This window comes from Pocillopora verrucosa, chromosome 5, assembly GCF_036669915.1.
Source record: "Pocillopora verrucosa isolate sample1 chromosome 5, ASM3666991v2, whole genome shotgun sequence".
Taxonomy (NCBI): Eukaryota; Metazoa; Cnidaria; class Anthozoa; order Scleractinia; family Pocilloporidae; genus Pocillopora; species Pocillopora verrucosa.
In genome coordinates this window covers 19,567,616-19,625,002 of record NC_089316.1, presented here as the reverse complement: position 1 = coordinate 19,625,002, position 57,387 = coordinate 19,567,616, and the positions used below count along the sequence as shown (strand labels likewise).

Sequence of the window (57,387 nt, the reverse complement as noted above, 5' to 3'; positions counted from 1 at the left end):
ACTCGCGTTGCTAAAGACTGCATACTTTTCCGCTTGCGAAGAAACGCTCATGCGCATGCAAGAGCGGATAATGAGGGCCTGCTTAAATGGTGGGTTTAAGAGGGGATCGAGGGCTACTAAAAACGAACGATATATCTAACTTAGATGAGAAATGTTTTTGACATCGTTTTAGAAAAAACGCTTAAGCTGCAACGTATGGATGAAGCGAAAACGTCACACCTTTAATCTGCTGCGATGTATTGCTTAGGGCAACGGAAAATTCGCAAAGTGTTAAGCGATGTATTGGGACCATGAGAGTAATAGCTTCGTTATATGAGATATCGTTGGTACATCGTCGTCATTTCCTAATTTTTTGTTGGCAACCTCAAATTTCTTCAGGCATCATCTCTTCATAGTTTTCGCTACCTCTAACATGTTTGCTTACCGTATGAGCTTGTAGTATTCCTGTTTGATTTTCCCTCACAACTTCCAACTTTTACAATGTTTACTTTCTTAATTGAACCAATCTCTTTCGATTGGCCTCTAAACTCCGCTTTGTAAATGAAGCTGAAATTAATTTCGTTTCGGGAAGGGTGAGGAAAGTAAAAAACAGACATCCCTTTTTCACTAAACGTCATCTAACAGTAGAATGAGTCCTCAGGCAGAAAATAAAACGAAAATGACCTCATTTTGCGTCAAATGCAATTGCATAACTATTTTTAAGTCAAAATTTAGGCAATATTGACGCGAAATATATGCTGAAATAATCGTGACTCAACCTCAATTCCTTTCCCGTTATGAATCATTGATGATTTTCATGAAAAGCGTATGCAATTCGAACTAGGTTTATTGCTACTAAAAACGCTGTGGTAAGCAATTATGACACGTTGATAAACATTCATTGTGGCAAATCGGAAAACTCTCCATATCAAATTGCTAGAAACTTCCCGCTAAGTTGTGCTTATGCTAGAATTGAAAATAGAACAATGAGAAACACAACAAAATGTCCTTCATTATTTATACTGTCCTCCGTTCATCGCAGTTTAGCAATTACGCGAAAATATAGAAATAACTAATGAGAACTTTATTAAAGGACTTGAACTCATTTTGAAAAGGTCTGTGCTTGACTAACGTTGAGCAAAGAGCTTGCTAAATTCACCATGTTCCTACAATTAATTTTTCTGGGGTTCGAAACTATTCATTTTTATAATAAGCTATTGAGAAATAACGCTCTAAAACAGGTTTTTGAGTCAGAGCTCAAAACCTCAAAACCTCTAGAAATAGAATGATAGCATTGTTTTTTTGTTTTTCTGTTTTTTTGTTTTTTGTTTTTTAATTTACATAATGAAATTTAGTTACGGCGTTAACCAGCATAATACTTCACACAAAACTAGCAGCTTTCCGCCAAGCTGTAATATTTTCATTTTGAATTGCTTTCTCTTGAATAAAAGATAAAAGACACAAATGAAAACATTAAAGTATGAAACGGATACTGGCTCAAGCCATTTTCAGGTAATTTTCAACTGCATAAAATTATGAATTCACTCAATCATGACAAATGGATAATATTTGTCTTCCTCGCTGTACCAACTTTAAAATGAAAATTCTTTAGGAAATTCCTCAGAAAAGAATGAAAGCATTAACAAGTTTCTTTAGGAAAGTTTTTCCCAAAATGTGAAGAAGCTGGTGTTCTTCAATAAAAATATACGCCCTGTTTTAGTTTCCATGGAACGATCTGCGTGGCGAAATCCCAGGATGCACAGACTTACCTCACAATCACCTCGCCATTTAAAAATTAAGACCGCGTGGAATTCAGAGTTTAAGGAGGCCTGACATTGTCACCTCCATAGAGTAGGAATGAATTTTTTTCCGTTTCTTTTGGGGCGAAAAATGTCATTTGTCAGTTTTTTTTGTCTTTGCTTTGAGAAGTTATGGTTGAGAATGAATGAATACGACGAAGAATATTGCCCTCAGTTATTCAAGTTTCGTGCGAACTCAAGTCGTAATGATAAAAGAACTTACCTTGACTTACTTCAAACGTTTGCTATAATTGCCTTTTAAGTGATTCAAACAGTCCAAGATATTTGCAGTCTCGAGAAATTTTTGGCCCTATAACATGTTCTACTCAATGTGTTATATTTCGAGAGCAATTTTGTTAAATGTAAATGCGGTGATGCGACAAACGTAATAAAAGCAGGTGTTTCAAAGATTTTTGAAGAAAATTTTTGAACAAAGAGAGGTGCAAGAACTAATTTTTTTTTAAACAAAGTAAAAGTATAATTGATTTCTGTAATGTAATTTACAGTCTTTTCTTTCGATTTAATCTATAATTTGATTGGCAAACTGTACCTTAATGGTAATTTTCTTTCAGGAAGAACATGAAATAATAAATGCCAACTGTATGTGCCAAAAGCAATGAATAAATGAACAAAAGGGGTTGGTTTCAAAAGAAACTGGGGAGCTGTTAAACCTTCTCAATCATGCAATTATTATACCCTCTCCTCCTTAGGGACCATTCTCAATCCACTTCCCCCTCCCCTCCCCCTGAGGAAGGTGGGTGAAAAGTTCTGTGGAGGGATCATAGGATTTTCTATGGAAACAACAGGGGGAGAGTAGTTGTGGCCCACAGCGTATAAAGGGGGGAAACTATTTGGTAAATTGTATCGTGACACAACCGTAATCCTCTGACCCGAGAGTTTATTAAGCTGGTGTTACGAGCGGAAGTTCTTTGTCAGAGCGTAAGATGAAAAAGAACTAACCATACGGTGACCAATTTACACTGTAAACTCATGAATGAAAGTGATCCTCGCTGTAATGTACACTACTTGAGCAGTAGTGAAGGTAAGGACTGAAAAAAATTCAGGCCTGTACGGATCTGAACCCATGACCTGTAAACTTAGTTAATTAAACCAAATTATCTTGTACTTGCATAATAACTTTTATTGCCAGTTTAAGCCCTTCCAAAAATCGTTATAAACTATGTTGATATTTTCAGACAATTGTCAACTCGACAACCTGCTACCTGCTCGGAGGTAGGAAGAATAAATAATGAAGCTTGAAATTCTTCCTGTTATTCCAATTTCAATTCTCGAAAAGGCTTGGTTTTTCTCAAAGCTGCTAGCAATTTGAAAAGGGCCAAGCATTTTTGATCTGACGATGAATTTAAAATTTTTCTTTTTTCCTAAGCCACAAAATATATTAACTCTGGTTATGTTCACTTAGCAGGATATAAAAGCCAATGAAGGGCATTTCAAATTTATAATGTACACACCCTTGGGTTTATGTTAGGGAAATAAGTTATAAAAGTGTCCCATAAACGCGGACTTCGAAATGTTATGGAACATCTTTATGCAGAAAACTGGAAAATGCATTTGTTCCTACGCTAGTGAACTCAAGGGACATCACATGACATTCTTTCCGTGAAAACGTTTCGGAAGCAGTGGATTTGCCATATACTGTTTGCCAAAATATTTGCAAGAAGGCGAGGTGTGCTGTGGTTGCAGGCGTGCTATTTTTACTCTGATAAGGTTCTCTTATTAAAGCAGGAAAAACTCATAGCGAATATTTTCTTCCGGCCTTTATTGAGCTTTTTATCTTCATTTGGAGCGATTTTTTAGGGTCGCAAATACTCTTTGATGTTACTAAATCTAACCTGGTTCTGGTAGGGATTTTAAAGTTCAGATGTGCGATGTCCCACAGTCAAAAGGTCCTTTGATTACCGCTTCTTAGCCATGGTAATAACACAGCAATTTACGGAGCTTTTCCATGGACACAGTAATCAATACAGCACGGAAAAAAAATTTCACACAATCAAACAAACATAAAAAAGCTTAATGCCTCAATATTCTTGAAGCTACGTACAGTGAAAAATAACAATGCTAGCAATTATCGCGAGTTTTCGACTAATTTACACAATACTTGGAAAGTATATTGTAGCAGCTCAGCGAGAATTCGTTTTCACTCAGCTTCACCATATATCGTTGATGAATCATCAATTCCCATCGGAGTATCTGGATCATAAGTCAAGTCCAAGCAAGACACATTCGCTTCTTGTCACCTTTTCTCAGTAACCTTGTAGGAGGATCGAAGTGATGAGAGCGAAGTAAATGTAGATGCATAAAAAATATTTTTTCTTCTGCACGCTAAAGGATCGTGTTGTCATTGTCATAGTAACTCCATGAATTAGGAAAACAGTTGTTTCAATTTCCTTAGTTTCTTAGTTTATAAGGGGGCAGTCATTAGCTATCGCTCGGGTGGAATTGAGGAGGGGGGTGTCGGAGGAATTAGGGGGTCAAGTTTTTATTTAAATTTGTAAGAGACGACTGATGTCCTCTCCATTCCCCCTGAAAACCATGCGATTCTTTCCCCCCAGATTCCTCGATCCCCAGTCGATAAACAATTACGGGTCCTTTGGTTATTAGTGACTACTAAAATAAAGAGCAGTGATCTACTGTTTCCATTTCTAATTAAAGTATCAAGGTTCTTTATAATGTTCTGACGTGAAATGACTTTTATCGTCTTCCCATAGCGGAGCTCGAAGCGCGCGGTCACTGCCTGGTAACTTGTTAAGCCGAGAAAATTTGGTCGTAATGTCAACGCACGTTGGTGAGTGCAAGTGCCACTGTGCATGCGCAACAAGCTGCTGTGAGCGCGCGTGAATTCTAAAAATAGCACGGGAGGAGATAAAGGAAAAGTTTATACTCAACTCAAGAACTTTTTCGAGGGGTGGACCCATTTGATAGATACTTTTTAAGGTTCCATTTTGATGGGGATGATTATTCCAGAAGCCCAGATGAAAGGGCGGGGACTGAGCTAAAAAAAAAAATGGAATCTCTGAAGAGTGCCCAGGTTTATTTTTATTGCTGATATATCTTTGTCCTGACTAAATCTACACGCACAAACATGTGATGACAAGGGCTGGCAAAAGATTTCGATTTTCTGAGATAAAAACGTAACTCGAGTACTTGCAACGTTTACCTCCCGAGTTAAGTTACAAGAACAGCTTTACTTTTCGCAATTAAGCAGTTGCAATTTCATAAACATTTGATGGTAAATGTCGACGTGGGTAGTCCCTCTTGAAAGATTTCTTGGAGTTGTAGATGAATAAATAATGAAGCTTTTATTAGCTATAATATACGAGCTGAATGACAGAACTAAGGAAGAGAAACCTGACGATTTTGTCAAAGATAAAACTAGGTTTTACGTGAGAAAGTGGAAAAACAGAGGTAGGCACATATCAGCACTTGAACCAATTCACTTTACGCAAATATTTTAAATACCTAAGAAGGTACCGTAGCGTCACGCAAAGGGCCATGCGAACGACTATGAGCGTGTTGCGCCGTATGTTTGAGGCAATACATTATGGAATAGCTCTAGATCCTAAAAGGTGAGAGTGATCGATCTACAATAGCTATAAGTCCTAAAAGGTGAGGGTGACCAATGTGCAATAGCTGTAGGTCTTAAAAGGTGAGGGTGATTGATGTGCAATAGCTATAGGTCCTAAAAGGTGAGGTTGATCGACGTACAATAGCTATAGATCCTAAAAGGTGAGGGGGGTCGATGTACAGTAGTTATAGGTCCCAAATATCTACAGGTTACGTCACAAAATAGGTATGTCTTAATTGCTGAAAGGGATGTATCACAAAAAAGCGGCAAATCTGTACAGCTGAAAGGGGTTTGTCACCAAAGAGCTATTAATTTCTTCTTTTAAATATGTTGTCAGTGATTTTTACCCAGTTGACATATAGCGTCAAAACTTTGAGATGATATTCCGTAATTGATATCGTTTTCTTTCTTCTCGTCGTCGTGACTTGAAATTATATCGTGAAGATAAATTAATTCTTCATGACTCCTGGGCAGAAAGTCGCGAACTTTTATAGGCGAGATTTACAGACTTCAGTTACTTTTCCATCTGGGATTTGATGCGTCCAAACTTCGTATTTTTTATATCTCTCAGCAGTTTGTGCCCCTGTAGGGGTAGAAGATCCACACATAATACCTAACGCCGAAATTACCGCAAGTTCTTATTATCTAAGTTATTATCCGCACATGAGACGGCTCAATGATGTAAAGGTTGGCTCAGAAAACTACTGCAATCACCAATGACTACATAAAAGTTGATATGGGAGCGCTTCACAGTCTGCGCAATCGTAACGCAAGGGAAGAAGAATGGTCCATGCGTCAAAAGCTACAAGCTGTCCTTCTCTATTGATGAAAGCAGCTGGAGTTTCTATCAGGAACAAAACATTGGCAAGGTTTGAAATAATTCTACTTTAATATTCTCTAGCCTGTTTTATTTAATTGTTTTTTTTAAATAAGTGTGCTGATCACTCTTATGCGATGAATTTATGACAGTCACATGTCAGTTTCTGGTTTATAAATTGCGCGAGAAAAGGCTCGTTGATGTTATTGAAGATGATTATAAAATACTTAATATCCTACAGTATTGAACGAAACACATATCAGTCATTTAATGGTAATAATACTCAGTGTTATATATCTCACTTAGTATGGTGCGCTATGATCAGTCAGTTAAGGGGGCCGTCTTCAATAGTACGGCCCTCTGAATTTAAAAGTTGTTTGAATTAAAATCTTCCTCCTCTCTTTGAACCTGAGATATAATAAATGTCTTTTCATCATGGCTTTGTGCTTGGTGGGCCAAAGGACTGTGCGAAAAAAACAGGGTTCCGTTAATTACGATACAGACCAATAAAAGGAGGTAAGTAAGTTTTTTTTCACATCTCTGGATTCAAGTTGAGGGTGGAAGATATCAATTCCAACAAACTTTTGAATTTAGGGGGAAATTAAGTGCAATTCGGTGCGCTTTTTTGGCCAATGATAGCACACGTACCAACTAACCGACATAATGGGGGGTATTCATTCTAGCATTTCTTTGGCTAATATTCTGAAAAAAACGGGAATTAAAACTGATCTAGAGCCGTGTATCTTTTCCACCAACAGGAAGCCATTTTTTGCGATATCTCAAACTCTCAAATTGGAAACGTTACTCAGCAACTCAATAAAAAGTTATATCAATGAAATTGCTCACAAATATAAACGTTCCGATAAAAGGCTCAGCTAAGCTGAGGATTGATTATGATGCGGTTCTGTTAAAGAATGCCTAGACTTTGTTTAAATAACCGGCCCATACAGTTGTATTTTGATCTTAAGTGGGAAGAATGAAATATCGAACATTCAGTACGAACGCATTAATTCAAGAATGAAATATCGAACATTCAGTACGAACGCATTAATTCAAAGCCCCTCCAAACTTCTCGTTGCTCCTTTCCCAAAATCTATGAATAACTTCGGCTGCTACCTTTCTTATTTGACCTATCAGACGAGATTTAACTAATTTTCGTAAGGCTAGGTGAGAAATTGAACGAAAGCTTTAACCAGAAAAAGCGAGAAGAGCGAGGGTTTAAGTCTTTTATGCTGCTAAATATATCATTTTATACCAGAACAATTGGCAAATCGATGGTCCGTATTCAGTTGAATTCGCTGCTGTTCTAAACGATACTTACGGTCACTTGTGTAAAGATATGAACCCACTGTATTGCTGCAGTAGCTATTGGCTTCACAATAGTACAAGTCGTACTCATACTCATCAACATCTAGAAAGAGGTTAATTGTTTTCATGAGGAGCTTTGGCCCCGAAAAAAATTCGCAGCATGCATTCTACGGAGGCGCTATATTTCTGTCATCAGTGTAGAGAATTACATCAACGTTTGCGGTCGGTAGGTGTCTGTGCGGTTACTTAAACCTGTTGATTATAAGTTAAAGGTTCACCTAATTATTAATACTGCATCTATGCTCGAATTTCAATTACGAAAACACAAGAGATCTGGCATTAAAATCACTTGGCGCGATCTTATCATGGAGGCTGAAGTCTTCGATCGATCGCCTGAGCTTTCTATAGTTACAGGATCCAATCTCGACCCCAAAAAGTCCTGGTATGTGCTAATGAAAAGTTAATGTGAAATCAGACCGAAAGCTTTTGCAAAGAACGAATTTTTTCGTCGATTCCGCGATGACTACAATACGTTCTATCCCGCCAGCAGGTCTCAAGCGCGCCAATAAAGGCTGTTCGTTCAGCGCCAGGTAACCAAATAAAATGCATGTTATATCTTCAATTGGTCTCTGTGCCAGATTAATCAGACAGGAAGAAATCCAGCGGATGGATTCGCAAGGTCTCAAAATATAATCTTGTTGTTTATGCAGTAAATCAAATCGCCCTCGACCGTACACTTTAGGCGGGAAATGCCTCCAGTCGAAATATCATGGGAAATTTCAATGATGTCAGTCAAGAATAGCCGAGCTTGACAAAGACATTCGGGAACAAGTAAAGGATAATAATTATATAAGTTAATAGTGGATGCCTCAACTTTCAATCAAAAGAAAGAGTCCGGACAAAGAGCGGTCTCCTGATATAAATTAGTGTGAATTCATTTTTTCGTGCTCTTGCATACCCTCTTGGGTAGTGTATACCTGAGGGTTATTCTTAATCTCTCCTATACCCTCTTGGGTAGTGTATACCTGAGGGTTATTCTTAATCTCTCCTATACCCTCTTGGGTAGTGTATACCTGAGGGATATTTTTAATCTCTTGCATACGCTCTTGGGTAGTGTATACCTGAGGGTTATTCTTAATCTTTCCTATACCCTCCTGGGTAGTGTATACCTGAGGGATATTTTTAATCTCTTGCATACCCTCTTGGGTAGTGAATACCTGAGGGTTATTCTTAATCTCTCCTATACCCTCTTGGGTAGTGTATACCTGAGGGATATTTTTAATCTCTTGCATACCCTCTTGGGTAGTGTATACCTGAGGGTTATTCTTAATCTCTCCTATACCCTCTTGGGTTGTGTATACCTGAGGGTTATTTTTAATCTCTTGCATACCCTCTTGGGTAGTGTATACCTGAGGGTTATTCTTAATCTCTCCTATACCCTCTTGGGTAGTGTATACCTGAGGGTTTTTTTAATCTCCTCTATAGCCTTTTGGGTAGCGTATACCTGAGGGTTATTTTTAACCTTTTCTTATCCCTCCTAACTCGGCAGTCGCGTAAGACGATATTCATATGTATGAATTTGTTCCCAATGACCTAAAATGCAATAACGATGTTTTAGACCAGCTCCTCCCCGTTCCAAACTGAAACTTTTGCACATAGAAGGTCATTATAAGAATAATTGCATTGCGCCGAAGCTTGTAGACCGAACGAGGAGACCATCAGTTGGAAGCGATGTGTATTCTCTGGATTATCTAATCAACACAGTTTCTGGAGTTAAAAAGTTAAAAACCATGACCTGTATAAAGAAGGGTTTGACGGAGTTAACCTTACGTAGGGCCAGGTCTTCGATCAAGGAGGTGAAATCAGCTTTACCGGTGCCGCTTTTTAGGCTATTTTTGAGTTTCTTCGTTTTACGTGTTTTAAATTGTTCCTGTTATATGTTTCTGTAACATTTGGTCAGGAATATTCGTGGACCTTGCGTTAACGATTTACTGTTGTCTTCTTTAAGACACGTATTGCCTCTATAGAGAAAATAAGCTTAGCGTACCGCCCTTTAAGTTTTTTCGAATTAGACCCGTTAAGTTTGTATGAGACATTTCTCTGGACTCTTGTTTCTGGAAAATGAGTGTTCAAAGAAAATGATTAGAATTGTAATCATCGGTAGTTGCGGTTTTTTCCATTTCATTCGAGGGGAGCATAATTACGTTTTTTGAAGCGATTATCGGATGTCCTGAAAGTTTAGCGAACACCTTATGCCACAAACCTTGGCTTGAATTACTTATGCAAATTAGCTGCCTGCACATTTAATGTGCCGCTAGCTAATTTCCATAAAATTTTTTTCCGACGCAAAGCTCGTCATGAAAAACGTGGAAAATAACTGAAAAGTAGGTATTTTTTTTGTACTTGTTCTTCAACCATGTTGTTCCCGTATATCGTTTCGCTCTTAGTCACTTTTAATTGTTTAGCCGAGATAAAACCAACTATATAAAAGGGAAAAAGTGTAACGTCCCGTTACAGTCAAATTTTACTTTTTTTGGTTTATAAATTGTTAATGAATTTATTAATTCTTTCCTGCAAGATAAATTTCGATTAAGAATTAAATACCCAGATTATTGTATAGTGCTAAGAATGAAGGTAATATTTTGGATCTTGGCTAAAAACTGTTTGTGGAATGAGAGAAAAACCCACGAAACAACAAAACCAACATAGACAGAGATGGAAAATGAAAGTTGAGATTTAGCTTGGTTTGATTTAAAACCTGCTAAGTTTTATTTATGCCCCCTAAACACGTCTTTTACATACCTTGATTGCTGTCCAAGATATATGATTACGCCTCTTAAAAACTGTTTAGGGGAGTAAGCTAACTGAAAGGAATTGCTTATATTACATTCCACCGGTTTGCTATTACCTTGGAGTAGATTACAATTATAACCCCAGTGTCTTTGGTGTTTATAACAAGTGGTTGAACAGGTGTCAAGGTTCTGTACACATAGGCAAAGGCCGGCATTACAAAAGACAAGTATTTTAAGAGAAAGTTTTTTTTCACAAGCAGATCCAAAACAGATTGATTATTTAGATCTCTTCAGACAATATAATCTCAAACTATCTTGTTTGTATGGGAAAGAAATCGTAAGGGCCGTTTCTCCGCATACTTGATATTTAGCATCCTGGTAAAATCTAAGGATAAAAAATATATCGTGCAGTAGAGCAATAATCACGAGGAGTTTTGATAGTGACATTTATGATTCAGTATTTTTCAGTCTTAATTCTAGCATGTTTGAGGAGAAAATAAGAAAAATGGTCCTGAGATTTTATAACGATTTTCACATTCTTTATTTTTCATAAGAAAAGGAATAACAAATATCAACATTTACGCAACACACTAAATGCTTACGTTCTCATAATTGATTTGCTTTCTATTTTATCGTTTTTCTTTCATTTTTAACTCTTTCTAAAACTTCCTGTTAGCACGACCCCTTTTACTAACGTTTCTCCTTTGCAACATAGTTGCAAATACGAGCCCTTTCATCCTAGAGGTCCTTGTTCATTTTAGTTTTAACCACGAGCTATTGTAACTACTAACCAGTTATTTGCCACAATATAGGTCAACAGTTTGATTTAATTTCCAACCGCTCTCATGGAGGGCTAACGCTCATAGCGTCAGCCTTTAAACTCATTAGGGTGGCGAATTTACGTTATCGATTTAGTTGATAACACTAAATTACCCTTTTGTACTGACTTGCTCGTCTCATATTCACTAAATTAGTAAATAAAAAAAAGAAAAAACATCGAATTCGTTCGCTGTATTTCGTTTAATGAACTAGCGTTTCATTAATTTGGATTAGCTCCAGGCTCACGCGTACGTTCCAAATTTCTAAATCTCAGAGTCAATCGTTTAGTATTAAGAAATAAAAATTTAAGATATTAGGCGGCGAAAATTGCAACTGATCAGCCTGATGTTATTATCCCTCCTGCCAAATAGTACCATGTTTGACCATTTCCCGGACTTCTCTCAAGCTTTTTTGTTTCTGAAATTTCGGAACAAGTTTTCACGCTCAGTTAGTTTGCAAGTTTACATATGGTAATGAAAATGAAACACAAATTAATCATAGCGGTGTCAGAAGGACCGCCAATATGCTGAGTTCCATCGCAGCTAGATCATCATGGCAATCCTCGGTCATCGCAGTGAAGAAAGCCTAGGAAATTGCATCTGCCGCTCTTCTAGTAACAACTAAAAGTTTGCTCTGATATCCTTTCCGATGCGTCGAATGGAAGACCACTTCAGTCACAACAAACGAGTTTTACGGTGCTTTAATTTCGAGTAATCGCTATGTTCTTCTGCATTCGGTCGTCACTCATTCATAAAACACACGCTTTGAGCAGTTTCTTCACTAATTTTCATGTGAAAAATTTCGCGTGAGCTAAAAAACTTCTGGCAAACGTATTAAGTTTGACCTGTCTTACTATTTCAGTTTGTAAACTACTGCAGATTGTGAATTTTAATGGTTTGGCATTTTTGACAGCTTTAGTTTTGTTCAATCAATCTGATTATTTGAAACATTCTAAAAGGATTCTGATTGGCTTATTGTAGCTTGTTTATGAGAATATAGAGCTGTCAAAACTGTTTTTTTGTTTTAAAATTGAAAATAATGTGAGGGGAGTCTGACTTATTCTTTGTTATAAAAAACAAATAGAGAATGACTGTGCCCTACTCTGTATGTTGTAAAGCACATAGGAAGCGGCTAGTGCACTCAAGTGGTGGAGAGAAACGGTCGACTACATCTCGTATTTCTCCTTACGCTTCTTTCTTCCTGCGTGCTTTGCAGCAGAACAGAGCACAGGCAAGGCTTCTCTATTTGTTAAACGTAGCGCGCGCAAGGCTTACCTTTTTTCCAGAGGAGCTAGCATGGTAAAATTCCTCGTGATTACCACATGGCCGTGCAACCATAGCATTACGTATGCAATTTCACGCCGGCAGAAAGTTCCCGTCGAGTAAAGCCGCGAGATCTTTTCTCCGTTCTATTCCAATTGAGATAGACTTCAAAAAGAAAAGAGAAATTTTACCAAATGATATTCCTTTCGAAACAAAATGAGCTTGCAGTTCTTTTAAACGACGAAACTATCTTTGTGAGTTGAAAAACCTTCAAATGTCCCATACGCGACGGGAGTTTTGGTTGTTTTCTGCCTTCAAATGAGGTTTTGCGATGTTGGGGACTCTCCTTTAACATGGTAGATATTATTTTGAAGTGTTGATGTGTCCCAGAAGTGTTTCTTAATAGAAGATTTAGTTTTGAAATCGTACAAGGCATAATTTACGTCAGATTATGAAAATGTAATGCACCACCGCGATGATGAGATGACTATTTTCCTTAAACGATTTAACTCTATATTCAACCGATGATTTGATGTCAAGACCTTAAACTCAAAGGGCCCCTTCATGGTTTTACCGATTCTTAAAAAGAATTCCTTTTGCATCACGGAGGTAAAGGTATCACGCAAGACGCAATGTGGATGGCTGGGTAAATCGAAATCAAAAGTAAACTTTCATTTCTTCCGCGAATTTTTCGACAAAGTTGATGTGCTCACTTTTGTTAAAGTCAGAGGATTTCCATTTAACTATTATATGTCAATGCAACGTTGAATGGTGCGAATGATTTGCGAGATTCTCCTTCTTAGAGAAAACAAATTTTAGCAATCTCACGCTGTGGTTAGCTAAGGACGGCAAAAGGTTGTCTGAAACCCAAGAGCAGACCCATTACTTTGCTCATTGAATATTTTTTCGTCTCTGCGCCTTTGTCACTGCTAGATCACTTGTGGATTCTTTACAGACCTTAGGGATCTTAAGCAAGCAGGGCGGCAACGCTGAGGAAAATCAATTTCATACTATTTCATGTGATAACCGTCCCCAACGGTGCCAGTTGTCATTTTTCAAATGTAAGTTTCAAAAACTAACCAGCGATTTTCCTTTCTTGGTAAAGTTTATGTTTTTCTCGTGAAATGTTATGTAAATCAGACGCTCAAATTGAAATTCTTACCACTCTATTTACATGTGTTTCTCCAAGATTTTGGACATCCAGCCATCATTAGTTTAGGTTCAGTAGTTTGCCTAACAATGTAATAATATTAGTCGAGATAGATTGACTGTTGATCCCTTTTACAGAAGTACTAGTGTTATGATTCGATCAATTAAAGGCCTTTGCTTTTGAACCGTGCAATAAAATGCTTCATAGGGTGACCTTTCCTTTGATTTCATGGAACCAAGAGAAACTAATAAGCTGATGGAATAACAAACTGTACTTTCAGGAGTTAAAATAGTAAATGGATCAGGTTGTAATGAAGTTTTTACATCTCATGTGATCCTACATTCACTGCATTGATCACTGACCGGGAACATCCATGTGGCTCATGGCTCTTTTAGGCAAATTCATTACAGCTGCTGACGTGGAACACGGTTGGAATCATCTTGTCAATTGGACTAAAGTTTTCGATTGTAGACAAAATAGGTGTAGTTTTTCTTGATTTCTTAATTATGCATATCCAACAGCCTAGTTCCAACAATCCCATTGTTCTGGTTTCACGTGAGTGGCAAGACACTCCCTTGCACTCGCCTTCGCTCGCCTGGAAAGAGCCGTAAGGGGACAACATTTTTTCGATAAATTTTAGCCAGTCAATTCAAAAGTATATCATAAGTAAAGCTTGATCTGAAATTCAGGGCCGTCTACGTACCTTCTCACTTGAAGACCATTGTAATCTTGTAACGCATCAATAACGAGACTTAAAAACTTTTATTGTTGGTTTTTTGTTTGTTTGTTTGTTTTTCTTTTATATATCAGACTCAAGATAAGGTCTAAAAGGTGTTTTATTGAAAGCTCTGATTTACAGTAAACATGATCCTCTTATTGTTAACCCCTTAACTTGGAAAAAGTTCTTACTCCGTGCCATTTCACTCTTTACTGTAAAAACCTTGTTTGATGATCACATTTAAACCAGGCTATGAAATAATTTGAATATCACGTACTACAATGAACTAGAATTCTCAAAATGAGTTAAACAATTCTAAAAATTAACTACAATTTAGGCTTAAACAAACTACCAAATATCTAATTTAGTGATATTCTTAGACCTTTTTTATTTTTATTATTTTTTTTTTGGAGTGAAATATCGATGGTATAAGTGTAATATCTCCGAACGTCTTTTTAAGTCTTAATGATTATAATGCTCGCAAACGAGTTATGAAAATTCTAATAAATGGGCTATTTAGATCATCGATGCACCACAAAACGTCTAATAAGCGATGTCTTACCCTGTTTATTTTTTTCCCACTACATATCTTAAAGCTTGTTTGCGTACCCAAACTTTTTTCTAAGTTATCTGATAAATCTATACTCATGACAAACGTTCTAACATAGCGAGAATAGACGTCACTTTACCTCATATTAGTTACTATAATGCTCGAAAACGAGTTATGAAAATTCTAGAAATGAGCTACTTAGATAACTTAATAAACTGCTAACTGAAACATTGATTAGTGACGTCTTATTCAGTAAATTGTTCTTCTTTTTGTCCCTTTTGTATTAATTTCTCTTGCAACTAGAGATACTGTTGAAAAAAAAAGAAAAATTCGAAATTTACCCTGATAACTCGCCAAAGGTGCTGTGGAATTAAGCTATTTTGATTGTTGTTATTATACTGCCGAATCCCCCGTAGCTAAAGTCCAGACCGTGATTTTTTAAAGTTCCTTGATATAATCTCCAGCCCTAAATAACATTAACCGTAACTCCTATCAACTAATTGCTCGGAAAAAGTTACAAAAAAAAAAAAACTATAAGAAATGAGATTGTCAGGATGCTAATAATTATCTGCCATTGGAAATCTTGAACCACACAACTGACTAAGTTTTATCGTCGAATACTAAGTGCTTTGGTTTTTTTTAGACTCAAAATGAAACATTCTCCCAGAATTAGTCAAGAACCTAGAAATGACTTATTTAAATTTATGTTTTACTGCCAAATCTCTGCTAATTATTATTTAAGCCCGTTAGTCTTTTTTAAAATCAGTACACCTCCAAACTTCTTTGTTCTTTTCTAAATTAAGGATATTTCATAAATGAAGCAAGCTGAAAGCGATTTCACTCAGAAATACTCGTAAATAAGACTATCAGAATTCTAAAAACGAACCATAAGATCGTCAATATACTACTAAATATCCAATAATTGACGTCTGTGCCTCTAAATGATTCTAAATTTTATTTTTTTATTGTTTGCTTGTTTCCTAAAATAGAGATACTAAGAAACGTAACTTCCAAACATAATCTAAATGCTAAACATTTGCTATGGTTATGATATATGTCATTTTTTAAATTACAGTTTTAGGAAAAAGAAACTGAGGTAGTAGGTACTCTAAATGGAAGCTATTCATGGACTTTAAAACTTTAAATTCCCTCTAAACTACGAGTAAGCCTAATGAAGCCGAAAACATTACAATGAAAATCAGCTAAAATTCATATCTGAAACCACTGAGGAATTGCTACTCCCTCAAAGTTAATCATGTATACTACTAATGATAGCAAATAACTTCAATAAAAACGATCAGTAGATGGACATAATTTTTCTAATTACCACATGATCATTACTAGAATTGCTTTTTCTATCACTTAAATCCTTCTGTTCTTTTCCCCAACCATGAAGGTCTCTTTTACTAATGGAAAGAGAAAAAAACACATTTATCAATGCATGCAGAACAACCAACCAGAAAGTTAGTCGCTCATTTGGCTTTGGCAGGCTGATCCCCACAGGCAGCTTGAAAATAAATTACTCCATGCCCGCTGGTTAAGCAGATAGTCAGGCAGATAGTCTTACTGGCAGTCTGAGAGACAGTATAAAAGAGAGTCAGGCAAACAGTCAGGCAGACAGTCCGTCAGAAGGTTAGGCAGAAAGCCAGATAGACATTCAGGCAGACAGTTGTGTACAGGTTCAGGCAGACAGTCAGAAAAACAGTCCAGCAGACATTCTGGCAGACATTAAAGCAGACAGACAATCATCCAGTTTGGCAGACAGTCAGGCAGATTATGAGACCGTCTTTCAGCCAGCTCAAACAGTTGATGTAATCTGACGGCTTACTAGTCAATTGACCAGTTGGCCCATCAACCAGATTGTTAATTAGAAACTCTAACGGAGAACAATTTACATTATTAACTAAGGTGATTACACTAACTCATCTTATTAATCAGTAACTTGGTAAGGTTAGGTCAGCAGGCAGGTATGCTCATATTTTTACTTATCGTACATCACCAAAATCAGGATAAAATCGTTTCCGTTTGCAAAACCACAAGCAGCAGATTATAACAATTACGAATCACACTGCTTTCTTCCACAAGTCTAACAAACTGAGAAAGGGCAGTGGTCTTCTTAACATGTAATGGATGCGGAGGTGAATATTACAAGTAACTATATAAGTCGGTAGGTTTGTTGTACACACTAGTACATTAACCTTCGCATTTAATTAAAACTTTCATTTCTAAACAGGCAAAGAAATGTCGGAAATTTCCTAGGTATATTTTAGACAAGGAATTGACCACGGTTATAAATTGCGGTAGCACTGATATACACTTCAATGTAGCGACGTAGAGTTTAGGTTTGAGGCCGTTGTATTAACCGAAAAATTGGCGTTCGATAAGACCTACGAAAATATTGGCTTTAGCTGGTTTCATTGTTACCTGTTCTTTTTTTTGTAATAGTTGTCCCCGAATGAAAAGCAAGTGTGCATAAGCACTGTTTCGGCTAAGCTGATTAGTGTTTAAGAACTAGGTCCCATAACGGTACGAAGAGGTTACGTTGCGCTTCCAGTTCCGCCAATGTCATAAATAGCATAACTTGCACTTATTGCAAAAAGATATACATTGATGACGCAGAACGGTGACTAGGTGGCCAATTTCTAAAACACCTTTGCAACGTATAAAGACGCATCCAAACGAGTTGCTAGACACTTTAATTTTCCTGAACGTTCTAGGAGTCACATGGCAGTCTACGGCCTTTCCCTATATCTAGGCAGTTCGGAGGGGGGCAGAACTCTAGAGCAAAAAAATTATCTTTCAAATTGACACTCTTGATCCCCACAGTATTAACAAACGCTTTTTATTCACTCTAATATTCCTTGTCACCATGTTCTCACCTATAGCGTATCTCCATTTTCCACATATAAACACTCACACAACCTAAATTCCTCCATTCGCTCTGACGTAGGGCTGACGCTCGAGGCATCAGCTTTGAAACTCTTCACGGGGGTCAGTTTACATTATCAACTCGGTCGATAAACCCAAGTTATCTGATTATAAGGAATATTACCTTCCTCTTCCGTGTCCATGTCAGGCTCAAGCACTTTCTTGTCTTCTTCTTCGACGTTTTCAGCTTTTTAAGAAGATAAAGCATTTGATAAAATGTACATTAGTTTCAGTCGTTCAATCTTGCTTTGACTTGAGCATTTTAAGAAGTCATTATCTTTTTTCCCAGGGACTACCAAGGTAAAAGATATGCTTCAATAATTCATCTAGCGCGTTAACACCTTGGGTAACCAATCAAAATCTCTATATCCTTTACCTTCGTCACTTGGCAATGGAATCTCTTCACTCTCCACCTGCTCCTTAGATTCTGTGTGATAGCAAGGTTGTTAATTATAATGAGATATGAGTACTTTAAGGGAAACGTATAGAATGCATTATAGTAACTGTCAGTGTTGCTGTGTAGGCTAACGCATATATAATACCTATCAAATATAATAAGTGGTCTTCATAATAAACCCGGCCCATGTTCGAAGCCACCAAATTGGCTCATTTAGCTGTAAAGGTTAAAAAAAATTAAAGCAAAAAGAAACTGAACCGTATGAAATTTACCTTCTTCAATTGGCTGTTCAGGCTCACGCTTTTTCTCTCCTTTCTGACCTGGAGAAACACATTTTGGAAAAAATTAGTAATCGAATACTTGTAAACTTGAAACTAAGCACATTATGGCATTATGAGTAACTAATAAGATGATTAAAACAAATGACATTTGTTGAAAATTTTTCAACTCTTGTATCAATAGCTATTAAAGATATTCACAAGGTATTGCGCAAGAGTCTTCCACCCTAAACGGGCATGAGGCAGGTGGTGTTTGGTGCACTTGCGTGTAGGGCATGAATACGTCTAATTTTGTCCAATTTCCCCCACTCTGTCTTTTAAGTTTGCAAGAGTCATTATTTTCAGTTAGTGAGGAAATATTTTTTTGACCTTAAAGGAGATGGTGACCACCTAGCTTCTTCTATGAATTCATTCAAGAGACCGAAATAGAATCTTTTTTGTATAACATACAAGGATATATAAATAAATATACCACAAGCCAGTTTTGTGGAACCAGCCAGCACTTTGGGTTGTACGAGGCTCCTCTTAATTCATTGTTTGGTAGACTTACATAGTTTGTTTAAAAGTTCTTTGCCTTCGACAGTCTTTTCAGTGGCTGGTCGGATGTCAAAATCATCCTCATAATCTGTTTCAAAGGAACAAGTAGAGTAAACCATGCCATGATGCTTATGTTATACAGCTCACATTATTTCACATGTGTAAGTTTATGCGCATGATAACGTGTATTTGAAATCACACTTTTTCAAAAAAACAGTTCATGTGACTCAATGCTTTCTTTCATTAACTCCCACCACATCATTTCTTGCTCAGCATCTGGCGATTCTCAGGAACAATTTTAAACAGCAGTAGAAGTTACAATTTACAGTTGTAATGATTACAGTTCTACTCTTGTGAATAAAACAGTTCTGCATGAATTGTTTTAATATTTTTGAAATAAAAAAAAATTATAAAAACATAATAACAGGCGGGGAATTTTATTTCAATTAATAAGACATTTTACCGGAAGAAGATGGGGTCTCATCTCCTCCACAGGCTTGTTCCATAGCTGTCGATGGACCAAAAAATTATTTTCAAATTTAAGTTATTTACCTCATAGTAGAACCGCAAACTTAAATCATGGAATGATAATTGTGAATACTTATTAGTCATTAACTAGAGCTCTGTCGTATGGGAACCAAGTGAGGTTCAGAAAGTGCGTAAGGAGAACTGTCTCCAGAATTGTTGAAGGTAACTTAAGAAAGACCAAGGGAGTTAGTTTTATTATAGGTTTTTTCTTTCAGTAATCAGCCTATCGTGATTACATTAAAATTTATGGCGTTTATGTCATAACGGGAAGCCCTTCCTCTATTTTTCTTTTCTCAAAATGCACAAAAAGAATTATCGGAAGAGGAGCAGAGTGGTATGTTTCCATTTATTTATTTTAATCAGGAAGAGTGCTAACATGTGGTAGATGATTTAATTTAAATATATACACGTGCCATGCGAGTTGAAAACTATGAAATCAATCACATATTACCAAAATCATTTAAAAAAAAGTACATTCATACCCACGATATAATACCCACGAGTACTGAGACGAATAATTTGCTTCAGAGGTTTCCCATTTGATTACCCACTTAGCTAATTGCGGAATGATGTTTCAGTGAAAATAAGTATACGGATGGAATACTGACCTGGTTGCAGAAAAGGCGATTCAGGAGCTTCCACTTCCGGGATTTCGTTGTGCTCTATTTCTTGCATTTCAATCTGCTCTCCTATGGGAAGAAAATGTGGGAAAAAAGGGAATAAAAAGGAAAAGAAGAAACAAAGGAAAATCATTATACATTGAACACTACCAAGTTGGAGAGAAGTCATTTAATTTGTAATTACACAAGGAATCATCATATATTACCCTCTTCGTTGTTGGCGTGTTCTTCATTCATAATCTGTCCCTGCTGATCATTTCCTGCTTCCGCTATGTAACAGAACAAAAAAAAACAAAAAAACAAAAAGCAAAAAAATTGTCTTAAACTTTTACAAACAAAGATTAAGGCTTATCCAAACATCAGTTTAAAAAGTCATTCTTCAAGTCAGATCTGCATCTTTAGAAGCTTATCCATCTATATTTTGAAAATGGTTCACAGTTTTACGCTCACATTCTATTTAAAAAAGGTTTAATTTGCAAGTGGTATCCATTTGCCCCAATATTGCTTGGTTCAGAGATCTGGTGCCTAAATTACGGCGCGAGAAAGAGGCGAAGTCTATCTCATCGGTATGAAGAATAATTAGCGAAAGTTTCTTGAATTCATTGTTGGAGAGTGAAAAAGTATTTGTGGGAGAGAGGAACTGATAACATAGCTAACAAATACAAGTTCCCAAATTCAACAGCGTAAGCGTGCTTTATAATCCTTTGTACACGCTAATAACATCAGCAGACATATGCCTCCAGATTGAAAATTTTCCTCAGCGATTGAATGCGAACTTGCGGACGAGTTTGGCTGAGAGGTTTTCAAGAAATTTATCCTTTCCATCCCGATTGAGATAGACCTTTAAAAGCTCTTATTGAAAAGTAAATCTGTGGAAGGATACTCGTTTGGGAAGCGATGATCTTTTAAGTCTTAAAAGCGATGGCAAGAGCTCTCGGGTGAGCAATACTACGATTCCCAAACACGATCCGAATTATGGATGGAAAACGAAACTGAATTTGCTGAAAACAGTCGACTTCGCTATTTTGGGGCATTCTTTTGCTCGTTAGATATATTTTTATAAGTGTTAACATATCTGAAGTATTCTGCAAAAGAAGATTTTGTTTTAGATGTGATAACTTTTGAACACAACGCTTCGCAATATTCTGGCCATGAAGTCAAGTAAACAGCGATCCCAGAAATGTGAATCTTTAACGCGGGTCGAACATACGCAAAGAAATATGATTCTTTTCGGCAATACATAGCGTACTTGGTATTTATTGGAATGAAGCGTTTCTCTCTGATATTTTTACGTCTTTTTTGACTTACCTTTCAGTTCACGTTCATTGGGTAAACCCGACGTATATAAGAAGTGACTTTGAAATCTGATTGCCAAGTATGCACTGCGAATTTTATTTTAAAAATTTTGGTTTCTGAGTACATTATAACAAAAAAATGTCAAATTTTTTTCTAGCTCGGGGATAGGTTATTGAACTTATCTAGTTTCATTAGAGCTTGTGATTGTTCAAAGACGACTTATTTGAGACTAACTGCGCGCTGTATTTCTCGAAATTTTCCCAAATTGTGAGAAAACAACATGCAACATAATGCGTTGACAATGTTATAAAACAATTGGTTGATACTTCAGCTGTGCATTCGTGGGATATGAAGCATTTAGGAAGTTTTGATAAAACCCAAAAAACTAAAGTTACGGCCGTTTCTACCGCTTGTTGCGCACTATCTTTACATTGCACAACAGGTTGCATATGCAATCCAAACTTGTGATGAACCGCCGACAGATTTATTCTTCCGGCTGGTGACCTTGAAGTTCTCCACACTTCTAGTCTTGCCAATTACAGATTTCCAGTTCGCAAATGAAAGATTTTGAGTTCTTTTCACAAATGACAGAATTTGCATTTCGTTTAATATCATTTTGTTTTATTTTGCCTAATACAGTAACCCCCCGCTACGAATCAGCAGGAAAAAAACAGAATAAAAAATGCTACAACATAGGGTAAATCACGGCATTAAAAAAAAAACTGAGGCAAGGCTGCATGCTGACGCCGGAATGTTCGAGAAGTTCTGCGTCCATTCAAAATTTTAAGGTGTGGCAATTTGCCCTCACTTTGTTATCATCTGCCCTTCAATGCATCCCTCGCGCATAAATCTAACAGCTCTATATTTTTTTACTTTGCCGCCATATCTCTCCCACACAAAAAAATAATAAAAATGAAATAAAATGAAATAAAATTGACTGTCCCACTTTGAAGTTCGAAAAATTTTCGCTGATTTTTACTACCTCGGTTTTTCCTCTTTATACCGATGACAGTTCATTCCCGCGCTGAAGTTGCGGCACTTTATCTCTGAACCGCTATAACTCGGAATAGCTCATGAACATTAAATTATGATTTCTAATCGGGTCGTTTCTCCTATTGACATTATAAATTTAGTGCTTAGTCCCCATTTCTTCCCACAGTTTTAATCACTCTCTTACATTAATTTCTTTTCTTGCCGGCCTCGTCTACAATACCTTCTGTTCTTTACGAAAACCTGTTATAACATTTTGTTTATTATGCCTTTGAGATTTAAAAAATTTTCTTTTTGTCTGTTTGTTTTCGTTTTCTGTTTTTTTTTATTGGAAGCAATGTTTGTTTTTACCATTTCATACCACTTTCACCCTCATCTCCTCCAAGGCCTTATTATGGTATGTATAAATGCACCGTACCTTCTTGATTTTGTCCACTTCGGAAAATAGATCGAACATTGAACCACAGTTTCCACAGTTTTGGTTTCAACACAGCTTGCACCTATACATTATCAATTTATGCGGCAGTTAATGAAAGAGATATTTACTAAATTGCATTTAAATTTAGGTTTGTCGCCATGGTTATAACCAACAGTGAAGAAGCAAACAGAAAAACTGTGCTTTTCCACTTCTGGGGTACTTCGCGAAAAATATACAAAAACAAACTGTTATCGACTGTAGCTTGAGGGTCTCAAAATATCATTTGTCAGTCGTAATAAGAATAAATTCAAGAAAGAGAGAGGTTGCCTTTGAGTGAAAGTATCAAAATTTCTGGAAAACAGTGGGAATTATCGATCTGTGTTGGTTTCAAAAATCATTTCGCAGGGGTGTCTGTTAAAACTGAAAATGACAGTGTATCGTATTTCAAAGCAAGAGAAAACTGTTACCTGTGGAGTAGAAAGCGTGTACAGCAGTGGGTTGATAGCTGAATTGATAGGCAGGGCGAACACTGCAATCCACACTGCCAGATCACCAGGTGGATCAAACGTTTTCTCGACGTGCGACTTGATGCCGATAGCAATGATTGGTACCCAACACAGGAAATCGGTCAGAATAATGAAGAAGACTCAGAGAGAAGAGAAGGCGGTACATACTCAGTTTTATGCATATCTTACTGAGAATAATTTAATTTCACCCAACCAGTTTGGATTTAGATTGAAGTCATCTACTATTACTGCCACCATTCAGCTTTCTGATCAGATCCTTCACTCCATGGATAATGGTTGCCTGACCGGTGCGGTTTTTTTAGACCTCGCCAAAGCGTTTGACACTGTCAATCACTCAATACTGCTCCAGAAGCTCTCAACTTATGGTGTTGATGATGCTGGCAAAGCCTGGTTTACTTCATTCTTAACAAACAGAACACAAATGACTAGCTGTGATTATGCTTGCTCCAAAGCTGCCGCTGTATCGACTGGCGTTGCTCAAGGCTCTATATTGGGCCCACTTTTATTTATAATTTACATGAATGATCTACCTGATGTTTTGCAATCCTGTCAGGTTACTTTATATGCAGATGACACTGTTTTATACCTCGCTTCCAAATCTACTGTAGACTTACAAAGTAAGATTAACGATGACTTAAAACGTATATGTAGGTGGCTTCGGGCAAACCAACTGACTCTGAATGTTCAAAAATCCAAATTTTTGCTTATCGGTAGTAGTTCCCGCTTGAACAAAGTTGAGTCCATACTTATTTCGGCTGATGATACCCCTCTCGATAACGTAGATTCTTTTACTTACCTAGGCATTGTGATTAATAACCACTTCTCCTGGACTGACCACATTGATTATATTCGTAGTAAGGTCAGTAGAAAGTTAGGTCTTTTAAGGCGTATTAAATCTTGCCTCCCCCTCAACGCTAGAATTATGTTTTTCAATAGTTTCATTTTACCTATTTTTGACTATGGGGATATCATCTGGGGAGATCGCGGAAATGCGTCCTTAATGTCTGAGCTGCAAGTGTTGCAGAATAAGGCCGCTCGCCTCATTTTAGACTTACCTGTTTATTTTTCCGCAACTGAGGCCCTAAAGAGACTTGGCTGGAAACCATTACTGCGTCGTAGAAAAGAACACCATGCCATCTTTATGTACAAATTAATTAACAACCATTCATGTAATACTATTCCTGTCACATTTAATCGGGACTTTCATGGTTACAATACAAGATCGAGAAATAACGTTCGAAAATCCAGTGCCACAAGATGATGGGGTCATTGGTCGTCAGTTAACTTTAGCGCAGATGTATGGAATGGTTTAGACATCTCACTAAGAAATGCAAACTCACTGCCTGCCTTCAAACGTGGCCTGTCTAAATTTAATTTTGAATTTTAATTTACCTTACTAGTATTACTCTTAGTTAATACTTTGTGATTAGTATTTTTAATTAGTTCTTAGATTTAGTTTTAGTTATTTGTTTTTTATTTGTAATTTATCTTTGTATTAGTATTTAATTTAAGAGGACCCTCCTGTAAACCACTTTTGTGACGCTGGCATCCTCATTAAAGATTATAGTATAAGCAATCATAATAAAGAAGAAAAGAGAAAAATTGAAAACGATAAAGATGGAAGTGGAGAATTCCCAGCCTTCTTGTAACTGCGGGGAAAGTTGCAGTGGCAGGCACACCACGTTCTTGCCATAATACCAGTCACCAAAGTATCGCATTCCAGACAAGGGAAGGAATGCCATAATGCCTCCCACCAGCCAGATAACTGCGCACATAATACGGGTCTGCCTTGGTGTAATTTTTGCAAACGTGTAAGGAAACACAATGTTCTTGAGCCTGTCCCATGCAATCAGAGAAATCATCATAACAGACACCTCGCTTGAAAGGACAGACATGGCGCCATTGAAATGGCAAAACCAGCCGGTGCGCCACTCATAGTCGTGCAGGTAGTATTCCCCTGACCATTGCAGGTCTTTTATACCTATAATGATGAGGTAAATACCCATGATGCCGTCTGAAATACCAAGATTTACCAACATAATAGACTGGACCATATTGTTATCAGGGAAGAAATATTGCCACCCAACTACAAACACAGACCCAAGAAAGGAGAGAAGGCCGACAACCCAAAGACTTCTCCTTGGAGCAAGGTTGCGGAACATGGAGTGACAGCTTGCGAAGTTATCATTGAAGGCAAATTCGCAATCGGCATCCTGCCTGAAAAGATCAAGGTGGCAGCACATCAGGTTGGTGTCCAGAGTTCTGGAATTAGAAAAAAAAGAGGGAATTAGAAAGGGTACATCGTTAGAACAATGAGAGCAAAATAATAAAGATTATCGAAAACAATCGGCAAGAAAATGATGATCTATGTTGAGGCAAAGATAATTGATGAGTATTTTTTCATAAATTAATAGCAATTAGAGAGTCTTGCGAAGCACACCCTAGGCAATTGTAATTAATATCTAAATGTGGCTTCATATCATTTCAGTATTGGAATTGATAGAAGATATTGGCATGAATGAAAATTTATCGATCAACTGAACCATAACAGTCTGAAGGAAAAAAAATTATTAAAATGGTTGCATCACCCACATTACAATTTGAAAATAATTTTTATTTGAAAGGTAATTCAGACAACATCCGCCCCAAATCTCCTATTGAGCCGTCGAGTTAAATTATTATAATGGAGTATTACACTCTGATAATGTGCGGCAGAAGCCCAAAAAAGCCTATGGGGAGCTCAGCCATCAGGTTGTAGTGCATGAACCTGCAAGTTTAAAATAGAAGGTGAAAATGAAGTTAGATTATAATAAATTGTATATCTCTTTTTCTCAAGCCTTTCCTTTGACTTTAACAAAATTAAACATTATACCCAATTAACTATAATACTCTAAATTAACTTCACACCTGCATCTTATCCGATTGCAATACATGCGGCTTTATTGTAGGTACCGTGATAAAGAACTGCCATTTGCAGTGAACTTACAAAAATCGCAGTTCCCGGGCATGACTGAAAGTCGTGCTGGTGACATTTTGTATTTTATTGCCAAAGATACTTCTGTAAAAAGTAATAACATAATTATTAACTAGCAGATGGTAATCAGGGTCTTGCATTGTCTGATTCTTAAAAATTACACCTGAAGTTGCCGTCGGAACTATCATAGTTCTCCACTATGTTTGTTTGCTTTTTTGATAATATCCACCTTTGCTCAATAAAACCATGTTTATAGCAAGCCACCCTTTTTTTCGTCAAGAAAGCAGATAGTAATAAAATTTCGCTGTTGAGCATTACAATTTACACCACGCCTGTTGGAGATCATGTTAACATTTTCAAAAAATAATTCCATATTGTGCATCTTTCTGTTATGTACATTTTCATCTTTTAAAACAATTTAAGAAATTATTTCGTATGTTTTCAGCTGTACTCACAGGCCCTTGAGGTCCTTAACGCCCTCGAAAATCTTGTCAGGCAAAGCCTCGATTCTGTTCTCCGAGAGATGTCTGAAACAGGTGAGGGGGAATTTTAAATTAATATACAAGTAACATAGAATAACTAGGCATGGCATATCTAATTTAAACAGCAAAACTGTTATCAAAACTATATCACAATTATATAGATCTGGTGACAAAGATTGTGATCCATTTATCATACAGGCTAGTACAAATAGAGGGTACTAACTATATTTACTAAGGTGTTCCCTATTATGGCTCCTGATTTTCTATTCCAACTAACATCTGTACAAGTTAATTCCCTCAGAAAATTAATCGCATGGCCGTTTTAATCGAAACCTTTGCCCTCAAAATCAAAATTTATAGACTCGGCTAAATTGGAGCCATTTTTTCTTCGTTCAAAAAAGCTCTTTTCCTTTCAAGTTAACTTTATCATTGCGGCTCTATAATCTGAAGACAAATATAAACAGAAATCTCAGTGCACTTGAGCCGTTTATCGCTTAAACGTTAAAAAGAAAAACCTTGCTAATATGTGATAATCATGCACCTCTTTGGGTATTACCTCTCTCCATATAAATATGGTTAATTTGTAGACATTTCCATGTCAACTATTATTCACTGAATGAGTTTTTTTCAAAATTCATATGAATGGGCTGGTTCTAAAATATGCTTTAGATTGCAACAGATCATAATGAAAAATTACCATTTAAAATCTAAATGTACTTACAACTCGAACAACTCCACTAAGCCCTGGAATTGATCTTCATGAAGCCTCTCAATTTTGTTGTAGTCCATTTTCCTGAAAAAGCGCGGTGCAGATGTTAGACTGAAATACACACATAAAGGGATATCTTTAAATCTACTTTTGTCTTAATTATCTTCTTAATTTACTGCAGTACAATTAACTCCCAGGTTTGATATTTGAATATCATAGAAAAAAAGAAAACATTAGACCTACATGTAACTTTAATGCTCTCATGTCAGAGAAACTTTAGAGTTTATTACCAGAAACCTCTGCTTGAGGTCTGGCCCGGGTTGTTCAAAGCTGGGTTAAGGTAACTCAGGGTTAGTGTGAGATTTGATTTCAGGTCTGAAAGCTTTAAGAGAAAATTCAGTTCAAATCTTTTTGCTTCCAATTTGATCATTGGATGTTCTAAAAAGAATAGTGAAAATTTTCCCTAAAAGACTCTTGGACAAAGAAATAAAGAAACCTGAATTAAAATTCAATCCTGGGTTAGGGCTAATCGACCTTTGAACAATTGGGCCCTGTGGTGTTTAAAGCTGAATTTGAAAAATCGTAAGTAGTCTATTGCCCATTTTTACAAAATTATATTATTTGGGTTGCTTTAGGATCTAAGTCCACAAATTCTTAGCTTCTGTCACAAAAAATAATTCCAAGACAAATTTTTAGCTGCTTAAAATATATAGGAAATGTAAATTGTCATAAACTAGGAAGCTGATTTCTTCACTTCTTGTTGTAATCGCAAGGTAACTCTCGAAGATAATTTTTGATTTATCTTAACTCAAGGAGAATATCACTTACAGAAATTTTACAGCTGTAATATTTTTAAAGATGTATGGCGGTAGATATCCAATTTCATTACTTGACAAATCCCTAAAATATATTAACAACCATAGCTACAAATCTATAATCATGAAATTACCAATATTGATTCATAGAATAAAATCTTCAAGTACCTCAATTTTTCTCACCTAAGCACATCAACGTGATGTAGCATTCTAAAATTCGTTTAAACAGCTTTACAAAAATTGACCATGAAATCGTCATGACAGCGAGACAAAAAGTGATCCATAGAGCTTTTTACTAATCCTTACGTAGGAGAATGATCCAGGGGTAGTGGGTGTTCTTTTCTTTTGCTCTCCTCATAATAAATCACCTGTTTTAGCGTACTTTCATCTGGCAACTTATTTAGTTTTAGCACGAAAACTGTGCTGTTTTAGTAACAAAACATGAGCGCTCGCAAATTTCGATTTATACACACGTCAGACCTTTCAATTTTACCTTACATGTTTCTGTTAACTGAACATGGCCACGCAGCTTTGAGAAATGTACTCTTGGAAAAATTCATTGACCTCTTTTCGCATTTTTCTTTTGTTGAATGATTAATCTACTCACAGATATTCCAGACTGGAAAGGCTGTTGAAAATTCCATCTGGTAGAGTCTTCAATTTGTTGTTTGACAGATAGCTAATAGGAATGACAAGACAAGAAAGTGCGTCTTAATTCACAATATTATTTGAAATTCGTTAACAAAAAGACATACAGACAATGGTCATTAAGAATAATGAAGGAAATGAAAGTAATAGTGTACAAGCAATGTGCGTAATATAATAAAGAGAAAGGAACAGTTAATGCAGTGCAATCGCCATGGCTGACTCGCTAATTTTACAGAAAAGGAATAGCCACTTGACAAGTTGAAATTTGATCGCACCCTAAGCACTGCTATCTGAGGCTGGTAGAAGCTGATTATCTCTCCTATTCCAGTGAATTACTCAGTAAAGAAATCATCGAGCCCGTGCTTTGTGCAGACACCTAACTAGTTCACAACAGAAAACTATTTAATGACTAGACACGATCTATGGCACGCATTGATTTCGTTGCTGTATGACTGAAAATCTTCTATTCTGCTTATCAGAACAACAATGACGACACAGTTCGAGATGGTTCAATTGGTTTCTTTCCGTTTTTAGTGCTGAAGGCAATATCAGAAAAATTTGAAAATGGAAATATCTCCTCTAATCTCGTATAATTATTGACGCAATAATAAGGTTACTAGATTATTATTATCAATATAATCACACGAGCAGGCTTCTTTTGGAAGGGAGGTGACATTAAATGCTAATAATCATCCCTTAACCGCTGTTACAGAGCTAAATAGCTAAAAAGCGTCTGCATGTAACTTACAGTTCCTTCAGTCTTTTTAGATCTTGGAATAATTCGGGAGGCAATTCAGTGAAGTTGTTGTCTTGCAACCATCTGCGTTGAAGAAGAGAAATCTACTTAGTTTTAATTGAGAAGTTTACAAATTACTAGTCTATTGGCTATATATTAGTGTATGAGCGATAAGAGAAAAATAGAAATAAAATGTAAAAAAATAAAAGAATGGCAGAATAAAAACCAAAACACACTTATTTCTAATAACTGTATCGTCGAAACACAATAAAACAAATAATTACATGTGTCTAGTCATAATCACAACAAAATGCAATGTCATTCGAAGCAATGCAATACGATAAGATTCTACGTAGTTATTCAACGAGTGGGAGGGCTGAACTAAAAATTATTCGCTCGAGAGCATGGCGCACTTAGGAGTGGGACGGATTATATGATGTAACAAAATTTTAGAAGGACAACATCAACAAACCGATAATGTTTCTCAAGCTGATGCAGTGTTAAGAATTAATCTTCACTTTACCTCAATTCTTCAATTTTTTATCAACTTGGAGCAATGATTTTCATCAGAAGATATATTGATAAAACTTTTCCAGAGAAATTCTTTGACAAAAGAGGTCTCGCTTGAGTGCAGTGAGAATTTAAACCTTTCCTAACTTTTAAAATCCGACTGATTTCGAAGAGTTATCAGTGTTTTCCTATTATCTGATTCTGTATCATTGCACAGTATGAGTCACAAAAAAGAATTTAATACATTGAGATCCTGTAGTGGGAAATTATAAATTGCGTAACTTTGTTTCTACGAGTAGCAATGCCTTCAAAAACATTATTTTCGCATTCACTTACAGTTCCTCTAAATATGCCATTTTTTTGAAGGTGCTTCCATTTAATTCTTTCATGTCGTTGTCATTCAGGCGTCTGCGTTATTTATCATATGAACTGATTAATAGAGTTAAGATACGCCTGGGCTCAGTTGTTCGAAGGCCAATTAATACTAACCCAGGGTTAACTTTCAATCTACGTTTCTTTATTTATCAGTTCAAAAGCATTTTTGAGAAAAAATTTCCAGTTTTTTTTCAGAACATTCAATCATCAAATTGATCATCAAAAAGATTGAAACTGAATTTTCTTTCAAAGCTTTCAGATCTGAAATCATATTTCACACTAACCCTGGGGTATCTTAACCCAGCTTTGAACAATAAATAAATTATAGGATGGTGACTCGGAACATGGAATCTGATGAACTTGTCAAGGTTTCTCTGTAACACCTTGACTAGTATCAATATAAAACAAAGACACTTAAGGGGTTTTAGATCTATTCTGCCGCAAAAGAGGCACATCTTAGCCGCACTTCAAGAAAGATTTGAAAATATTTTAGGTATCATTAAATCTGTTAAATTCCTTGTTCCTCTGGACATGCGAAATTGGTACGCAGGTGATAACAGGTATGAAATTTGAGTTTTATCAGCAAGTGTGAGGGTTGACCGCGACACTCCGTTGTGTGTGATTTGTTCTTTTAGAGCAGAGTATGAGATCAAATGAGCAGAATTTTTTTTTCACCTTTGAACTTTACATATCTTATGTTCTTAAACAAAGTATACGACTCACTGGTCGGTAATCCTGAGTTTAAAAAATCGTAACGACAAATAAATGTTACTCACAAGAATCTCAATCCTGTGTTCCTGTCGAAGATTCCGGGTGGAAGGTTGTGCAATTGCATCTCAGACAAGTACCTATTGATACAGTCCACATACATAAGTGTTGCATAACGTACAAAGAGCAGCAATACCGTACCAAATCACTTATTAAAATTTAATTGTAACTTGAGGCAATAACTATCTTTTTGTAATCATTGCGATTTCATCTCAATTTTTTTCCTTAATACGGTGTAAGACGAGTTATCTCCTTAAAAAATAAACGGTAAAACAAAGTGCGTGAACTAAATAATTCAAGTGAGTTTAGCATTTTTTTTAAGGGGGGGGGATAAATTAAGTTTTTTACGAAGCTATGACCTTCATTTGAAGTCCATTGAAATTCACAGTGAATATTATGTTTTTAAGTTACTTAATTTTCATGATCGTCTGGGCCATAAGACCTTTTAATCATGTGTCTTCTAGTAGAAGACATTTAAAGATTTAATTTTGAATATATTATGAATTACAAACGCCCTTTGAAGATTAATAAAGGAGCACATTCATAGAAACACATTCAAAGAAAGTGTTTCAAACAATGGCAGTAGCGAGGGAACCCAGGCAAATTCGTAACGAAACAAAAAAAATTAAGATTTCCTTTCCTCCATTGTTTTTACGTTACCTTGCGATATTTTGAGATGTTTTTACCTTAACAAGATAGCCTGCTATGTCAATAACAAGATATTATTCGTGATATTAGATACATATGCAAATTTTGCTGCTGGGAGCAAGTTATTCCCTAACATCTTGAACCTTAACTATGCTTTTTAACTGAGAAACAAAAAAAATTGTTGATAAGGCTTGATACCTTCGTTTTAATTCTTTGTTTGTTATTTTCTTATTCTGATAAAACACATTTACACCGACAAAATCATCGACTACCTGTAGAAGTGGCGACTTAATATTTAAAAATTTTGATGTCATCATCATGTTTCTTTTCGAAGCCACTTTATCGTCTGTGAAAGCGGAGAATGGGATCAATGTAATCTTTACTTCCGGTGTTGCCTGTCCTCTAGAAGACGAACGGCTAAGTATTGTGGCAACCAAGACATGAAAAATTTGAAACTAGCCTGAACCATCTAGAGAATGAATCAGTCAGCGATAAAAAATGTCACGACTTTGCTAAGCTTCCCTTCAAAAAGACTGAATATATGCTGATTTTACATGTACTACTACATTTACTGAAAACAGAAAAAAATTAGGATGGTTTTTCCAAATTATAACAAAAGTTATGTCAAAAATAATACTTAGAGCTAGAGACGTCATCTAAAATGGCGTGTCTTCTAGATTGTTTTAATCTTTCATCAAAAATTCTTGGCTTGTCTAAGAAAAAAGACTCAGAAAATTTACGTGTCAGCCAGTTATTAACTAGAAAGACTAATTATCATTGTAATGCTTTATTGCTACTTTTATAACAAAAAATTATACTTACAGGTATTGCAAGTTGATATTTGTACTGAAAACATCTGACTGCAATTCCTTCAACGGGTTACCAGACAAGTAACTACAATTTCAAGAACAAAATCAGGTAAAGTGCATTGATAAATAATAATGATAATGGTAATAATAATAACCATGATAATAGCAATAATAATTTTTAAGGGTTTTAACACTTCAAAGCTAGCAACCACTAAAGGAGAAAGATATTACACCCAAAAATATTTGTGATTAAGGTTAGACTGCGCATGTGTGAAAGAGAGTAGCGTGTCAGCAAGTGGTGAAAGTACCGGACCCGGTGGTCTGAGTTGGAGGCCACGCCCAAGATACTCGTGGGATATTATTGTTCCCCCAGTTCCAATCAGTGACTGTGTTCTCTAAACGAACGGATAGTCTCCGTCCAGTCAGTAGGATTTCCCACCTCTCTGGGTTTCCTCTATTCCTTGTTTACCTTGCCCTTTTAAATTTATAACTTTGGGATTGTCATATGGGCTATTTATTTAGGACTATGTCATTCCCCAGGAGCCCATTACTTCTTTGCTCTTTCTTTTTCTGTTTTAATCGTGACTTCCTAACTTATGCATTTACACCAAATTACGGTCTGATGGTGAACAGCGCATTCTTTGACACATCAAACGCACAGTCTCAATTTGCGCTGAAATTCAAATCCAAATGCAATTCAGTCCGTTCAAACAATGCTTAAAATGTTATTTACAAGGCTATAAGATTTTGATTACTGTAAATGCTGTGTTTTCAGAGTTCAAACAAATTTCGTATGGGTGCAAATTTTATCCAAGCCAACATGAACAAACTCATATCATAGTTACGTGGTACAAAATTGTTGCTTGGTTTTTCTGGTTATCTCACACTTATCCCTCATTATGCTGTAAATAAATACAATAACATCCCCTACTAACAGAAATGACAGATCACGGTTGTTTCTAAAAATGCCTGACGCCAAATTCTTTAGCTTGTTTTCGTCAAGAGTCCTATTATAAGAAAACATATCAAGGTACTGATTAATGTAAAGCTTCAAGATGATGAAAGACCCAAATTTTTCCAAGTATTAAAGCTTTATACAAGAACAACAATAACAATATCAACCCCGATACAAACTTTTTTATTCAAATGTACATGATATCTATTATAGTGATTTTTATCTTAGTCTAGTTTTCTCCCATACTGTGTTAAAGAGAAAAAACATGCAAAAAGGAAAAAAAAACTCAAAAAAGCAATAAAAAAGGAAAAACATCATTGGCATCCCTCTGCACAAACGGAAAGACAAAACAACAAATAAGCAGGGAAACAAGATAAAAAAAAGTAACAGCCCTGGTAACCCTGTGTACAATAGGGATAAAAGAGGGGGGTGGAGAGAGAGAGTGGAGGCTAATTTGAAACATTATTTCTTATATTACCAATTATATTCTATTCATGAGAGTCTCCGATAAGTTTATTTAATTTTTAATGATTCTCTTTTACAATAAACACCTTATTTCTTGTAGAAATTAGAATACTCATGCACTATTTCGTCACAATATATTTATTTGCGTGGTTTATGTCGTTGATTTGAGCTTGATTTTTCTTAACACAAGTTATAGATATATATTGGGCCACAGCCCCGCTTTCGCCATAATTCGGCGAAATGCCTTGAATCCACAACTATGGAGAAACAATTTCTACTTATTTCTGTCTATTCCAAGTAACTGGACTTTCTATCCGCACAGAGTAGTTCATTTCAGCTTCTGACCATTTTCTCGCAAACGGTCTACTTTGCAATAAAGTCTCGCTTCATAATAAATCAATGTTTTTCTCGAGTACGGTTTAGACAATGAACCTGACCTTGCAACTGAATACCATCTTGTGACATTATCTGAATAATTGTCCCCAAATTCAAAACCCTTCGTGTAAATCACATTCGAAAAAAAAACTTTGTTTAACTTTATTCCAATCCTTCGCAGGTGCTTTCAAGAAAAAAAATCGTGTGTAAAGAAAGCACCACACACTCTATAGGAAGAAAGAGCTGAGTAAATTTATAATTTGACTGAACTATAGGCAGTTTTGTTGTTCATCCCCAGACCCGAAGGAGGCCAGGAAAATGGTGAGGAAGAAACTGATGACGGGATACTTTTCCGTCGATTGGATAGGGTATCAAACATGACCTCTGATGAAAAGTAACTACACAGTTTCAATCACAAAGAACCAGTCTCCGAAGGGTTGTCAACATTCCACCGTAATCCAGTTTAATTTCTTTAAATAGGGCTGTCAAGTTCAAGTATTAAGAAACTTCCGCTCCGACGCCGCCAATGGAAAAGTAATTCAATTAAAAACAAACAAACGCCCAAAAACAAAACAAACATTAAAAACAAAAACCCTAAAGCAGTCCTTCATCGATATAGAGTATTTTGGATCGTGTAAGCTCTCTCAATTTATTAAATTTTCAGAGAAATTTCCTACTGCCGGTCATTCAGTGGTTTGAGAACCTTGACCGGCTACCGATCAGATGATGACAACGCGAACCAAAAGCAACTTTACAATTATCGACAAAAGATAGTTTCATTATAAGCTTAAATCGGAAAATCCCCGAAACTTTTTTTTAATCATATTTGCTTCCCTTTTGTGCCCGTTTCATGTATTTTTTTCTTTAAAGATCGTGTGCTCGTTAGTTTGTTTTTAATAATCTCAATTTTTGTTTTAAAAAGACTCCACTTCAATTATTGCCTATTTCAATAATATTGCAGTCTTAAGTCCGTGAATATGAAAATTTTTGGTAGGACAAAAAGTAATTTCGTCAATAAAATGTCGTTTGCGGCACATACTTAAGCAGCCATTTCAAATCCTTGTTTACTCAATCGAAACTACGTGACCACACGGCTAAAAAGGTCTATTGCTAAGGCAGAAACAAGGAGAGAAGTAAGTCCTAAGGTGCTGTGCGTAAAAACATCCCGCGTGGTATAACGGCATTAACACCAAATTAAAATTTAACTTTGTATGGTATTTTACATAATACGTGTCATTGTACACACCATGATTACTATGGAGGGCGTAAACTGGAAACAGTGACGCCTGAATTATCTAATCTTTTAATAAAACATCGAACCCATTTTTACGCTGTATCTTAGTTTCTGGGTTATTTTTCTTATTTTTTTAAATTTTTTTTAATGTTTCGTTCAAACCCAAATTTTGACAGGTCTGGACATTTTATGGCGAAAATAAACATTTAGGGGGAGGAGAAGTGCTGGTGGCACATTCTGTTCAGCAGTGGTCAAAACAAGGGAGACTTGGATCCGAGTGTACTGCACATCAGCATTAGAAATAACATTAACGTTCGAGAATAAGGACTTTTCGATCATTTGGAGATAAAACATTAATTCTATGTTCGGTAGATTTGGATTTAAGTCACCTTTTGCATAAATTAAGCAGGGTATAAACTTACAGGTTTCCCAGCCAGGTGTTTCTACTAAAAATGTCTGATGGTAATTCCTCCAACTGGTTGTTGTCCAACGTCCTTGCAAAAAAACATTAAAAGGGGGTGTTAATTACATCGTACATATGAAAGAAGGTCAGGATCCGCAAAAGCTGCCTGCAAATAAACATAAAGTATCAAAGAACCGATGCTTTCTTTTCGATTTTCCATATTTGAGTTTGCGACAAGGAAACGTGCTATTTTGTAGAACAAAATGACTTTGGAGGTTTTTTTAATTTAAAGCATTGAAAACAATCGAACACTTTAAAATTCCTCACTACTCCCTCCCTCGCCTCTGATCACCCATTGTTGTAATACATAGGGCTTTACGATACAAACTGACTTGTAGTGTAGACCACATCATAAGCCAGCCCATATTTATTTTTTGCAGGATGGGGGCTAGGGAAGGAAAAGATACCAAAAGAAGTTTGAAATATAAAAATATTGAACTAATATTACAGAATGTCTGGAATACACAGACCTTGGCAAACGACTGATTGATGCGCAGCCCAGTCTAGTTTCAATACAAGAAATTCAGGTTTTTTCACATGCGCAGAGGTGGACTTTCATGATTTTTTTCTCCTTCCAAACTGAAGTATTCTCTAGTAGAACGTCATTGCTTAAACTTTTTTCAACATCCCAAGTGGTATACGACGGTAAACCAATGTAAAGTGTCGTATATGGCTTAGCTTTTCACCTCGGGGAGCAAAGAGAGACGCGCCATCGGCGCTTGTAATCGTTGTAGGGTGAGAAGAGTTAAAATCATCTGTTTGTGCTGTATTATCTCACTGTTTTCGTATATATTACGGGTACGTTTCGGTGGTCGGGTACGATTAAAACCAAGGGAAAAACATGTTCCAGCTTCGCAAATTATTGAAGGTTGGGCAAACCACGACTCTTTGTACCGCTGAAGACTATATATTCCTTATTTTCAAACAAGTTTTGTGCTTTTTCGGTCGTGGATCTTATTTGGATTTCAACCAAGGGCTTTGTTTCCTTTTTTCACGTTTCACGATGAGAAATTGACAAGATTGAATGTTCGAAAAAATAAAGGACTCAAATGCGAGGTAAAGAGCTGTTTGACGCGAAATGTTGCAAGGAAGTCCCCGTTTAACGGAAAACATAATAAAACTTTCTTTACATTTATGACCGCAAGAATTCTCTCTCTAAGAACAAAGCAATTTATCTGGTTCAATGTTGTACACAGTTCTTATCCCCTAAATATTCTAGCCACCCCTCAAAGACTTTAAAAATATGGACATTTCGGCAAGACAAGAAGTAATTTCGTCCATAAGATGTCGTCTGCAGCACATACTTAAGCAGCCATTTCAAATCCTTGTTTTCTCATTCCAAACTACGTGACCACACAGCTAAAAAGGCTTATTGCTAAGGCAGAAAGAGAGGTCAAAACGAGAAGAGAGGTAGGTCCAAGGCTACTACGTAAAAACATCCCGCGTGATACAACGGTATTAACACCAAACAAGACGATCTAATATCGTAAGTCGGGCTACAGGTAGACGCACCGTTACAAGTGTTAACCATTCACGGTGCGCAGTGGTTCTAAAAGAAATACAGAGGTACCATGGTCCTGGTTTGTGGGCGTGGAGTAAAATTTTCCCACCCCTGAGAGACACCAATTCTACAACAACACACTGTCACGTATTTTTGGTGCAATACCTTGACAGATATCACAGAGGCTGCTGCTGTGGACCTTTTGAGGCTGAACAGCCCAAGAGGTACTAAACCCGCTCTTTTCAACCTCTAAAAGCTATGATGAGCACCTCAGTCCCTTTCTAACAAAGCGTAGTCAGAACGGGTCAATTTTCGGTGTTTGTTCAAGCGTTAAATATTCAACTTTGTCTAGACAAACTGTCGCGCTTCATCATTTACAATTATGGGAAATCCGTACTTTCAAGCACCGACTTTAATTTGAACGCGTGAGAGGGCTAAATAAACGACATTAAACAGAATTTGGCGGAAAATAAATCTAGATTAAAAGTAGTACGTACGTGCAGAAACATAAACACGATAAATTGACGGTATGGACACAAACTTGCATGTTTCACGCTTGAACGAATACGTAAAAGCTGAATACTGTAAACAAAAATACTCCTTGTAGCACGTTTCAAATTTCGAAAATCTTTACTTGTTAACGTTTCCAGAAAGCTTTTAAAACGGCAGCTGGCTGTTATTTTGAACCCTGAACAAATGTTTTTCGGTCACTCTGTACACATTTTCTGTTCTCTGATAACTCATTTGATTTCTGGTTTTATTCTAGTGAGACCTTCGCTAAATCATTTGATTATTTTGCTATTTTGAGTTCGCGGAACGAGCCGTTTCGAAATATACGCTCATTACACGAGCCATCTTTTAGAGTGGGTCTACCGCGAACGGTGTGTGGGTCTGTATGCCTGAGCGTAGAAAAGATGACACCATTCGCTAAGATATTCGACAAATCTGCCATGTTCAACATGGTGGAAAGAAGCTCTATTACGTGTCTGCGGTATTCCCCATTGCACGTGACTGAGCTCTGTAAAGAAACACGAGGGTAAACCTATAGTCGGTCGCCCGTCTAATTAAAATTTAACTTTGCAACACAAAGCCTATAACACACTAGATTTTTTTCTTTTTAACACGCTGAGTTCCTTTGTTTCCTTGACACGCTGGCTTGCCTTTTTACAACCCAGCCTAATTTGTCACTTGTGTTTGTCAAGTGTATTACTAACAAAATATAAGCGAAAATGAAGAAGATCTCCTGTCTTACTCGAAAGTTGTAATAATAGAGGAAACACTCACGACAAATCACTTTCCCTCAAGATTTTCAGAAGGAATTCAGTGAGTACGACGAGTTTCACAAGGTCCTGAGGAGCTCAGTTTGAACACATGAATTACTTTTTTAAAAGTTAATCCTTACCTCGTAAAATATAAATCCTTTTCACCTCACGCAGTTAATTAACCCTGTACTGAATATTTGTGAATCCTTTAGCAACAGATTACCGGCTCCATGTCTCCTTAACGACGCGGTCGCTGTTTGTCACTCTATGCAAGTTGACATTTTTTAAATGAATGACCGCTACTTAGCCGGCGCAAAACGAACCTTTCCGAGCGAAGCCGCGTACTATTCATTATTATATACATACTGAGATTTACGCGCCAAAATTCATCGAGATAAAGATAGTCTCTTCGCACTAGAAAAGCCAGCTGATTGGTCATACGATTATCATTGTTTTGACTAGTGAACAAAACCGTGTCGCTTACTCGCCGCTCCTCTTGACTGACAAATAGCACATTTATTAGAGCTTGAGCGCATTTTTCTTTAGGAAGATGGCTTCAAATCAGACCAACCGTTTTCAGAGCATAGAATAATCAATAGAAGAGTTCACAGACGGACAGGAAAATGAAAACACCAAGAAAAAGACAAAAGAATATGTTGCTCTGTTCCATGAATTTCTTGTTTTGAAAAGAGAGACGAGACAAATGGACGAATGACTCCTCAAGCGCTGAGCACGTTTCTCAGCGAGTTCTTTATAACTGTTCGCAAAAAGAAGACTAGGAATACGAGCTTAGTTCCCTAATGGCATTCCTCGCCAGCTTTAAGCGCCATTCGAAGAAAAATAAACTATGGACTTTGCTTTATGAGAGACGTTCAGTTTGGGCAAACTCGGAGAGCACTTCAGTCAAAGCAAAGGGATCTAAAACAGAAAGGCATGGGCACCAAGCCCAATGCTTCTGCTGCTTTAAGTGAGGAAGATATTCAAGTTCTGTTTGAAAAGGATCTCTTGGAAAGTTCCACGGCAGAAGCGCTTTTAAACAGGGTGTGGTTCAACGACACAATCCATTTCGGGTTACGAGGTTACAAGGAGACTAGAGAAATGAAAACCGACGATGCACCGTTTTATTTGGCTGTAAGCAATGTAAAATCTGGCTCCGGCAAACCTCGGCTCAAAAAAACTCCAGTCGGTGGAAATAAGCTTAATACCTTAATGAAAACAGTGGCACAGAAAGCCGGACTCGGGCCAAACTTCAAAAACCTCTGCGGCAGAAATACTATGATTCAAACTTTAGTGAACAACGACGTGCCGCCAACTGATATTAGAGTGGTTTAGCACTCAAGTTTGATCAACTTCAACATGAAGTAAGTTTAATTTATTGATGAATTAATTCACGATAAAATTAAGAGCACCCATTCTTCGAGTTTTTATCCATGGTTTAAGAAATGTATCAAAGAAAAGCCCTCACGTTGTTTAAAGCCACGCTAAAGTACAAAAGGTAACTGAGCCCTAAAATCTTCGATCGCTTACTAACGATCTTGTTTCCCTGTAGAAATCTAGAATAAATATAATGGTAAATTTTCACAACTTCACCGAATAAAACAAAGAAAGGGACCTGGTTATCCTGGAAATGAGCTCTGAAATCATTCCAAACAACATTATCTCGCATATAAGTGCAAACTTAACCCAAATCCTAGGCGTTTTGATCACGACGGGAAAACCAGCGAGATGACGTCCCGAACTTAATGGGGAGAACGGCAATGCTAACACCGAACGTCGAAATAGAGTCATGTCCAGGTTATCCGCGCGCTTTCCCGTTCTGAAATGACGTTCCCGTCCTCTTCCTAAATCACTCTATTATGCAACTGTCAGGACACAAAAACGTTCAAAGTATCACTAACTACTTTACCGTCTCACAGAAACAACAGTTGAACATGTCTCACACTCTCACCGGACTAAGTTTGGGAGAAATAGCTCCCAAGTCTCCCTCTTCTATTCCGGAGAAAAGAAAGCACGAGTTTGACGAACTCGCTTACCCAACAAGCAAGCAGCAAAGCAGTCCCTTACTCTTTTTTCGGGTGCTGTTATAAGCGGAGGACATATTAGTGTGGCAATTAACACTTTAAATCAATCGCCCACACTTTCAGTACGAGAGCAAAACTCATAAAAGAATTAAACTTCTTAATTCGGATTCTGACTAGTGCTTGTCAATTCAAGCATGCGGGTTCTGATAAGCAACAAAAAATGAATTCTCGGGTTTTAACTTCTGTATTCCAAATTTTGAACTTCCGTAGAACTCTTTCGACATATTTTCAGGATGTCTTATTTTATTCTAACTAGCTCTACCTTTTAACGGTATTTTTGCTCGATAATTTAAATGTAAAGTTTTTACAAGGAAGCCATTTCAGTGCAACTCTCGAGCTGTGAGGCAGTTGTTTTCCTTTGAAAGAAAATATAGATATGTTTATCTCTGAGTTCTGTTCGCTTATGAATCCCGGTACGCATATATTAATTAAGTTATTTCATGGTTAGTTCACTTGCACGATTTTTATTCACTCGTTGTGAATAAAAATCGTACACACTCACTTACCATGAGACAACCTATATTTGTACGCCGATCTTGGCATCTTACGAGCTCTTAGTCTTTAGCACTGCGGTATATACCTTGCAGAACGCAACTGTAACGCAAGGATAATTAAAATTAACATGGTCGAAGGTACTAACGAGCCTTCTTTTTTAGTTCGCAAAGTGAGCAAACTTAAAGAATCAAACTCCTCTGGACCCTGTGCGTGTATTCAATTCCTTTTGGTTTCCATAGTTAGGTCATTACACTACAACACGTTTACACGCGCAAAGGAACAAGCAAACGCCTCTTAGTCGTTCATTATCAAGTTTCAAAACGCATTCACAGAGTCATAAATTCTCATACTTTATAACTGGCGGAAAAGATTTAGAATCCCTGGCGGAAGATTATTTTTGGCGCCAGACCAGAAGAGAAAGATGATCAACTAGACGACTACGGTTCTGACAGCAGCGATGAAACTAATCAGGAAATTGACTCCGATGATGAATTTGACTTTTCAAATTGTGATACATCTGAGCGATAGAAAGTGCAGGCATTTGCGGCCAAAACATGTGGATGTGCACTAGGAGATAAAGGAGATCCATGCAGCTCTACTAACAAAATTGAAGTCATCTTCGATTGCCGAAACAAACTTGTGGAACTTTCCTCGACTGAACTCGATCTGGTACTTAATTTTGGGAATGATCCACCAGGCCATAAACTGTGACCGGGTCAGCAACGCGGGAAGAGCAGAGAAAATGAGGCAGCGAACAAGGATGCCTTTCCTTCTTCACAGCCACCGAATCTGCCTGAAAACTTTTCTTTTTATGCATCGTCTCCACAAGACCAGATTCTACAGTCGCGTTAAACATAATCGGGTTAGCGGACTATCGCTTCCTACTCACGGCAACAAGTCTTGACGTCTACCTAGCTCCGCTTTCAGTGCTGAAACTATTAAACGGGTGGTAAAGTTCATCATGAACGTCGCCGAAGACCAAGCTTTTTTACTTCCAGGACGTGTTCCTGGCCTCAAAAGAACTGACAAGGAACTGCTGCCAACCTCCATGACAAAATCTCGTCTTTGGAAAAAGTGCGTAGAGACTAGCAAGGCGAGCGTTCAGTGCCACATTAGTACGAGTCCAACGTCTACGGCTGATGTATCAGTACAAAACGACCACTACAACGTGACTACCGAGCTCCGAAAGCAGATATTGAACTGAAGTAGCCAAGCAGTTGACAGCACTGAAGTGTCTTCATCAGCATGAGCCGGAGCCTGCTTCTTTGCCGTTACTTGATGATGATTCGGACTTCCCAACATTGGATTCCGAAGCAGTCGCATCTCTGGTGAGTTTCGATAGCAGCCCCTTGGTCAAGACGTACAAGGAAACAGCCCCATCCAGTAAAGAACCTACTGAGTCTTAGCGTCCCATCCTGCGTACACTGCATAAAATCTACCAAGAAAGCCCGTCGCCCGTGTTTCCTGACAAAATGGCTCCAACAAGATCACCTCTGCAGCCTGCTGACCAGGACGTCGTCCATTAGTGTTACGCAGCCACGTTCCAACGGATGAGCAGCGAACCAAAGTAACTACAATTGTAGCGAAGGGAACTGATATGTATCCAGCGCCCTTGCTTCTGTTGATGTTCTCTTTACGGGCGGCGAGATGGCAAGGTGCAACGGATCAGGAACTAAAGGTTTCCACCGGTTTGACAGCGGAAAATTAGGCTTTCTTGTGTCCGTTTTACAAAGAAAGTTTGACTCGCCTTTTTTTAGTGAGCAATGGAATCAGATTACCCCCTCGCATTAATACGAAATGTAGAGGAAAGAGGAGGACTCTTATTCACATACTTAAGAAAACTAATTGGTTTCGAAAACACAAAGATGGTACAATTAGTCTATCCTTTCCCAAAAAAAATTATGGGTCGGCTAATTGAGTTAGCCATTTTCAACAAAATTTCGTTCTAATTTATTTTAAATTTGGCTAATCTTAGCATATAAACTCTACTAATTATGGAGAGGCTAAAGAAGGCATAAAACAGACTAGAAAATCATTTATCTGCCCAAAGTAATGCATTTACAAACAGGTTAGGTGACGACAGTCAAAGGAATAAAGTTTCGCAAATAGACAGTCAGTTAATAAAAAAAGTATATTAGATATTTACTTTTATATAATAAGCTCAGTTATGCACGCACTCCGACTGGTTCTCACTTATAATCTATTGGAGGACAGACATATAGATGACGTCATCATTAAAACTTTTTTCGGTATATTTTAATTCTTTTTTATATAAAACAAATAGATTCCAAGTTGCCGTGCGTCTGTTCAGTGACACACTCGGCTGCGCCTTGTGTGCCAATTTTTTGTTCTTACCACATTTTGACGTCATCTGTGATCTATTACTAAACAGACGCACGGCAACTTGGAATCTATTTGTTAAATCTTGTTCTCTCCTTCGGATAAAAAAAAAAAAGAATGGCGTTCTCGTGGTGAGAGGGAATCGAGCCCCACACTGCCGATTTAGAGAGCGCAAGCGCTACCACTGCACCACACGGAATGATGGCTAACAAATTTCATGGTGCCGTTGGATTAGTTCAAATGCACTTTATCGAGCGCGACTGTAATTTAGGACGTTTCGTGTTCTATTTTAGATATATTCCCTTATGGAATACCAATTTTCAAGAAATAGAGTTTCTTTCCCGGATCTTATATTGCCCGTATCCCCATATTCACTTTATCAGAAATATAACCGGCAGTAATTAAATTCAATTTCGGTTACAGGGGCCCGGATATCTCCAGAAAAACTTTACAAATCCGTAAGACTTCGTGAGTCATTTATCACCATAATATATTGAGGTAAATTTATGGCATAACGTAATATTGTTTCATAGAAGCTTGAAGAGAAATTAAGGGTGTATGACATATTTTTAAATAAATAGTTGTTACACTTCAAGTGTTTTGACTGGCTCATTTAAACTGGGCTCTCACTTTTTGACTAGGCTACAGGTGTCACAGGGCTGATTTTTTTTTGCTTTTTTGTCATCTCTGCGTGCAAAGAAGAATAATCAGAAGAAAACTGAAACAAAGACATGACCACTGAACTGCATAGAAGAATATTGTTGATTTGATAACTAGACTAGTTAGGGAAGAGGAGAAGGGTCTAAGGGGGAAATTCCCTCTTCGAATGTTTCCTTTAACACATTCTCGTATAAATTTTTCTTTAACGATCCATTTAGCGAACGAATTTTCCTAAACCAATGCATGTTTCAAATGAAAATGTGCTAATGCAGCTTTATTAGGATATAACCCAAATATGCGATATCAACCATGCATTCAAACGTCTGCTTTGAAGGTTGGATTCCATGCGTTGCTCTAACACCAATATTAAAAAAGACTCCAAACTTACAGCGTCCCCAGCCTGGTATTTTTACTGAAAATGCTTGATGGTAAATTCTTCAACTGGTTTTTGTTCAACTGCCTATTAAAAATAAATGAATGTATTTTCAATTGCATGGTATACGACAGCAAAGTTCAGAGAATAAGAGTGGCCTAAAAAAAGCTATTACTTCTGTTCTCATGCTCTGATAGAAAGGCCTAAAACAAATCCACAATTATTACAAAATAATTTGTATATGGGTTCGCCATATTTTTCCTTTTTTTTCTTTTTAAATTTTTTGTCCCTTCGTCCAAAAGAGAATATTTAGAGGAAAATTGAAACATAGACCTGAGTACTGAACCACATAGAATATTCTTGACTTGTTAATGAGGCTATTCAAGGAAGAGGGAAAGGTTTCAAAGGGCGAAATTCTACCTCAAAATAATTCCGTTAACAAATTTCCTTACAAATGTTTCTTTGATAATCTATTTCGCGAACAAATTTTCCTGAACTAATGCATGTTTAAAAGGACATTTCATAGTCCAAGTGTTAATGCGGATGCAGCCATGCGGCCACTCCAGATGGGTATTGCTACTGAAAATGCCTGATGGTAAATTCCTCAGCTGGTTGTTGTTCAACAACCTATCAAAACTAAAGTTAGTGTATTTTCAATTGCATGGTATACGACAACAAAGTTCAAGGAATAAGAGTGCTCGAAAAAGAGTTGTCACCTCTCTTCTCCAAAAAAACAAAAGACAAACAAAACAAAAAACCAAAGCAGGTGAAAGCTTGGCATTCCCCTGTGCAAACAAGCAAACAGAAACAAACGAACAGGGAAAGGTGTGGGTACCGATTTGTATCCGGTTCACGTGACATTTTCCAATCATGATCTACTCACGAGAGTTTCCAATTAGTTTATTTAATTTATAAGTATTCTATTTTTAACAAAGATATCTTTTTTCTTGTAGGAAAAGAAAGACTCAAGTATTTTTTACGCTCATAATTTGTCACTTTATAATTTAAGCGTTATTTATTTGCTTGATTTATCTCGTTTCTTTTAGCCCATGCTCCAACGAAATGCCTTGAATCCACGGCAAGGTAGAAAAGATTGCTGATTCTTTTTGTCTATTCTCAGTAACCGGGCTTTATATCATCCGCAAGCAGAGGAGCTCGTTTCAGCTTCTGACAATTGTTCATCAACAATCATCTTTGCAGCAAAGCCTCGTTTCATAATCTATAAATATTTTTCACGGGTATAGTCTAAACGTGTCACCTGACCTTAGAACCGAGTAGTATCTTGTGATATTATCAAACTTATTTTCCCCAAATCCAATTGCTCTACGCCGATGTTTGAATGTAATTGTATTCCAGAAAAGAGCACACCTTGTAACTAATAGACTGTTCCTACATATACTCGTGGGTGCCTCCAAGAAAAAAAAAATTCGTGCGTAAGCCGTTTTTAAAAAAACACAACCACACACTGCATAACAATAAATCGATTAAACTGTTATTTCCTCTCGTAAGTCGAAGGAGGCAAGTACAATAAAATGAGCGTTATTTAATTGAGTACTAAACATGGCTTCTGATAAAATGTATTTGCAAAAAGTCATTACAAAGAATCAAACGCCGAAGTGTGTCAGTATTTTTCCTGCAATCCAACTAAGAGAGGGTGTCAGTAGCTCAAAATTCGTTTTCACCCCAACTTTCATATTTTGTAGCCCAATATGTCTTAAAAATTGTGGTGCACCATTTTTTGTGAAAATATATTTCAGTTTTCGAGAAATGACTTTTCTCGTTCGATCGCTAAAAAATATGTAAATTTTTACCGTAAATATTACCCGAGTTGTGTGACCTCGTGTCATGAATATACTTGACCTTCGGTATTTCTGTCAAAGTAATCCTTTCTTTTATCATCTAAACTTAATCCCATGTCATTGCTGAAGCTGGCAAAGGAATATTTATTTTTTGGTAAATACTTTTGTACGACATACTTTTCCCATGTCGAAAAGTAGCATAACAAAATCTACTGAGCTTCTAGCTTTAAAAAATACAAAAGGATGGTTATAAAATCACTGTAAATATTTAATTGTGTATGTGTGTTGTTCCATCTTGAGACGAACTCAAAGTCCGGCAAAATTTACTTGCCAGCGACTATGAAATATACATGGTGTGCCCACTTGTCGCCACCGTTTACTGTCATAAATTACTACAGTAACATTATAACCATCCTTTTGTCTTTTAAAAGCTTGAAGCTCAGTAGATTCTGCTTTTTCTAAATAACTCGACGGCTCGAATGTTACATTTACTATTATTATTTTTTTCCTGTTTTGCTTTTGTTTTAAATGGCTTGTTCAGGTAATAAACTTTAATTTATTGAAAAGAAATCGCCGATGCAAAGTCATTCACAACGACATTCAGAGAGAGTTTTTGTTACAAAACTTTTGTTTGAGGCTACTTTCATATTCCATTTTACATCATATCTTACACTTTTCTGTTCATAAAACTTTCTTTACATTTATGAACGCAATAATCCTCTCTATAAAAACAAAGCAATTTATCTGGTTCAATGTTGTACACATTTCTCATTTCCTAAATATTCCAGCCACCCCTCAGAGACTTTAAAAATATTTTACACCCAAAAGGCTTGGAAAAAGGACACAATGGAAACAAACCTAATATAAGCGCTCGAAATAATGGATATCAGCACGGAGAAGAACCTTTTTCCTCATTGCCTGGTTTTTTTTCCCATCACAAATCAGTATCGGGATTATTGTTTGTGACACTCCACGGATTTCAGGGAATAAGGTGAACGCACGCACACGACACGTTATAACACGCTCGCGCCCCAAGAGCATAACACACTTGCCGTGCAGATATGCACATAAAAACAGTTGATTCTGGAAAGTATGTTGGTAGCCATTTTTCATATCTGGTCAACGCGGTAGAGCTTTGAATCTATAACTCGCTAGTTTTTTTTTTTTTAAACACGCTAAGTTCCTTTGTTTCCTCAACACGCTAACTTATCTTTTACAACCCAGCTTAATTTGTCACTTGTGTTTGTCAAGTATGTTACTAACAGAATACAAGCGAAAATGAAGCCTGCTCGCCGCTCCTCTTGACCGACAAATTGCACATTTCTAAGAGCTTAGGCGCACTTTTCTTTTTTTTTAAGAAAGATGGCTTAAAATCAGATTAACAGTTTTCAGAGCCTAGATTTATCAGTAGAAGAGTTCATAGACGGACAGAAAATGAGAACACTAAGAAAAAGACTAAACAATATGTTACTCTGTTCCATGAATTTCTTGTTTTGAAAGGTAAGACGAGGCGAATGAACGAATGACCCCTCAAGCGCTGAACAAGTTTAGTTCCTTCTGACGGTTCGCAAAAAGGAAGACAACTAGGAATACGAGTGTTATTCCTTAAGGGCATTTTTCGCTAGCTTTTAGCGCCATTTGAAGAAAAAAAAAACTATGGACTTTGCCCTATGACGAAAAACACCAAAAAAAAAAAAACCAAACAAAAAACACGACGTTGCTCTGTTCCATGAATTTCTTGTTTTGAAAGGCAAGACGAGACGAATGGACGAATGACTCCTCAAGCGCTGAACAAGTTTCTCAGCGAGTTCCTTATAACGGTTCACAAAAAAGAACACAACGAGGAAAACGAGCCTAATTCCCTAAGGACTTTCTACGCCAGTTTTCAGCGCCATTCGAAGAAAAATATGATATGGACTTTGCCTTATGAAAAACGTCCAGTTCGAGCAAACTCGGAAAGCGCCTTAATCAAAGCAAAGGGATCTAAAACGGAAAGGTATGGGCAACAAGCCTAATGCTTCTGCTGCTTTAAGTGAGGAAGATATTCAAGTTCTGTTTGAAAAGGATCTCTTGGGAAGTTCCAAGGCAGAAGCGCTTTTAAACACTGTATGGCTCAACAACATAATCCATTTTAAGTTACTAGGCTGCAGGGAGCATAGACAAATGTTCAAGGGGAGACGTAAAACTTTTTCAAAACTTCTACAGGGCAGGAGTACCTCGAATTCAATGAAAGACAAACCAAATTCGTTCAAGAAACGATCCACGGAATGTAAGAGCCATTGCACCGAAAATGTTTGCTGTGCCGAACAACCAGAAATGTCCAGTAAAAGCCTACAAAGTCTACGCAGAAAAGCGACCCGCGGAAATGGAAATCAACGATGCACCGTTTACTTTGACAGTACTCAATGTAAAATCTGGCAACAACGACGTACCGCCAACTGCTATTATGCAACTGCCAGGACACAAAAACGTTCAAAGTATCACTCGGTACTCTACCGTCTCACAGAAACAACAGTTGAATAGGACTCACACTCTCACTGGAATGAGTTTGAGAAAAATAACTCCCCAGTCTGGCTCTTCTATTCCGGAAAAAAGAAAGCACGAGTTTGACGAACTCACTTATCCAACATTTCGTCCAACTTTTTCTCAGCAAAGCAAGCAAGCAGCACAGCAGCCCGTTTCTCTTTTTTTCGGGTGCTGTTCTAAGCGGAGGACATATAGGTGTGGCAATAAACACTTTAAATCAACCGCCCACACTTTCAGTGTGAGAGGAAAACCCTAGCAAAACTTACAAAAGAATGAAAACCTCTTGATTCGGATTCTTACTGGTGTTTGTCAATTCAAGCATGCGGGTCCTCATAAGCAACAAAAAATGAAGTCTCGGTTTTTTCGACATATTTTCAGGATGTCTTATTTCATTCTTACTAGCTCTGCCTTTTAACGGCATTTTTGCTCGATAATTTAAATGTAAAGTATTTTACAAGGAAGCCATTTCAGTGCAACTCTCGAACTGTGAGGGCTTGACCGCGCGTTGTTTTCCTTTGAAAGAAAATAAAGATATGTTTATCTTTGAGTTCTGTTCGGTTTTAAATCCAGGAACGTATATGATAAATAAGTTATTTCACGGTTGGTTCACTTGTGCGAATTTTATTCAGTCGTTGTGAATAAAATTCGTACGCGCTCACTAGCCGTGAAACAACCTACAATTGTACGCTAATCTTGGCATCTTACGAGCTCTTCGTCTTTAGCACTGCGGTATATACCTTGCCCAACGCAAATTTAACGTGAGGATAATTAAAATTGACATGGTCGAAGGTACTAACGAGTCTTTTTTAGCTCGCAAACTCGGCGAACTTAAATTTTCAAACTCCTCTGGACTCCCTACGTGTATTCACTTGCTTTTGGTTTCCATCGGTTAGGTCATTTACACTACAACATGTTTACACGCGCAAAGGAACAAGCAAACGCTTCGTAGTCGTTCATTATCAATTTCAAAATGCAATTACTCATTCTTACGAGCTGGTAAGGTGCAACACGTGGAGAACTAAAGGTTTCCACCGGTTAGACAGCGGAAAATTAGGCTTTCTTGTGCCCGTTTTACAAAGAAAGTTTGACTCGCCATTTTTTAGTGAGCAATGGAATCAGATAGCCGCTCGCATTAATACAAAATGTAGAGGAAAGAGAAGGACTCTTATTCACAGACTTGAGAAAACTTGTTTTGAAAACACAAAGATGGCACAATTAGTCTATCATTTCACACAAAAAATTATGGGTCAGTTAATTGAACAGAGTTAGCCATTGTTCAACAAAACTGCCTTCTAAGTTATTTTAAATGTGGCTAATCTTAGCATATAAACTTTACTAATTATGGGGAGCCTAAAGAGGGCATAAAACGCAGACTAGAAAATCATCTATCTGCCCAGAATAATGCATTAACAAACAGGTTGCGTGACGACAGTCAAAGAAATAGGAATAAAAGGAATAAAGTTTGGTAAATAGACTGTCAGTTAATAAAAAAAAGTATATTAGATATTTAATGATTTTGTTCTCTCCTTCAGTTTTTACAATAACTTTATAGCCATGCTTTTGTGTTTTAAATCTGGAAGCTCAGTAGATTCTGTCATATCGATCATTGTTAAAACTGTCTTTGTTTTGATGCTACTTTTCGACATGGGAAAAGTATGTCGGACAAAAATAATCACCAAAACCTAATTAATTCTTTTCCAGCTTCAGTAATGACAGAGGATTAAGTTTAGATGATAAAACAAAGGATTATGTTGACAGAAATATCGAAGATTGAGTAAATTCGTTACATGAGGTCACACAACTCGGGTAATATTCGTAGTGAAAATCTGCGTATTTGAGCGGTCAAACTAAAAAAATTATTTCTCGAAAACTAAAACATATTTCCACCAAAAAACCTACACCACAATCATTAGGACATATTGGGCTACCAAACATGAAAGTAGGAGTGAAAGCAAATTTTGGGTGACTTGCCCCTGTTTCTCTGATGCACGTTGACATTAGCTCTTAATTTTCTTTAAATTGAGCTGCCGAGTTTAAGCACCGAAACATTTGCAAACCAGATGCGTTCCTAGGCTGTCGATAGAATATTTGCGGCGAAAAAGAAAAAAAAAAGGCCAACATGGTTTTTTTTTCCTTCATTGTTCTAGCAACGTTCGGACCAAATCTCGTGGATTCCGTCAATTCTATATTTGAACGGCAGAGAGCTTTTTCTGTGTTTATATATTCTCATCTAAACACGAAGGGAAGCTGGGAGAGTCCAAGAAGGTTATGCAAACGTTAGACACAATTAAGGCTTTGCATAGCTTTAGAAAGTATCCAAAAAAATTATTGCCTATTCATGTTACTTGTTTATTTTCTGTAACGAACTTATCCAAGATTTAGAATCAAGCGCGAGCGGACGAACTCCCTTTTCCTAGCATGGAAGATGTAACCCTCCAGTGGCTACCCAACCTTCCTCCCCGCCCCTTCCTTCCACCCTAATGCTCGGAGGCTAATTAGTGTTAGAACTAATGGCCTGAGTGGATACATCATAAATTTTGTCTGATTGATGACTAAAAAGCCTAGCCTTAGCTACTGATATTTTTTAAAACAATAATACACTTTGTGACTTTGGTGGATATGTCTGATCATTGCAATGTTGTAACTGTCACAATTATCCCTGTAAGTCTTTCGTTGTCCCTGCTCATCGTCCCTGTACATTGCCTGCATGATTAAAATTAGAAAGAATAGTCTTCACTGTTGACTTACAGCAGTCTTAATTCGATATTGTTCATAAATATGTCTTTTGGCAAATTCTCCAACTGGTTGTTGTCCAAGTACCTGTCGACAAATGACGATAGTTAGTCTTCAGCCGCATTACTGATATAAACGTATTACCATTATCACCAATATCTTCAAGTGACAAGAAATATTTTTGGTAAGAGCCCATGTTGCTCATAGTACAGCAACGTATTTATATTTTCAGGTAAATCTGTCAACTCCATTAATTAGTTTCGCTTATCAGGCGCAAATGTCTTTTAAGACATCCATCCGTAAGTAACACATTCGTCAATCTATTATTTTCCACAGGAAAGATTTCAATGTCGGCATGGGAAACAACATGATATTCGAGTTTCTTAAATGGGCTTTTCCTTACCATCATAAAATAAGATGAAAACACAAACAATAGTTTATGCAAAGAGCATTTGAAATAGCTTAGACAATTTTCGTGATTTTGCCCTTTTTGTGATTGAATTGGAAAAGTTCAATCAGAAGTTCCCTGTGATGTATGTAGCGAACGATTTTTCCTGAACCGAGCGATTTGATAAAATATCCTTGTTGAAGTGTTGGCTCGACCTTATCAAAAGCGATAGTCGATAAAAAAGAAGCCAGATCGAAAAGCTGCGGACAGACAGGCCCACTGATTTGGCTCAAATTTTGCATATAAACTTTGTTTTAATCATGAAAGAGATATTTTAAGATTAAAATCTATTTTTGTAAAAAATTGCGGCTCAAGGCCATTTGGAGACCTCAAGAACATGGAAACGAGGCTGGTTAACAGAAACTTTTCAATGTCTGGGTTTCCTTTGCTTTCTCATTTTTGTGTCTTTTTTATTATTATCATTATTATTTCTATCATAAAACAAGTGTACAATTCTTCCTCTTTGGCTCGAATGGTAAATTTCGTAGGAAAAAAAATGAAGTGGTTGAACGCGCTATTCAATTTACTCAGTTTTAGTTGTCTTAATATTCCTGAAAAATACCGTAAGTTCAGAAGCTTGTAGTACTATTCATATGTCGAGTTAGAAGAATTTGTTAGTTTCTAAAACAACAGCTGTGAGAGATTATTTGCTACAGTGAGTTCAGAGCAGGGAAACTTCAACGCGCTGCCACATCTCCCAGTAGAATATGCTGATTAGGTTTCTGGAGATTTAAGTCGCAGTCTCTCTAGAAGCGGGCCAGTGCATTTCGGCTGAAAAAAATTTGATCTCTTTTAAACTATTCCCACGAATCAGTCTTAGTATGAAAGTATATGAAGCAACCTTGATTTCCCGAAATAATGAAAACTAAATTTTTCCCGTGCGAAAATCGGTCTGCGCTCGAAGGCCTATTTTTGATGGTCAAAAATAGCTCGTTTTTTCACAAAATTTTTGTTTGAAGAACTTAAGGGTTCGCATATTTAGATCGATCATTTATAAGAACAAATCACGTAATTTTTCATTTTTCAATGGTTTTTGACACTGAATATTATTTTTTCGCTTAACACCTATTTCCCTCTGCTGCCATGACCGTAAACATGCAACTTTCAATCAATCTTTTTAGCAGAGCGGGCTCATTTTTGAAAATTACAAGCAACAGTGCACCAAAAGCGGACTTAACTATATATCAAATTTACGTATACAGCTTATGGTGGATGCCTGAATTGAGCACTTTGAAGCTTATATATGCTTGTTGATGCCATAAAACAGCATTTAGAAAGGAAAATTCTCAATTCCATTCGCCGAAAGTTGACTCTTCGCCCTGAGCGACCTATTGTTTTCTTTATCACTCGGAGCTCAAATGAAAAATGCAGGAAATGGCACTTTCGAGACCCTAGATTTAAAATCTTCTGTAAGAGCATGCTCCTAGATTCATTACTTTGGACGGCCTTCGGCGCTCGGTGTTATCTTCTCGTGCGTTCACCTTAAAAATCTCACGCTACACCTGGAGGATGTCAACTTCTCGAAGAAATCGGAATCAATTTACAATTAGATGAACAATAACGTACAATAATACCCACCAGCGCTACGCTCAAAAATAGAAACGTATGAACAATTCATCGGCAGAGTGAAGGTGACGACGTTATTCGTAATTTCATTCATCGCTACATAAGTGCATTGCATGTGGCCACAGAGTTTGTCGGATGTGATATATATTACTACGACCCTTAGAAAGCCACTATCACACTGACAACGACGCATTTTTTAAGAAAGTTGGTTTCAAATCGGACTAACCGTTTTCAGAGCCTAAATTTATCAGTAGAGGAGTTCATAGACGGACAGAAAAATAAAAACACCAAGAAAAAGACTAAACGATACGTTGCTGTGTTCCATGAATTTCTTGTTTTGAAAGGCGGGACGAGGCAAATGAACAAATGACTCCTCAAGCAATGAACAAGTTTGTCAGCGAGTTCCTTATAACGGTTCGCAAAAAAGAAGACAACTAGGAATACGAGCCTAATTTCTTAAGGGCATTCTTCGCTAGCTTTAAGCGCCATTCGGAGAAAAATAAACTATGGACTTTGTCTTATGAAAGACGTCCAGTTCGAGCAAACTCGGAAAGCGCTTCAGTCAAAGCAAAGGGATCTAAAACGGAAAGGCATGAGCAACAAACCTAATGCCTCTGCTGCTTTAAGTGAGGAAGATATTCAAGTTCTGTTTGAAAAAGATCTCTTGGGAAGTTCCACGGTAGAAGCGCTTTTAAACACGGTATGGTTCAACAATACAATCCCTTTTGGGTTACTAGGCCGCAAGGAGCACAGGGAAATGTGTTCAAGGGGAGACGCAAAACTTTGTCAAAACTTCTACATGGCAGGAGTACCTCGAATTCAATGAAAGAGAAACCAAAACTCGTTCAGGAAACCATCCACGGAATGTAAGAGCCATTGCACCGAAAATGTTTGCTGTGCCGAACGACCAGAAATGTCCAGTAAAGGTCTACGAAGTCTACGCAGAAAAGCGACCCGCGGAAATGAAAACCGACGATGCACCGTTTTACCTTGGCAATAAAATAATGTTAAATCTGGAAACAACGACGTGCTGTCAACTGATATCATGTATACAACTGTCAGGACGAAAAATGTTCAAAGTATCACTAGAAACAACAGTTGAATATGTCTCACACTTTCACTGGAACGTTTGACTCGCCAAGTTTTAGTGAGCAATGGAATCAGATGGCCGCTTGCATTAATACGAAATGTAGAGGAAAGAAGAGGACTCTTATTCACAGACTTCAGAAAACTAGTTTGTTTTGAAAACACAAAGATTGCACAATTAGTCTATCATTTCCCACAAAAAAATTATGGGTCGGTTAATTAAACAGAGTTAGCCATTATTCAACAAAACTGCCTTCTAAGTTATTTTAAATGTGGCTAATCTTAGCATATAAACTTTACTAATTATGGAGAGCGTAAATAAGGCATAAAACGCGGACTAGAAAATAATTTATCTGACCAAAATAATGCATTTACAAACAGGTTAGGTGACGGCAGTAAAGGGAATAAAGTTTGGAAAATAGACTGTTAGTTAATAAAAAAAAAGTATATTAGATATTTAATTATTTTATTCACTCCTTCAGAAAAAGGAAAAAAAAGTGGCGTTCTCGTTGTGAGAGGAAATCGAACCCCAGTAAGCCTATTTAGAGAGCGTAAGCGTTACCAATGCACCACACGTAATAATCGCTAAAACATTTCCTTACAAATTTTTCTTTAACGATCTATTTAGCGCACAAGTTTTCCTAAACCGATCCATGTTTCAAATGAAAATGTGTTAATGCAGCTTTATTAGGATAGAAACCAAATATGCGATATCACCCACGCATTCAAACGGCTGCTTTCAAGGTCGGATTCCATGCGTTGCTCTTACACCAATATTAAAAAAGACTCCAAACTTACAGCACCAACAGCCGGGTATTGTTACTGAAAATGCTTGATGGTAAATTCTTCAACTCGTTTTTGTTCAACAGCCTATCAAACATAAATGAATGCATTTTCAATTGCATGGTATGCAACAACAAAGTTCAGAGAATAAGAGTGCTGCCCTAAAAAAAAGTTATTATTTCTGTTCTCATGCTCTGATAGAAAGGCCTAAAATAAACCCACAATTATCACATAATAATCTGTATATGGGGTTGTCACATTTTTCCTTTTCCTTTTTTTTCTTTTTAAATATTATGTCCCTTCGTCCAAAAGAGAATATTTAGAGGAAAATTGAAACACAGACCTGAGTACTGAACCACATAGAATATTCTTGACTTGTTAATGAGGCTATTTAAGGAAGAGGGAAAGGTTCAAAGGGCGAAATTCTACCCCAGAATAATTCCGTTAACAAATTTCCTTACAAATGTTTCTTTGATAATCTATTTGGCGAACAAATTTTCCTGAACTAATGCATGTTTCAAAGGACATTTCATAGTCCAAGTGTTAATGCGGTTGCAGCCATGCGGCCACTCTAGATGGGTATTGCTATTGAAAATGCCTGATGGTAAATTCCTCAGCTGGTTGTTGTTCAACAGCCTATCATAAATAAGTTAATGTATTTTCAATTGCATTGTATACGACAACAAAGTTCAAGGAATAAGAGTGCTCGAAAACTGAAAAAGTTGTTACTTCTCTTCACAAAAAAAAAAGACAAACAAAACAAAAAGCCAATGCAAGTAAAAGCTTTGGCAACCCCTGTGTGCAAAAAAAGCAAACAAAAACAAACGAACAGGTCAAGGTATGAGTATCATTTGGTTTCCGGTTCACGTGACATTTCCCAATTGTGATCTACTCACGAGAATGTCTAATTAGTTTATTTAATTTATGAGAATTATATTTTTAACATGGATACATTTATCTTGTAGGAATTGAGAGACTCAAGTAGTTTTTACGCACATAGATTGTCGCGTTATACTTTAAGCGTTATTTATTTGCTTGATTTATCTCGTTGCTTTAAGCCCATGCTCCCACGAAATGTTAGTACGGAAGCCATTAGAAATATGTAAAATCGTCATTATTTAAATCAAAGGTTCAGGCCGATTTTGCTTTGAAATGAAAGTCTCCTAGTTCATGAATCCTTCTTAGTTTCGAATCTTTAGTCCATCGCTCATTATTTTACATCCGGATGTTTAAATGCAATTGTATTCCAGAGAATAATACCCCTTATAATTAATAGACTGTTCAAATCATTATCAGGATTTCTATTTTATGATCGCTAACAAATTTCTGGGTGCCGTTGGTTTAGTTCAAATGCACCTTATCGAGCGCGACGGTAATTTAGGAAGTTCCGTGTTCTGCTTCAGATATATGTTCCCTCGTGGAATATTATTTTTCAAGAAATGAGGCTTCCTCACAGGTCTCATGTTGCT

General features: G+C 37.0%; 2 protein-coding genes and 1 pseudogene across 2 annotated transcripts; 1 reads left to right on the top strand and 2 right to left on the bottom strand.

Moving 5' to 3' along the window:
• Positions 1 to 14,353: 14,353 nt before the first annotated feature.
• LOC131793261 (uncharacterized) lies at positions 14,354 to 24,405 on the bottom strand. The gene is made up of 11 exons (XM_066166476.1): positions 24,355 to 24,405; positions 23,240 to 23,356; positions 22,773 to 22,854; positions 20,275 to 20,337; positions 20,057 to 20,137; positions 19,384 to 19,428; positions 18,934 to 19,008; positions 18,378 to 18,425; positions 18,085 to 18,135; positions 17,833 to 17,895; positions 14,354 to 16,186 (listed from the first exon to the last, which is right to left on the bottom strand). Exons 1-11 carry the CDS (start codon positions 24,403 to 24,405, stop codon positions 16,143 to 16,145), a joined length of 720 nt encoding a protein of 239 aa, XP_066022573.1. The 3' UTR covers positions 14,354 to 16,142.
• Positions 24,406 to 24,801: 396 nt separating this feature from the next.
• On the bottom strand, positions 24,802 to 49,056 carry LOC136280779 (relaxin receptor 1-like). The gene is made up of 15 exons (XM_066166475.1): positions 49,016 to 49,056; positions 44,993 to 45,064; positions 36,225 to 36,296; positions 33,709 to 33,780; positions 32,787 to 32,858; positions 31,325 to 31,396; positions 30,510 to 30,581; positions 29,676 to 29,747; positions 28,887 to 28,958; positions 28,293 to 28,364; positions 27,477 to 27,548; positions 26,729 to 26,800; positions 26,286 to 26,357; positions 25,995 to 26,066; positions 24,802 to 25,561 (listed from the first exon to the last, which is right to left on the bottom strand). The coding sequence occupies exons 1-15, from the start codon at positions 49,054 to 49,056 to the stop codon at positions 24,802 to 24,804; spliced, it is 1,737 nt and encodes a 578-aa protein (XP_066022572.1).
• Positions 39,962 to 42,808, top strand: LOC136281095 (uncharacterized; annotated as a pseudogene).
• Positions 49,057 to 57,387: the final 8,331 nt, after the last annotated feature.

Bases quoted from the DNA above. Each gene is read 5' to 3' on its own strand.
- LOC131793261 (XM_066166476.1), bottom strand. From the start codon at position 24,405: ATGGTTTCCAGCCAAGTCTCTTTAGGGCCTCAGTTGCGGAAAAATAAA. The intron at 19,429-20,056 runs GTCAGTATTCCA...GTCCATCGACAG, and splicing joins ATCGCCTTTTCTGCAACCAG to CTATGGAACAAGCCTGTGGA. The intron at 16,187-17,832 runs GTAATATTCCTT...TCTTTCCATTAG, and splicing joins CATGGACACGGAAGAGGAAG to TAAAAGAGACCTTCATGGTT.
- LOC136280779 (XM_066166475.1), bottom strand. From the start codon at position 49,056: ATGGCTCTTACATTCCGTGGATCGTTTCTTGAACGAATTTG. The intron at 30,582-31,324 runs GTGAGTAACATT...TAAATAACGCAG, and splicing joins AACACAGGATTGAGATTCTT to ACGCCTGAATGACAACGACA. The intron at 27,549-28,292 runs GTAAGTGATATT...GCGCTTTTTCAG, and splicing joins ATTACAGCTGTAAAATTTCT to GAAAATGGACTACAACAAAA.